The sequence below is a fragment of the Rana temporaria genome, chromosome 8, assembly GCF_905171775.1.
Source record: "Rana temporaria chromosome 8, aRanTem1.1, whole genome shotgun sequence".
In the NCBI taxonomy this organism is placed as follows: domain Eukaryota; kingdom Metazoa; phylum Chordata; class Amphibia; order Anura; family Ranidae; genus Rana; species Rana temporaria.
The window spans coordinates 159,697,389-159,769,477 of NC_053496.1; the positions used below are offsets into that span (position 1 = coordinate 159,697,389).

Below are 72,089 nucleotides of genomic sequence, written 5' to 3' on the forward strand. Positions count from 1 at the left end.
GGAGCGATCCGGGACCACGGCGCGGCTATTTGTTTATAGCCGCTCCGTCGCGATCGCTCCCCGGAGCTGAAGAACGGGGAGAGCCGTGTGTAAACACGGCTTCCCCGTCCTTCACTATGGCGGCGCATCGATCGCGTCATTCCCTTTATAGGGAAGACACGATCGATGACGTCATTCATACAGCCACACCCCCAAACAGTTGTAAACACATACTAGGTGCACCCTAACTCCTACAGCGCCACCTGTGGTTAACTCCCAAACTGCAACTGTCATTTTCACAATAAAGAATGCAATTTAAATGCATTTTTTGCTGTGAAAATGACAATGGTCCCAAAAATGTGTCAAAATTGTCCGAAGTGTCCGCCATAATGTCGCAGTCACGAAAAAAATTGCTGATCGCCGCCATTAGTAGTAAAAAAAAAAAAATTAATAAAAATGCAATAAAACTATCCCCTATTTTGTAAACACTATAAATTTTGCGCAAACCAATCGATAAACGCTTATTGCGATTTTTTTTACTAAAAATAGGTAGAAGAATACGTATCGGCCTAAACTGAGGAAAAAAAATGTTTTAATATATGTTTTTGGGGGATATTTATTACAGCAAAAAGTAAAATATATTGGATTTTTTTCAAAATTGTCGCTCTATTTTTGTTTATAGCGCAAAAACTAAAAACCGCAGATGTGATCAAATACCACCAAAAGAAAGCTCTATTTGTGGGGAAAAAAGGACGCCAATTTTGTTTGGGAGCCACGTCGCACGACCGCGCAATTGTCTGTTAAAGCGACGCAGTCCCGAACTGTAAAAACACCTTGGGTCTTTAGGCTGCATATTGGTCCGGGGCTTAAGTGGTTAACACCCATAGCTTCAGATTTATTAAAATTGATACGTAAGTTTGAGATTAAGCCATATCTCTTGAATTCTTTCATCAGGTTTGGTATTGTAATCACCGGATTGGTAAGTGTGAACAACATATTATCCGCATATGCGGATATTTTACATTGGATATTCTTTATTTGTATTCCTACAATATCTTGATTCAGGCATATTGTACAAAGGAATGGTTTCAACGACAGGGCGAAGAGGAGTGGGGACAAGGGGCATCCCTGCCGTGTCCCATTTGAAATTTTAAAGGTCTCTGATAATATCCCATTAACCCTTACTCGAGCCGACAGGCAGGAATATATAGAAGAGATCCATTGTAGTAATTTGTTGCCAAATCCCACATACTGTAGTACTGTCTGTATGTAACTCCAGTTCACCCTATCGAAGGCCTTCTCTGCGTCTGTGTTCAGGAATACACACCTCATCTTAGTGGTGTTCACTATCTGTAGTAGATTAATGGCTTTTGTAGTGTTGGGACAAAACCAACCTGGTCTAAATGTACTAAGTTTGGTACAAACTGCTGAATCCTATTCGCCAAAATCTTAACGAACAGTTTGAGATCTTGATTTAAAAGAGAGATTGGCCGGTAGCTTCCACATGACGTTGGGTCTTTCCCCTCCTTCGGTATAACTGCAATATATGCTAGCAAGGTATCTTTTGAAAAAGATGCCGAAGTCCCTAATGTGTTAAATCGCTTAATCATATAGTCAGATAAGAAGGGGAATAATGTTCTATAATATTGAGCCGTAAGGCCATCCGGCCCCGGTGCTTTCCCTAACTTCATAGAACCCACTGCTTCTTCTACTTCTTCCCTAGTAATGGGATCTTCCAGTTTCCCCCTTAGCTCCCTCTGGGAGTTTTGGCATTCGTGATGCAGTGAGGTACTGATCTATCTGATTTAAGGTAGAGGGCTTGCTCTGGAGATTGTAAAGAGATTGATAACATTTTTGAAATTCGCGTGCTATATCTTGCGGTTTCGTCACCTTAAGTTTATTTGATGTCATAATATGGGGAATGTAATTACTTTGCTTCTGCTCTCTTAAAGTTCTGGCCAACTGTTTTTCCGCATTTATCTCCAAAATCGTATGAAAATTTCCTACACCTGTAATGTCGCTTTGGCTTTATAGTAAAGCAGATCTGTAATTTGTGTTCGTTTACTGATAAGGTCTCTCTCTAAACATATCGAGCGTATCTGTTTATGTTTCCGCTCTAAAATGGCTAGTTCTTCCAGTAAGCATTTTAACTGTTTTGAGCGTTCCCTTTTGATCCTCGCACCATGTTTAATCAACACCCCCCGAATAAACGCCTTATGTGCTTCCCAGATTGTTCCAAGGTCACAATCTGGGGTATCATTGGTATTAAAATATAACTTTATCTTTTTAATCACATCTTTCAGTACCTCTTTATCCTGTAGCAAACTTTCATTTAATCTCCATTGATTAAATCTAATCAAAGATGGATCTTGTAGTTCATATGTCAAAAAAATGGGAGCGTGGTCTGACCATGTAATAGATCCTATTTTAGCTGTTTTTGCTGAGTGAAGTTGGGCATGTGGGATCAGAAAAAGATCTATCCGAGAGTACGATTTATGAGGGGTAGAGAAGAACGTATAATCTTTTTCTTTAGGGTGTAGAAGCCGCCATATGTCAATTAATTGATTATTATGCAGAGTTTGTGCAATACGGTTTCTTGCACTGAAGGAAATAGATGATGTTCCAGAGGACGTATCTTCTTTAAAAACTAATGGGGTATTGAAATCATGCCCTAAAACCCTAAAATTAAATGTCCTTCTGCAAATTCTGTCAGGCACTTAAGCGTCTTGCTCAAAAAAAAACTCTTGATGATCATTAGGGGCATATAGAGTAGCTAAAGTAACCCGAATATTTCCTATGTACCCTTTAACAGATAAGAACCATCCTGTTGTATCTCGTTTAGACTCTATGGGCCAGATTCACAAAAGAGATACGACGGAGACCTCCTTTCTTCCTCCCTCTCTCCCTCCTCACGATTTTGAGATTTAGGGCCGATGGCTCTATGGACCCTTTCTATTTTCAAGCGCAATATGAGGCGATTTAAAATGACCTGAAACACCGCTTTCATTTTACTATCCAGGTCCTCTATATCAGTTGCTTCCGGGATCCCCCGGAGTCGCAGATTATTCCTGCGACTACTATCTTCGAGGACTTCTATTTGTAATTGTAGGTCAGTTATTATCTCTGCTTGTTGGGTCTGCATTTTTTCAAAGTCTCCCATGCGCTGTTCTAAAGATATTATGGAGCCCTCTCCCACAGTCACCCTCCCTGTTAATGCAGTCACATCAGACCTTACCATTTGCAGGCCTTGGCGGTGCGCTTCTTCCACCCGCAAAATTAGCGCCTCAATGTCCTGGCGAGTGGGTAGGGCTGCTAGGGCCTGTCGTGTAGAAAGTGCCTCCAACAGGGCTTTGATGTCCGCGGTGTCCATACCTCGGCTACCGTCCGTTTCCCCAGGACCCGGGCCCGCTCATTCTTCAGTCTGGGAGTATAGCTCCGGCTTCCTCTCAATGTTCAACCCGGAAGAGCTCCGGGGGGAGCCCGACCTTACTGGAATCGCGTGACCCGAGTCTTGCTGCGTCAGCTCCGCCACACACAAGGATCTCCGAGAGAGTGAAGAGGGCAGTACGGTAAGGAAGCGCTGGATATCTCCCTGTACGATGGTTCCTGTAGTTTTCTTTATTGTGGGTCCAGCTTTACATCTACGGTCTCTATTCATGCCACGGTGATCGTTGTTGCAGGGTGTCTGTCTGACGGAGACTCTTTACCATGTGATTAGCCGTGTCAAATCATGGCTGATCACGATGTAAACAAGAAGAGCTGGTGATCGGCTTTTCCTCACTTGCGTCTGTCAGTCGCGAGAAGGGGAGAGCTGATCGGCTGTTCCTCTGACACCCCATGTCTGTGCTGATCGATTGTCAGCGCAGCCCCCCCAAGGATGCCAACACTAGACCACCAGGGATGCCCACCACCAGGTATGCCACCCTAGACCACCAGGGATGCGAATCAGTGCCCACAATGGATGCCAATCAGTGCCCACAATGGGCATCACTGATTGGCAGGCATTATTGTTTGTACAATTATTACAGTACATCGTGCCACCTATCAGTGCCCATCTATGCCCACTTATCAGTGCCCATCCATGTCGCCTATCTGTGCCCATCCATGCCACCTATCCATGCCCGTGCATGCCACCTATCCGTGCCCATCCATGCCGCCTATCTGTGCCCATCCGTGACGCCTATCAGTGCCCATCTGTGCTGCATATCAGTGCTGCATATTAGTGCTCATCATCAGTGCCCATCAATGCCACCTCATCAGTGCCACTTCATTGGTGCCCATCAGTGCTGCCTTATCAGTGCCTGTCAGTGCAGCCCCATCGGTGCCCATCAGTGAATGAGAAAATGTACTTATTTACAAAGATTTGTAACTGAAACAAAAAAAATATTTTTCCAAATTTTCTGTCTTTTTTTTTTTTTGCAGAAAATAAAAATCCCAGAGGTGATCAAATACCAACAAAAGAAAGCTCTATTTGTGGGAACAAAATAATAAAAAAATTGTTTGGGTACAGTGTAGCATGACCACGCAATTGTCATTCAAATTGCATCAGCGCTGAAAGCTGAAAATTGGTCTGGGCAGGAAGTGCCCTGTATTGAAGTTATTTAAGGTGTTGGGATTTGTCCCTTAGTTCCAGTGAAGGGAACTTAACATTTTGGACAATTTCATGCTCCCAACTTTGTGGGAACAGTTTGGGGATGGCCGCTTCCTGTTCCAACATGACTGCGCACCAGTGCACAAAGCAAGGTCCATAAAGACATGGATGAGCGAGTTTGGGGTGGAGGAACTGTACTGACCTCAACCTAGGGTGACCACATTACCAAACTACCATTCAGGCTTCAAACCAATTTACCTACACTAACAGCTAGCCTGCTATATTTCTGTAGCACCCTTTAGCTAGTGTATATAGTTAGCTGTTAGTGTAGGTAAATTGGTTTGTCTGAGAGCCGGGCCTGGGTTAAATCTGGGTCACGGTTGAGTGACCCAGGGAGGCTGGATGACTCAGCAAGCAGCATCTCTGGTGGCTTCCCCTGTTTTCTGAAACCTTGGAGAAGCTTCCAGATGCAGCAGGTGGAGGATAGGAGGGGCTGTTTGGAATATTTATAAGGGCCCTAACCTAAGGTGACCAGATTTTTTAAATGAAATCTGGGGACATATATTTTTTTTTACTAGTAATGGCGGCAATCAGCGACTCTCTGCCTGTCGCCCTCCGCCTCACAGCCTGTCAAGTGTTACTCCCTGGCCCCCGGCTACTACTGGGTGGGGTGCAGAGGAAGATCACTCTGCCAGGGAAGGCAAGGAGATAAGCAGAGACTTGAGCCAAGGCAGAAGAACATGTGAGCGGAGCTGAACAGGCATACACCCAAAACTGAAGAAATATTCCCTCCGCTCCGACCAGCAGATGATCATCAGAAAGGGGCACAGGTAATGGAAAAAATACACCCCCTTAACCACTTAAGGACCGGACCATAATGCTGCCTAAAGACCCAAGGTGTTTTTACAGTTCGGGACTGCGCCGCTTTAACAGACAATTGCGCGGTCGTGCGACGTGGCTCCCAAACAAAATTGGTGTCCTTTTTTCCCCACAAATAGAGCTTTCTTTTGGTGGTATTTGATCACCTCTGCGGTTTTTATTTTTTGCGCTATAAACAAAAATAGAGCGACAATTTTGAAAAAAATGCAATATTTTTTACTTTTTGCTATAATAAATATCCCCCAAAAACATATATAAAAAAAATGTTTTCCTCAGTTTAGGCCGATACGTATTCTTCTACCTATTTTTGGTAAAAAAATCGCAATAAGCGTTTATCGATTGGTTTGCGCAAAATATATAGCGTTTACAAAATAGGGGATAGTTTTATTGCATTTTTATTAATTTTTTTTTTTTTACTACTAATGGCGGCGATCAGCGATTTTTTTCGTGACTGCGACATTATGGCGGACACTTCGGACAATTTTGACACATTTTTGGGACCATTGTCATTTTCACAGCAAAAAATGCATTTAAATTGCATTGTTTACTGTGAAAATGACAGTTGCAGTTAGGGAGTTAACCACAGGGGGGCGCTGTAGGAGTTAGTGTTCCCTTAGTGTGTGTTTACAACTGTAGGGGGGTGTGGCTGTAGGAATGACGTCATCGATCGAGTCTCCCCTATAAAGGGGATCACTCGATCGATGCAGCGCCATAGTGAAGCACCGGGGAAGCCGTGTTTACATACGGCTCTCCCCGTTCTTCAGCTCCGGGGAGCGATCACGACGGAGCGGCTATAAACAAATAGCCGCGCCGTCGTCCCGGATCACTCCCCGAGGGGACCCGACCGCCGCAAGTCGCGGGGGGGGGTCCCGATCGGACCCCCCACCCACGTCTAGGCAGGGACGTACAGGTACACCAATGTGCCTGTACGTGCCATTCTGCCGACGTATATGTACATGCGGCGGTCGGGAAGGGGTTAAGCTAGTAGGAGAGTGGGGGTGTGTAATCCAGAATGATTTTTTTTTAATTCTGCACTGACTGTCTTTGAAAGTGCCCCAGCCCCTGTTCAAATCCAATCCAGGGGCAAAATCGGGGACAGACTTGGTCCGGGGACAGTGTCCTCAATCCAGGGACTGTCCCCTGAAACTGGGGATTTCTGGTCACCCTACCCTAACCAATCCCAACAGAAAGGGGCTGGAATGGGGCAGGCAACTTCATAAATCAAACCAAGGATTTATTTTCTTGCTGCTCAATTGCAGCATCTAGTATAGTTTGAATCAGAGTCCTCAACTGCTCCTTCATTTCGCTTAGTCTGTTTTGGTTTCCAAGGATGCCAGCCGCTATTAACCCTGGAGGGGGCATCGAGGTGCTACTCTTTTTCTAATATACCCACTCTGGTAATTATATACACAGTGTGGGAATCTGTATATATCTCTAACTAAATATACCCCTATTTGGGGCAATGAAGGGCTGCCTGAGATATTGACCCTCCAGGGCTTTCAGCGATGGGAACGAGTGGGTATTCTTACCCTCTATCAACTTTATGAGAGGGGCATACTTAAATCTAATGATCATTTGGTATGGGAATTTTCTTTGAACCCTAGATGGTTCTACCAATTTTTGCCAAGTTTTCTTCTTCTCCTGTTTTGTTTCCCAGGTCCCAGTTTTGGAAAGAGTGGTTCAGGCAACCGCTACTAAACGTCTAATATCTGCTATGGATAAGTCTCTATTACAGTGTACTTCTAATAAATTTCATTGTCCATCTAGAGAGAAATGGGAGCGCAATATTGGCCCTATCTCTGACTAAGTCTCGGATAAGATTCTTCGGGATCTTCCCCTTTTATCTCTTTCACCCTAATTTAGGCTAACACAATTTTATATATTGCAAAGGGCGTATAGGACCCCACAATTTTTGTTTAATATTGGCTTAACAACCGACTCGGCTTACTCCAGATGTGGCAATCCAGGGTCATTGATACATTTACTATGGCGATGCCCGAAACTTCAGAGGTATTGGGCAACTTCAGAGGTATTTTGGGTACACTTAATGGGCTCTTAGATTTGAATGTTTCAGTGAATCCTTTAATATGTCTACTGGGCTATCTTGATAGCTCAGTGCTTAAACCACCAAGGTGGTTTACTGTTGCACGAGCACTCTTTGTGGATAGGAGACAAATTGCCATTAGGTGGACCTCTCCTCACCCTCCGACTATATTTGATTGGATATTTGATCTGAATAGATCCATCTCCTATGAGAGGCATGTTTTCTTTATGAGGAATGTATCTAAGAGGTTTGACACTATTTGGAAACCGTGGCTTGACCATATGGATACAGGACTGAGTTAGGAGTTACCTTTGCCAGAATATAGATGTATGGAAAAAGAAAAACAGTTTTTATTTAAAGGGCTAAAAGGATTGTGTATTAACTTGAGAGTGGAAGGAGTGGGAAAAGGGGTAGATTCAAATTGCCCCCCCCCCTTTTTTTTGCTTTGTGTATGTTCTTTTGTGTTTTGATTTCAAGGTTATGTTTGTGCATATGTTGTTGTGGTATAAAAAAAATAAAAAATAAAAATAAATAGTCATGAGTCATGCCAGCAGGGGCAGTCGGGTGGAAAATGGAGTCCATCTGTCAGTGGCCCTTGAGGGTGCCCCTAGTCTGGGGTGGGGATGACCTCAGGCCTAGAGCTTGGGTGTTGGAGGGACCCTCTACAACACACACAAAGGAATCCTATCCTGTGGGCACAGGAGCAAGTAAGATGACAGCAGTAGCAGGTCAGCACGTCCAGCAGTTCTCCTGAGAAGTCAGCCGGGTGGGCTGGTGAGTGTCAGTCTGGAGGACTGTGGAGAGAGTGTCAGTCTGGAAGACTGTGGAGAGAGTGCCAGTCTGAAGGATAGTGGGGAGAAGTCCCCCTTGCTCCTTAGGGGGTGCTCTACATATCCTACAGTTTACATCTACTTTAACTAAATGAACAATTGTGTTAGTGAAGAATATTATACATTTAACACTAGATGGCAGCAAAGTTGACAGTGAGAAGCTGTCAGCTGCTTAATGCACGCATCACATGACTTCCTGGCTGCCTATAAAAGCTGGGCAAGTGCTCAGAGGAATTGCTGGTTTGTCTTCAGCTTCCTGTTGTGTTCTGCTTCCTGTTTCCCTGTTGTGACTCGGATTGACCTTGACCATTCTGCTCTTCTCCTGCACCGACCTTTGGCTTGCCTACGGAATCCGCGTTGTCTCCAGTGTTTGACCCTCTGCCTGCGACCAGGACCTGTCTCCAGTGCTTGACCTCCTGCCTGTGACCCGGACCTGCCTCTTGTCTCCAGTCCTTGACCCTGGGCCTGTACCTGGATCTGCCTTTGGCCTCCTGTGTTTGATCCTCAGTCTGTTCTGGACTTTCTGTGGAACTCTTGTCCTGCTGGTCCTGCGACCCCCAGTCATCGCATAGCTGCCCTTCTCTACAGAGGACCTCTACGCAAGTCTTCCTTTCGTGGTAGCCTGTGCCTCTTCGTGCCAGCCTCTCCCTGTCTCACCTCCAGGGGGCAAAGTGCGCCTAGTCGCAATGGTGAACCGCTCTCGGCATCTTGGCCTTGGTAAGTACTCTCCTGACAGTTTGGTTATCTGTTCCCAAGCACACAACTTTCCTCCTCCTAGCCAGCCCTATGAGCTATACCTTCTGCATCTGGAGTCTGTTCTTGTGTTCCACAATTTGTCAAGGAATTCGGGATGGGTTATATATTAGATTTTTTTTTTTGTATCTTAACCTTTAAGAATTCAAAAGTAGAGGAAAGGATGGTAGGTGGTCGGTTTTTTTTTAAAACGAGTGCCCATTGAGAATTGAATTTTCCATGACAGAAGCAAACTCGTATTTAGTGATGGCAGGATGTTCAGGGTGAATGTGCGTCTGTGCAATGATGTCATTAATTGTAACAGAGGCAAGGGAGTGGAGCCAGCAGCAGAGAAAAACAGACCTTTTATGATCTGTATTTATTTAACCCACCATCCGTCTGTGATTCCATATCAGTTCATCCCTTTTTTACTTGTCACACTGCTATCGGCTGTGGGAGTGAAATACCGAAAAAAGAAGAGAGGACCTGTCTTCATTACGGGTAAGTGCAAACCATATAACCGCGTTTAAATATGAATGATTAAAGAGATGCTCTGCAGATTGTTATCTTATTTAAAGTGTTACTGTTTACATTCTTACGGGGTCAGTCCATCCAAAACGGATATTTTACTTTTTACGCAGTCCCAAATTACCTGTTTTTATAACTTTTGTCCCTCCTTAATTATCACACATTTTTGGTCCAAATTAAAGACCTCTACAGAAAGAAAATATTACTTTGTGTCTAACTATGGGCAAAGTAAAAAAAATGCCATATATGCTGTAGTCTGTTATAAATATAGAAGTTTGTATATAAAAAATATTTAAAGCACTATAAAGCCTGTATAGAAAAATAAAATAAACAAAAATAATTTAATTACATTTATATCAAATTTTGAAGTGTTCAAATTCCCCAAAAACATTTGTATAACGCAACGTTGAGCACATTGCTTAAATGTACCTTTGTGTGTTCATCTCACATACATTCTATAATAAATCTGTGATCTTTTCTTCACTTGACTCATCCTTTTTATGTAAATGTACTTAGATGTAAAGGAAATGTAATGTAAAATTGGAAGGGCCTCACCAGTGGCGTAACTAGAGACTTCAGGGCCCCGGTGCAAGAAATCATGAAGGACCCCCCCCCCCCCCGAAAAGCCTGATTTTGATACTTAATTTTTTCACACTGTACAACTCTGTTTCTGATTTCACTTGAGGGGGGGGGGGGGGTCTGCGGCGACAGTGATGGTGCTATCCTCTCCCACCACCACCTGTGCCTCTTACTAATCCCATCCCCCCACCACTGATCTCATCCCTACCTCTGTTGTAGAAGTAATAGGGGGATAGGGATGAGATCAGTGGTGGGATGAAATCAGTAAGAGGCACGGGTGGTGGTGGGAGAGGATGGCACCACCACTGCCAACCCCCCTCAAGTACCACCACTGCCAACTCCCTCAAGTATCACCGCTAGCACGTATCACCGCTACCACCCCCTCAAGTACCACTGCAGCCACCCCCCTCAAGTACCAGTGGTGGTACTTGATGGGGAGGTGGTAGCGGTGGTACTTGAGGGGTGTGGCAGCGGTGGTACTTGAGGGGGGTGGCAGCAGTGGTACTTGAGGGGGGTGGCAGCAGTGGTACTTGAGGGGGGGTGGCAGCAGTGGTACTTGAGGGGGGTGGCAGCAGTGGTACTTGAGGGGGGTGGCAGCAGTGGTACTTGAGGGGGGGTGGCAGCAGTGGTACTTGAGGGGGGTGGCAGCAGTGGTACTTGAGGGGGGGTGGCTGCAGTGCTACTTGAGGGGGGTGGCTGCGGTGCTACTTGAGGGGGGGTGGCTGCGGTGCTATTTGAGGGGGGGTGGCTGCGGTGCTATTTGAGGGGGGTGGCTGCGGTGGTGGTGCCATCCTCTCCCACCACCACATGTGCCTCTTACTGACCCCATCCCCCACCACTGATCTCATCCCTATCCCCCTATCCTATCACCTCTTTTGTAGAAGTAATGGGGGGATAGGGATGAGATCAGTGGTGGGGGGATGGGATCAGTAAGAGGCACAGCCAGGTGGTGGAGGAGGATGGTATCAATTGCTGAGCTGAGTGATCTCTGACTGTCACTTTTGATTGACTTACCGTCAGTTATCCCCCACTTTCTGTTCTGTGGCCTGCCCTGGGTCACTCTGTCCCCTTCACTGTGCGGCTGTGCTGTGCCTTCTCCCGCCAGGATGCCTTGCCTCATGCCTGGGACACCGGGTGGGTACACGCGCGCACGCTGCTGCAGAGTCCGCCCCGCCTCCCTACATCTGTCTGTGTCTCTGGATAGGCGGAGGCAGGGGCGGGGACGGTCCACAATCTCAGTCAGTGTGAGACGCTGCCTCAGCCTCTGCATTGTTTTTCTCAGGCTCGCGGCTGAACGAACAGCATGCAGTGCGCACCGCATCAGCCAATAAACAGTGTGACAGTCAGGTGGGCCCCCCCGGACTTACAGGGCCCGGTCGCAGCTGCGACTGTTGCGACTATGAAAATTCCGCCACTGGGCCTCACCATCTATAACACCTACCCATTATAGAAAGGTATGTCCTCCGGTGATTACTTTAAAGCGTTCTGGCCACAATTTCACTTTTTAAATATAAATTCCCCTGTAATACACAAGCTTAATGTATTCTAGTAAAGTTAGTCTGTAAACTAAGGTCCGTTTTGTTAGGTTGTTACAGCATTTAGACACTTTATAAAATAGAAATTGACTGGGGCCATCTTAAGTGTGGGCATCATGAAGCCAGACTGTATGACTTCCTGGATTTCAGCCTTGCAGATCTTGCACATGCTCAGTGCTGCGCAAGCAGTGTAATAGGTTTCAGATCAGGTTTCAGCACCTGTACTGTCCAAGTCACATGATTCTTCGAGACTGGGGAGTGCACAGACTCCTGGAAAGTTACACCCACTACATTCCCAGGAGTCTGTGCGGTGTAGGTTAGGAAGCTTAAGCACCTAGGTGCAGGAAGTGGGAAGATTAACTATTCTGCCTAGCAACAACACTTTGAAGGCATCTAAAAAAAATATTTTTTTTCTTAAAGGACTAATGACATTTTTTTAAAACTACTGATGTAATGTTATATTTATGGGTGGAACTCCACTTTAAATACAGGATCCCCCTCTTTTCCTTTCACCTTCCCGTTACAGAAAGGTAATAATGATCCAATAGTCCACAACTTCTTTTATCACTTGAATTGATCAGGATTTGGTCTTATTATTTTGTGGTGAAAGTGCAAATTTAAACTACTGTATATACTCGAGTATAACCCGAGTTTTTCAGCACATTTTTTGGTGCTGAAAATGCCCCCCTCGCCTTATACTCGAGTCACCTTTTTGCGCCTGATCTCCCGGATTTTGGGGACCTGGTACCGGCTGACCGTAGGTCCCCTGGACCTTGGCACGCATATAGCCCCACTCTTCCTCTACAAGTGTGCAAAGTTTGTTGTCTGGGGAACCTACGGTTGGGGAGCACCGATTTTTCTAAATTGGGCACCCCTTCTATATACTCCCAAGTTAAACGTAAGTCTAGTCATGGCAAAAGTGAGGCATGGGCACAGTGAGGCATGGGCACAGTGAGGCATGGGCACAGTGAGGCATGGACAAAGTGAGGCATGCACATGGACACAGTGAGGCAAAGTGAGGCACAGTGAGGCATGCAGATGGACACCCTAGGCTTATATTCGAGTCAATACGTTTCCCATTTTTTGGTGGTAAAATTAGGTGCCTCGGCTTATATTTGTGTCGGCTTATACTCGAGTATATACGGTATATAAGTAGTAAAAATACATTTATTTAAAGTCATGAATACCTATAGACCTATGTTGCTTATAGAACTATGTTTATCCCAAGCATTTTTACAATTCCTATAATATTAACTGACACACTACGTCTGCTGGAAATCTAGTCCAAGCATCCACTACTCCGTCAGTAAAATAATACTTCATACGCTAGTAGAATATTGTTTGAAATGTTTCATTTAACCACTTCAGTACCAGGCACTTTCCCCTCTTCCTGCCCAGGACAATTTTCAGCTTTCAGCGCTTTCGCACTTTAAATGTCAATTGTGCGGTCATGCATCACTGTACCCAAACTACATTTTTATCATTTTATTCCCACAAATTTACCTTTCTTTTGGTGGTATTTGGGGGGAAAAAAAGTTTTTCTTTGTTTCTGTTATTAAGTTTAGTTTTCTCCTGCACTAATGGGCACTGATGGGGTGGGACTTATAAGGTGGTACCGATATGTAGAATTGATGGTCACTGATAGGCGGGACTAATGCAGCACTGTTGGCCACCGATAGGCTACACTGATATGCAGCCCTGATGGGCACTGATAGACAGCACCGATGGTCACTGACAAGCACTGATAGGCAGCACTAATGGGCACTGATAGATGGCACTGGATGGGCAGCACTGATGAGGAGCTACTGACAGGCATTACTGATTGGAATCTGAAGGGCACTTCCTGGTTCACGCTGAGATCAGCTGTGACTGGTCACAGCTGATCACGTGGTAAGGAGCCTGCGTCAGAGGCTCCTTACCATGATCACAGATGCGGTGTGTCAGAGTGCGTGCGTTGCGTGCCAGCATGTTATCCTGAAAGACGTCATATGACGTCCAGTCAGGATAACAGACACAACAGCTGACATCATGGAGCCCCGCACAAAGACCGGGAGGAGGCAAATCGTAATCCTATGTGTCAATGAGAGGCCACTGGCCATACCTTTCACATACTATATAAGGCAGGGGTCTCAAACTCAAATTACCTGAGGGCCACAAGACAAGTTTTCATATGCCATGGGGGGCCGCATGCAAACTTTCAAACTTCAAAAACAACAGTACTGGTGTCAGCGAGCGCATTATTACCACCAGCACTGGTGTCAGCGAGCGCATTATTACCACCAGCACTGGTGTCAGCGAGCGCATTATTACCACCAGCACTGGTGTAAGTCAGGGTTTGACAAATTTGCTTGGAATCTAGGAGCCAGCAAACGCACCCTGTCTCGACGAGCTTGCTCGCAGAAGCGAACACATACGTGAGCAGCGCCCGCATATGTAAACGGTGTTCAAACCACACATGTGAGGTATCGCCGCGATTGGTAGAGTGAGAGCAATAATTCTAGCTCCTCTGTAACTTAAAACATGCAACCTGTAGATTTTTTTAAACGCCTATGAAGATTTTAAAGGGTAAAAAAGTTTGTCGGCATTCCACAAGCGGACACAATTTTGAAGCGTGACATGTTGGGTATGAATTTACTCGGCGTAACATTATCTTTCATAATATTAAAAAAAAATGGGGATAACTTTACTGTTGTCTTATTTTTTAATTAAAAAAAGTGTATTTTTTTCCCAAAAAAGTGCGCTTGTAAGACCGCTGCGCAAATACGGCGTAGCAGAAAGTATTGCAACGATCGCTATTTTATTCTCTAGGGTGTTAGGATAAAAAATATATATAATGTTTGGGGGTTTTCTTTAGAGGGAAGAATATGGCAGTGAAAATAGTGTAAAATGACATTAGAATTGCTGTTTAACTTGTAATGCTTAACTTGTAATACCAACGGCCACCACCAGATGGCGCCAGCTCACACATCTGGTGGTAATAACTTGTAATACCAACGGCTCACCACCAGATGGCTCCAGCCCAAAAAAAAAAAAAAAAAAAAAAATTTTTTTTCTTTTTCTTTTTTGCTCCCCTCACTTCCACCCTGCCTGAGGGCCATTTATAACTGGTCCGCGGGCCGCAAATGGCCGCGGGCCGGTACTTTGAGACCACTGATATAAGGGAACAGTATTGTCACTTGGGTTGGGACACTGTTTAGGCTCTTACACATGTGTTTCTGGTACTCACGTTTGAGCTCTCCAACCCTGGATTTGGGCCCCAACGCACTGGCCATTGGGAAACAGTTTGTCTGGGACTGTCAAACCACTCTTTTTGTATTGCCTCTTAGTCAGAACCCCCTTTAGTGTAGGGATTAGGGGTAAAGTCACTGGTCCACTTTCTAATTACTGAGTGACGCACTATTTAGTAACTATTTCCATGTACTTCTTAAAGTGTTTATTACTTAATTTCCATTTGGGCTTTGTTTTGCTGTGTGTTGAACAAATCATTTGTTTCCCTTCAAGTGTCCCTTTGGTGTTTCAGAGGGTGTGACATTGCCTGTAAGGTCATTGACATCCGGCGCGAGGGGACGCAAACCTCAGCAGCTCCTTCAGGGGTAAGCACTATACAGGTGAAATTTGAAAAATTTGAATATCGTGCATAAGTTCATTTATTTCACTAATGCAACTTAAAAGGTGAAACTAATATATGAGATAGACACATTTAGCCAGATTCAGAGAGACTTAGGCTGGCGTATCAGTAGATACGCCAGCCTAAGTCTAAATGTGCGCCCGTGCTAATTTAAGCATATTCTGGTAACCAGATACGCTTAAATTAGGCTCAGATACGAGCGGCGTAAGTGTCTTACACCCTCGTATCCTAAAGTGTAATTTTTAGGCTGACCACTAGGTGGCGCTTCCATTGCGGTCGGCGTAGAATATGTAAATCAGTAGATACGCCTATTCACGAACGTACGCCCGGCCGACGCAGTACAGATACGCCGATTACGTAACGCATTAGTGGCCTAAAGTTATTCCATCAAATAGATGGAATAGTAATGTTAAGTATGGCCGCCGTTCCCGCGTCGAAATTCGAAAATTTTACGTCATTTGCGTAAGTCGTCCGTGAATAGGGATTTACGTTGTTTACGTCCACGTCGAAATCAATAGGCCCGTGCGGCGGACTTAGCCGCAGTGCACACTGGGAAATGTAGGTGCACGGCGCATGCCCAGTTGCAAAAAAACGTCAATCACGTCGGGTCAAGCCTAATTATCATAAAACACGCCCCCTCAGCCAAATTTGAATTAGGCGCCCTTACGCCCGCCCGCTTTAGGCTACGCCGCCGTAACTTAGCAGGCAAGTACATTGTGAATCATGTACTTGCCTTGCTAACTTACGGCGGCGTAGCCTAAATGCTTTAAGCTACGCCTCCGCAAGTATGCGCTCGCCATCCTGAATCTAGCTAGTTACATGCAAAGCAAGATAGTTCAAGCTGTGATTTGTCATAATTGTGATGATTATGGCTTACAGCTCATGAAAACCCCAAATCCACAATCTCAGAAAATTAAAATATTACATGCAATATTTTATAAAATCTGAATATATAAAGTATTAGCATGCCTACGCACCCAGTACTTGGTTTGGGCCCCTTTTGCAGCAATTATTGCCTCAATGCGGTGTGGCATAGAACTTATCAGCCTGTGGCACTGCTGAGGTGTTGTGGAAGACCAGGATGCTTCAATAGCGGCCTTCAGGTCTTGTATTGTTTGGTCTCACGTCTCTCATCTTTCTCTTGGCAATGCCTCATAGATTCTCTATGGGGTTCAGATCAGGCGAGTTTGCCGGCCAATCAAGCACAGTAATCCCACGGTCATTGAACCAGGTTTTGGTGCTTTTGGCAGTGTGGGCAGGTGCCAAATCCTGCTAGAAAATGAAGTCAGCATCTCCATAGAGCTCGTCTGTGGAAGGAAGCATGAATGCTCCAAAATCTCCCGGTAGACGACTGCGGTGACCCCGGACTTAATGAAGCACAGAGGACCAACCCCAGCAAATGACATGGCTCCCCAAATCATCACAGACTGTGGAAACTTCACACTGGACTTCAAGCATCTTGCAGTGTGTACCTCTCCATTCTTCCTCCATACTCCGGCTCCTTGGTTTCCAAATGAGATGCAAAATTTGTTCTCATCAGAAAAGAGGACTTTGGACCACTGAGCAACAGACCAGGTGTGTTTTTCTTTAGCCCAGGTAAGGCGCTTCTGACGTTGTTTGTTGTTCAGGACTGGCTGCGAAAAGAGGAATACGACATTTGATGTCCATGTCCAGGATCCGTCTGTGTGTGGTGCTCTTGATGCTCTGACTCCAGCCTCAGTCCACTCCTTGTGAAAGTCCCCAACACTTTTGAATGGCCTTTTCCTGACAATCCTCTCCAGGCTGCGGTCATCCCTGCTGCTTGTGCACCTTTTTCTTCCACACTTTTCCCTTCCACATAACTTTCTATTAATGTGCTTTGATACAAGACTTTGGGAACATCCAACTTCTTTTGCAATTACCCTTTGAGGCTTTCCCTCCTTATGGAGGGTGTCAATGATGGTTTTCTGCACAACTGTCAGGTCAGCAGTCTTTCCCATCATTGTGATTCTTACTGAACCAGACTGAGAGACCATTTAAAGGTTGAGGAACCCTTTGCAGGTGTTATGGCTTAATTAGCTGATTAGGGATACTTTGGGCCAGATCCACATATAATTGGATAGGCGCAGCGTATCAGAGATACGCTACGCCGCCGTATCTTACCTGGCTTTAAGTCAAATCCAGGAAGATTTTGCGCCGTAAGTTACGGCGGCGTAGTGTATTTCTGGCGGCGGAATTCAAATCGGCGGGTAGGGGGCGTGATTCATTTAAATGAAGCGCGTCCCCGCACCGATTGAACTGCGTATGCTCCGTTTTGAAATTTCCCGCCGTGCTTTGCGCGAAATGACGTCGCAACGACGTCATTTTTTGAACTTAGACGTGACTTACGTCCATCCCTATTAACGGACGACTTACGCAAAAAAAAAAAAATTCAAATTTCGACACGGGAACGACGGCCATACTTTAACATGGCAAGTCTATCTATACGCCGCAAAATAGCAGATTTAACTATACGCCGGAAAAAGCCGACTAGAGACAACGTAAGAAAATGCGACGACCGCGCGTACGTTTGTGGATCGTCGGAAAAAAATAATTTGCATACCCGACGCGGAAAACAACGCAAACTCCACCCAGCGGGCGCCGAAGTATTGCACCTACGATCCGAAGGCGTACGAAGCCGTACGCTTGTCGGATCGAACCCAGAAGCCGTCGTATCTTGTTTTGAGGATCCAAACTAAAGATACGACGTGGGTAATTTGAAAGCAAGCCGGCGTATCAGTAGATACGCCGGCGTGCTCGCTATGTGGATCTGCCCTTTGAGCCTAAAATATTGCACCTTTTCACAATATTAAAATTTTTCACATTTTCTGAGATTGTGGGTTTTCATGAGCAAATCACGGCTTGCTTTTTCAAGTTTCATCTGTATACAAATGATATTTCTAAAAGTGTATGGACAGCTTAACCTAAGGCTCCATTCACACCTGAGCGTATTAATTTACTGGCGTTTTTTTAAAGCATTTTTGCAGCTTTTTACAAGTTTTTTTTTTTTAATGCGTTTTAGAAGTGTATTACAAAAGTTTTTACAGCTTCAGGCATTTTTATTTTGCTAATTGAAAGCACTAGGGGAGGAGAGAAAATTAGGGGTGGAGAGCTGCTATTTTAGCAGAAAACACTCGTAAAAAACGCTCAAGTCAGGTGTTTTCTATTGAAGTCCATGGGGTCAAAATGCCTGTTATCTGTCAAAAAGAAGCTTATGTCGTTTTTTTGAGCTTCAGATGACAGAACCAGGGATTCCCTCACTTCCTGTTGTGGCTATGGAAGAGGAAGTGAAGGGAAATTTTCCCATTCTTCTCTTACTCTATCCAAAAAAAACAAACGTTTTGTCTTTGTTTCTACTTCAATGGTGAGCTGGGGAGTGCGACTGATTCCAAAGAAGGGCTTTAACCACTTAAGCCTCGGACCATTTTGTAGCTAAAGGACCAGGCCACTGTTTACGATTCGGCACTGCGTTGCTTTAACTGACAATTGCGCGGTGGTGCGACATGGCTCCCAAACAAAATTGGCGTCCTTTTTTTCCCACAAATAGAGCTTTCTTTTGGTGGTATTTGATCACCTCTGCGGTTTTTATTTTTTGTGCTATAAACAAAAATAGACCGACAATTTTGAAAAAAATGCAATATATTTTCATTTTTGCTATAATAAATATATAAAAAACATTTTTTTCCCTCAGTTTAGGCTGATACGTATTCTACATATTTTTGGATTGGTTTGCGCAAAAGTTATAGCGTTTACAAAATAGGGGATAGTTTTATGGCATTTTTATTAATATTTTTTTTTTACTAGTACTGGCGGCGATCAGCGATTTTTATCGTGACTGCGACATTATGGCGGACACAACGGACAATTTTGACACTATTTTGGCACCATTGTCATTTTTACAGCAATCAGTGCTATAAAAATAAAAATGTAGTATGAATGCCACGGAATAAAATAAGTCACGTGTGACGAAACATGTCGGGACGTGGCTACACAGCTGGTATTTGATTTGGTAAAGACTGTGAAACCGACGTGACAGGAGGGTGAGAAGCGGATCGCGTGTAAACCAGTGGACAATAGCAAGAGTGTGGGTGCTGGTTTCCATGACCTGGGACCTGTTGCAGTGCAGTGCGGTGGAGGTGGTGAGAAACATTGTTTGCAGTGTGTGCAGGCCCGCCGAGGCTATAGTTCACGAGCTGAAAGATAGACGAGAGGATCTTGAGGTTGCTGTGAATATTGCTTTTTATTTGGCTACTTTTGTGAGTTTTTTCATTGAGGATTTGTATGTGGTGTGTTATTAAACTACTTTTGCAATATTACACTATTGTGCAATTCTCTTTGATTTTCATATGGAGCCAATCTAATCACTGTGGTGCAATACGGAGGTTTATGATTTAATTGGAGAAGCCTACACTTGATTTGGAAAATCTTTTATGCTTTTTTGCCGAAACACGAGAGTGCTAGGCAAATCATTCTGGTGAGTGACCATTTTGATGGGTGGAGGATTCACGGAGCACGTTTGGTGTGGTGGAAGATCATTGAAGATTAGAAGATTATTTAACACTCATGAACTTTTTTAATTTAAATTTTTCACTTTCATTTATTCACGGGTTCCAACATACAGTATATTTCTTTTGGATATTTATCCATTTTTTGTCACTTTAGTTGTGTTTGTTTATCACACACATGAGCGCTGTTGAGTATTTATATATATATGGTGTTAAGAGTTATCACAGTAGTATTCATACTTATTATTTCTAGATTATTTTTGTTTAAAACAGCAGCTAGGAGATCTCTGATAGTCTACCTTTGGCGCAGCGGTGGTAATCAGGAGGGCGCACACACTTGAGTTACCATCTATTTTTGATATGTATATAGGTTTTGCAGGGAGGACAATGAAATGAATGAAAATAAATGCAAATAAGTATAAAAGTATAAAAGAATATCGATTACAGTGGCTGCCCCTACAAAAGAATAGAGTAGAATAATATATATATATATATATATATATATATATATATATATATATATATATATATATATATATATATATATATATATATATTATACTCTTCTAATATTTTTCTATTTGAGTTCATTCTATATGAGTTTCGAATTTCAGAAAATGGAAGATAGATAGAAGGTAAATAGAAGAAGCCAGGTCATATTCTATTGTATTTGATTACATTCTATTAAATTCCATTCTGTTCTTTACTATTCTTTGATTTTCATTCCATTGTTTTATTATTTTATATTCTATTTTATTGTATTCTTTTTTAGAAATCGATTTATATTTTTTAGATTTTGATTTAAATTTGCTTTAAATTTTCATTCGAATTCGTTTTAGAATAGAATTTGTTTTCGAATTCGATTGAAATATTATCGAATCCGGTCGAAATTTTTTTCGAATTCGACCGGGTTTTTCGAATTCGGTCGAAAATGAACGAATTCCGAAAACGAATACACATGTAACGAATCTAACTTAACGAAATTAATTAAATAATGAATTAAAACGAAACGAAACAAAACACATTTTTCCCTTTTTGCACATGCCTAGCGGTGGCCCTTAACCGCCCTAGCGGTATGATTATTTCAGATTTTAGGTGCTGAAAGCGGTACCATTATTTGCAAGGAAATTTGGCGTTTTATACTGTAGGCCTGTAATTTTTAGGAATAACTCACTTAAATCTGACCAAACAAGAGTCTAGTAGACATCTCGGGTATGACATTTTTTTAAAAACAAAATTATAAATTATAATATAATAAATAATTATAAATAATTATAACAAATAATAATATAATTATAATAAATTTATTCAATAATGTAATCAACTCAAAATCACTGAAATTTGCTCAGTTGCAGAATTGTCGCTGTCATTACTTTTATTTTTTTTATGACGAATTTCCCCACAAATCGCTATCGCTCAATTTTGCAAGTGATTATAATTTATTATTGCTGTTTTCTAGCTGCTCTAAAACAATTTTTGACAAAAAAGGGACACTTTTGGTTGCTATGGACAATCTAAAGTTTGCAGGCAGAAAGAACAGTTTTTATTATATAAAAGTGCATGTAGGGCACTGGGCAGACCACTAGGGACCACTAGGGACAAGGGGGGTGTGTATTTTTTACATACAGTACTGTAATCTATAAGATTACAGTATACTGTATGTAATGTGTTTGTTTACCTTTTTGAATTTGGCGCCGTTCTCCGCCCCCGTGCGTCGTAACGTCGCAGGGAACAGAGATCGGCGGCACACAGAGGCACTGTGTGAATCGAGCGAGCACCCGCTCGCTCACACAGCGCGGTGGCATCGCTGGATCCAGGGACAAGGTAAGTAAACACTGCCTGTGGATTCAGCGAGGCGAGCCCGAGTCTGACTCGGGGTTACCGATCGCAGCACGAAAATGTAACCCCGAGTCAGACTCGGGAATTCCGCCAGGGGGGTTAAAGGGTCACTAAAGGATTTTTTTTTTAGCTAAATAGCTTCCTTTACCTTACTGCAGTCCTGGTTTCATGTCCTCATTGTTCGTTTTTGCTCTAATCCTTCTCTGTTCTGAACACTTCCTGGTTGTCTGTTTCCTGATGAAAAAAGTCATGGGAGCTTTCTCTCTGTGGTCACTAATCAAGGAGGTGTGATTACTGTGTGTCTAAAACCCCTCAACACCAATCACTTTCGTTTTACAAACCATCACTGCCCTGTATTGGCTCTCTGTGTCTCTGTACATTACACAGCATGCAAAAACGAAACTGAAACTGTAGGTACATTATATGATTGATTTTTATATATTTTTAATCATTTTTAAAAGGAATCAGTTAACTATTATGTCTCTATACCTTGTAAGCAGTTAATGTTTCCTGCACTATAAAGAGCCTTCTGACACCCCCTCATAATCCACTTATCCTTACCATTTCTTTGCTCAAGTTAGCCAAAAATGTTCTGAGGTGGTTAAAAGATGCAAACAAAATAGTGAAACAGCATTGATACATTATGGAGCTTGGTGGTGTCCACTCGAACCCTGCTTTCCCAGGCACCAGCTCACAAGGGCTCTCTGGTAACGACAGGCCTGGATTTTGGTCTACCACAGCCATCTAAAAAACAAGAGATGGTCCAGGAAGCAAGTCTTCTTTAACATTGATTGGCCATATGGAGGGTTGGACATCTTGGTTGTGGTTGTAAACCCTCACATATACACCCAGTGAAGTGAATAGCCTCAGGTGATACACAGAGATGAAACAAATCCTCCTACATAGGTTTTACTTGTTTAAAGTGAAGTTCCAACCAAAAATTGAACTTTCGCTTTTCGGATTCCTCCCCAGCTCTGGTGTCACATTTGGCACCTTTCGGGGGGGGGGGGGGGGAGCAGATACCTCTGTAATCCAGGTATTTGCTCCTACTTCCGGGCATATCCGTGTCGATCTACTCCATGTCCGGCGTCTCCTCTGTTCCCACTGATGTCTTCTGGGAGACACACTGGTCCCAGAAGACAGCAGGGACCAGTGGGATCGTGCATGCACAGTAGGGAACCAGGAAGTGAGGCCCCAATGTTTCGCTTACTGATTCCCTTACCGAAGATGGCGGCATCTCGAGCCGAGTGACAGATCGACTTTGGGTGCCGGCATCGCGAGCGCCTTGGACAGGTAAGTGTCCATATTTTAAAATTCAGCAGCTGCAGTATTGGTAGCTGCTGACTTTTCATATTTTTTTTAGCTTTAACTACTTCTTTTCTCTACAACCTTTCAAAGTGATACAATCTTTATCTATCTGTGAGTTGTACAGAGAAGGAAGTGGATAACTGCAGTTACAGCTCTGCCCGATTGGAGGGGCATGAAAGGGGCATGCAGAGCTGTATTCTGAAGAGACAAGCTGTGTGCTTATCTCCCTCCTCGACACAAATTTTAGCTCATGTTATCACGTGTCATAAAACTTCTCAGAAGTGACTCATGCTGATAACAGGGGAACAAAGCACCAGAGAGAAAAGACACTTAGAGCTTTGGGGAGGGACAAGTAAACACTACCGATATACAGTGCCTTGAAAAAGTATTCATACCCCTTGAAATTTTCCACATTTTGTCATGTACGTAAATGTATTTTTTTATTAAAGTTTTATGAACATACAGAACATACAGATCTTAAGTGCTTACAGTATATCATGGAGAGAAGGTTGAAAACAGTACATTTTGCAATGCAAACAAAAGTGTGACAAAAGCGACAAAGCCAGGGTACACCAATTCTTGCCCATATACCACACATGGAGCCCTAGCTGGAACCACCCACAGAATGAATAAACTTCAGGGTTCTCAGGAGCACAACAGGAGCCAAACCCCGACATGGTGTCTCCATGCACCCCAACTCTAGGCTGTTTCAGGTTCATCCAGCCATGTGCGCCATACCTTGTCATACTTCAGTGAGCAGCCTCTATGTGTATACAGTACGTATATTTACCACTTGCCGCCCGCCAATGACATATTGATGGCGGCAAAGTGGTTGTAGAATCCTGACTGGACGTCATATGACGTCCTCAGGATTCTGAGCCGCTGCGCGCCCCCGGGGGCGCGCATCGCGGCGATCATTGTTGCAGGGTGTCAGTCTGACACCCCGCAACACCGATCTCGGTAAAGAGTCTCTCACGGAGACTCTTTACCACGTGATCAGCCGTGTCCAACCACGGCTGATCACGATGTAAACAGGAAGAGCCGTTGATGGCTCTTCCTCACTCGCGTCTGACAGACGCGAGTAGAGGAGAGCCGATCGGCGGCTCTCCTGACAGGGGGGGTTCGCGCTGATTGTTTATCAGTGCAGCCCCCCCTCGGATCGCCACACTGGACCACCAGGGAAGCCCACCCTGGACCAGGGAAGGGCAAAAAAATAATAAAAAAGGGGCAAAAAAATAAAACATTTTTGGGAAAAAAAAAACATAAAAAAAAAAAGATGCCAATCAGTGCCCACAAATGGGCACTGATTGGCAACATGGGAAAATCAGTGCCACCCCACAGTGTCCATCAGTGCCACCCCACAGTGTCCATCAGTGCCACTCCACAGTGCCCATCCATGCCCAGTGCCCACCTATCAGTGCCCATCTGTGCCACTCCACAGTGCCCATCCATGCCCAGTGCCCACCTATCAGTGCCCATCTGTGCCACCCACCCATAAGTATCCATCAGTGCCACCCATAAGTGCCGCCCATGAGTGCCCATCTGTGCCACCTATGAGTGCCCAGTGCCGCCCATGAGTGCCCATCAGTGCCACCCATGAGTGCCCATCAGTGCCGCCTATGTGTGCCCATCAGTGCCGCATACCAGCGCCGCCAATCAGTGCCACCTCATCTGTGCCCGTCAGTACTACCTCATTGATGTCCATCAGTGCCATCTCATCAGTGCCGCCATATCAGTGCCCGTAATTGAAAGAGAAAACATACTTATTTACAAAAAAATTAACAGAAAAAAAATAAAAAGGTAATTTTTTTTTCAAAATTTTCAGTCTTTTTTTAGTTGTTGCGCAAAAAAAAAAAAAAAAAAAAAGGTGATCAACTACCACCAAAAGAAAGCTCTATTTGTGGGGAAAAAAGGACGCCAATTTTGTTTGGGTACAGTGTAGCATGACCGCGCAATTGCCATTCAAAGTGCGACAGTGCTGAAAGCTGAAAATTGGCTTGGGCGGGAAGGTGCGTAAGTGCCCTATATGGAAGTGGTTAAATAGCGGAAGGCTGTTGTTTACGTAAATGTATTTTATTGGGATTTTATGTGATAGACTAGCCCTGACCTAAATCCAATTGAGAATCTGTGGCAAGACTTGAAAATTGCTGTTCCCAGACGCTCTCCATCCAGTCTGACAGAAATTGAGTTAATTTCAAATTTCATGACGGGGGTTTACAATTACAACCACTTTAGGTTCAGTGTTGACTCTGTTTTGTTGCATTATTTCATTGTATCCATGTCTTACCAGGGGAATCTTTATTTTTTCAATTCTTCTCTCCTTCAGGTATGTTTTCAGAAGTGAATGAATTGAGTCGTAGACATGACTATGTTCAGTACACACCTCCTGGGTATGGCACCCGCCATGCTATTCCAATGTGGATTCATGCTACTGCACCGCCTGCTGACCATCTGCAAAATGACGACTCTCCTCCTCCTTCTTATGAATCAGTTGTTGATTTGCCAACATGTATGCCCTACCAGCCCCCTTCCCAAAGATTAACCCCAGCTACTGAACAAGAGAATATACACACAATAATGTCTGAATATGATGCACCCTGCGCTTATCAGATAAATAACAGCACGCCGACTGCTCAACAATGGAATAGACAGCAGCTTAATGATGAGCATAATATGCCCTCCACTTCTGAAATGATAAATACGCCCTCTACTGGTTATCATTGGGATGCACAAAGACTGACCACTCTATATACTACTCCCAACCCTTCTCAGAGAGCACATGTGCCATCCAGTGTACAACAGAGCAATACACAGACAGGATACCCAGAATACAATAATCCTACCCCATCTTTGTCTGGGAATAACAGCAATCGGACCTCTTTCCAGAATTTTAACTCATCCCAAGCATCTGCGAACTTCACACCAGTATATCCCAATGCAAAATCAAGACGTCTTGGGGTGAGTGATAATTAAGACATTATTGCATCATTTAATGATAGAAGTATTTCTTAATCTTAGGGGCATTTTCCAGGAACATTGCTTAAAGGGAATCTCTCCCGTTGCCCATTGATGGAAATGTAATATGATCACCAGGGGAAGATCCAGAGACTAGTCTTGGTAGGGGCACTGCCAGAAAAATAGTGGTTTTGCGTGAAATGTATTGGGGCAATGGCTGGTGTTGGCGCTTCCATAATCACAGCATCATGGTTGTTATAGTGTCAGGATGATTGAAGCTCATTATTTATATTATTACATTGTTATATAAGATTAAATGGTTCAACTCACCATAATGCAGAATCAGTGGGAGCCCTGAGCATGTCACTTTCCACGTCACCTGACACCAGATGCGGATTGTCACTTGCCACGTCACCTGCCTTCAGATTTGGACTGTCACTTGCCACGGCCCTGCCACAAATTTTGAATTGTCACTTGCCTGCCACCAGATCCAGATTGCCCCTTGCTACGTCGCCTGCCACCAGATGCAGATTGTCACTTGCCATGTCCCCTGCCACACGTTGTTGATTGTCACTTGCCATGTCACCTGCCACACATTGCGAATCGTCACTTGCCACTTCACCTGTCACCCATAGAGTGACATACTGACTGTTAAGACCTGCAGTGGTTATGGTACTGCGGCCTTCTTTCCATCCCTCAATCGCCGAGCATAAGTGATTATCGCTACCATAGGAGGTAGAGGGATAGTGGAGATGAATGCAGTTTCCAGGATGATTCTTCCCAATGGTTAGAATATTCCCCCAAACATGAGCCAAGACTTCATGAAGGGTGTACCAGGCATAGAACAAGTTACCTGCAGGCTTTGGTCCTCCTCTCCTCAGTGCCCCCACCTTGCAGTCGCTTTCACTTATCATCAAGCTTCCTCACGCCCCCACGCCCCTTCCTTGTTTAATACTGCTTTATTAACTCTCATTCCTGGAAACATTGTGACAAGGTCTCCTGAAAGCCCCCCGCACTGATATTCATCTACATCAAAGCTTCCCATTGCTTTCAGGTATTTAGACTCACAGCGGTTAGGAATCCTTCGGTTAAATTTAAAACAAGTTGGCTTTTTTTAACCGATGGATAAATAACCGATGGCGCCCACACACGATCGGTTTGGCCCGATGAAAATGATCCATCAGACCGTTCTCATCGGTTTAACCGATCGTGTGTACGCGGCCTTAGAGTGGCCTCAATGGGTATGTGCCACCCTATAAGCAGTAACCAGGATCATTTTAAAGTGGCCTGGATGGCCATGTGTAACCTCATAAGTTGTAGTCAGGTTAAATTTTTTAAGTGGCCTGGATGGCAACCATGGCACCCTAGCCCATGACAGCCATGGCACCCTAGCCCATGGCCTATGTGGCTTAGTAAAAAATATGACCCAGTCTGGAGGACAAAATAACATGTCCAAAAAGTAACAAAAATCACTGTGCTCAGGTACAATAAAATTCCATTCACGCAGGGGCGGCACGACTTTGGGGGAGCGACTCGGCAAGGTCGACCTGAAGACGACTTCAGAGGCGACTTGCAAAATGACTTCTATATAGAAGTCAATGCAAGTCGCCCCGAGTCGCCCCCAAAGTCATACAAGAACCTTTTTCTAAGTCTGAGCGACTTACGTCACTCCTATTAGAACGGTTCTATTGAACAGAATGGGACGTGACTTGTCAGGTGGCTGTCGCCCGTGTGTGTATGGGCTCTTACTGTGAGCAGTAACAGTCTTAACATGTATTTATTACTTTGGGTTTACATATGTTGAAGTTAATGGCTAAGTTCATCTTTGTTCACCTTTTTTTCCTAGATTCCAGCTCCCCTATGTACCAATATAGCATTAAAGTGGAGGTTCACCCAAAAAACTTTTTTTTTAACATTAGATTGAGGCTCGTTTTGTCAAGGGGAATCGGGTGTTTTTTTTTTACAATCAAAGCCGTACTTACCGTTTTAGAGATACATCTTCTCCGCCGCTTCCGGGTATGGGCTGCGGGACTGGGCGTTCCTATTTGATTGACAGGCTTCCGACAGGCTTCCGACGGTCGCATACATCGCGTCACGATTTTCCAAAAGTAGCCGAATGTCGGTGCGCAGGCGCCGTATAGAGCCGCACCGACGTTCGGCTTCTTTCGGCTACTTGTGACGCGATGTATGCGACCGTCGGAAGCCTGTCGGAAGACTGTCAATCAAATAGGAATGCCCAGTCCCGAAGACCCATACCTGGAAGCGGCGGGGAAGATCTATCTCTAAAACGGTAAGTACTGCTTCGATTAAAAAAAAAACACCCGATTCCCCTTGACAAAACGAGCATCAATCTAATGTTAAAAATTTTTTTCGGGTGAACTCCCGCTTTAATGTACTTCTTTTGCAAAAATAAAAAAGCTTTCCATTTATTCTACACATGCTTACCTCACTGTCCTCATGGCTGATTACCTCTGCCTTCCTGGACAGACTTTGGGTCATGACACAGGAAGGAGTTGACCAGTTGACCTCATTATCACACACCCTGCATCATCTACCCTCAGCTTGTCAACTCCTTATTGTGTCATGATGTAAAATCTGTCCAGGAAGTAAGGCAGAAGTAATGGAGCAGTGTTTTTAAACAGCTATGAGGACAGTAAGGTAAGCGTGTGTAGAATAAATGAAAAGCTTTTTTATTTTTGCAAAAGTAGTACATTAATGCTATATTGGTACACAGGGGAGCTAGAATTTAGAAAAAAAAGGTGAAATTAGCCTTTAACCAGTTCCCGACCCCCGCATGTACATATACGTCCACAATATGGCACGTACAGGCACATGGGCGTACATGTACGTCCTCGCCTATTAGCGGGTGGGGGGTCCGATCGGGACCCCCCCCGCTACATGCGGAGGTCGGGTCCGCTCGGGGAGCGATCCGGGACCACGGCGCGGCTATTTGTTTATAGCCGCTCCGTCGCGATCGCTCCCGGAGCTGAAGAACGGGGAGAGCCGTGTGTAAACACGGCTTCCCCTGTGCTTCACTGTGTCGGCGCATCGATCGCGTCATTCCCTTTATAGGGAAGACACGATCGATGACGTCATTCCTACAGCCACACCCCCCTACAGTTGTAAACACCATACTAGGTGCACCCTAACTCCTACAGCGCCACTGTGGTTAACTCCAAACTGCAACTGTCATTTTCACAATAAAGAATGCAATTTAAATGCATTTTTTGCTGTGAAAATGACAATGGTTCCCCATAAATGTGTCAAAATTGTCCGAAGTGTCCGCCATAATGTCGCAGTCACGAAAAAAATTGCTGATCGCCGCCATTAGTAGTAAAAAAAAAAAAAATAATAAAAATGCAATAAAACTATCCCCTATTTTGTAAACGCTATAAATTTTGCGCAAACCAATCGATAAACGCTTATTGCGATTTTTTTATACTTAAAAATAGGTAGGAAAAATACGTTATCGGCCTAAACTGAGGAAAAAAAATGTTTTTATATATGTTTTTGGGGGATATTTATTACAGCAAAAAGTAAAAAAATATTGCATTTTTTTCAAAATTGTCGCTCTCTATTTTTGTTTATAGCGCAAAAACTAAAAACCGCAGAATGTGATCAAATACCACCAAAAGAAAGCTCTATTTGTGGGGGGAAAAAGGACGCCAATTTTGTTTGGGAGCCACGTCGCACGACCGCGCAATTGTCTGTTAAAGCGACGCAGTCCCGAACTGTAAAAACACCTTGGGTCTTTAGGCTGCATATTGGTCCGGGGCTTAACTGGTTAATCTTAACATGTATTGATTACTTTGGTTTACATATATTGAGGTTAATCTTAACATGTATTGATTACTTTGGGTTTGCATATGTTTAGGGTAATTTTAACATATATTGATTACTTAGATCACAGTTTTATTAGTGCTACACTGCATTTATTAGTACACAATAACATGTACAATTATCATCGCTGCTGAAGTGATGAATTGCTTAACAACTGGTCATTGTAATATTATCATGGACTAGTATACAGTAAAAACACTCATTTTCTAACTTTGTACCTAGGTGTTGCTGATTTGCCTCAGCCTTGTGCAGTTATCACTGGCAGTTGTGTTGGTGATTTTTGGAGAGTATGGCCATTTAAAAACGATATCGTATGGCATTGTATTTATCGGCTATGTATTTGTAAGTACATCTGTTTATACACGTGTCTCTTGGTGAATATACTGCATGGCTGCTAAAAGTTTCTGCATGGTTTTAGTTCATCTCCAGACAAAACGTTCTTTTTTCATTTTCGATTAGAGTGGGGGAGCATTACAGCCTCCTAACATTGCTTTCTGTGGACCTCTTGGAAAAATGTTCTTTCCCCTCTTATCCCAATGACATGTCACCAGTACAAAAAGTTAAAGTGGTTGTAAACCTCAGACATAGAATTTGAACAAAGCATATCCCTCTATAGTGTGTACTTGTCTCAATCCAGAGCATCTCTCTGCTGCCTCCTTCCGTTGCTTTCTGCATGAGTCACTTCTGACAAATTTTCCTGACAACAGGAGAAAAATGGTAACGGGGGAAGGACCTCCAGCTAATTGATGTCCTCAGCTCTGTTCCTGTTTCCTGTGTGAGTCAGAGTGTGACTTCACCTCTCCACCCACTTTTTTTCTGAACTCTCAGACAAGCTTTATAAATTCTGGACTTTGAACGGATGTAGAGAAGAGAAGACTGCAGCTAAACAGGTACAACTAATTGAGGGGGATTTGTTTAATCTCTGTGCATCACCGGAAGCCAGTCTCTTCACTGGTTATATGCAAGGGTTTACAAACACTTTAACCACTTCCCAACCGCCACATGTATACTTCGGCAGAATGGCATGTACAGGCACATGGGCGTACCTGTACGTCCCTGCACGTCCCTGCCTAGACGTGGGTCAGGGGTCCTATCGGGACACCCCCCCGCTACATGCGGTGGTCGGATTTCCACGCGGAGCGATCTGGGACGACGGCGCGGCTATTCGTTTATAGCCGCTCCGTCGCGATCGCTCCCTGGAACTGAAGAACGGGGAGAGCCGTATGTAAACACGGCTTCCCCGTGCTTCACAGTGGCGGCGCATCGATCGGGTGATCCCTTATACAGGGAGACTCGATCGATGACGTCAGTCCTACAGCCACACCCCCCTACAGTTGTAAACACACACTAGGTGAACCCTAACTCCTACAGCGCCCCCTGTGGTTAACTCCCAAACTGCAACTGTCATCTTCACAATAAACAATGCAATTTAAATGCATTTTTTGCTGTGAAAATGACAATGGTCCCAAAAATGTGTCAAAATTGTCCGAAGTGTCCGCGATAATGTCGCAGTCACGAAAAAAATCACTGATCGCCGCCATTCGTAGTAAAAAATAAATAAATAATAAAACTATCCCCTATTTTGTAAACGCTATAAATTTTGCGCAAACCAATCGATAAACGCTTATTGCAATTTTTTTTACCAAAAATAGGTAGAAGAATACGTATCGGCCTAAACTGAGGAAAACATTTTTTTTATATATGTTTTTGGGGGATATTTATTATAGCAAAAAGTAAAAAATATAGCATTTTTTTCAAAATTGTCGCTCTATTTTTGTTGATAGCGCAAAAAATAAAAACCGCAGAGGTGATCAAATACCACCAAAAGAAAGCTCTATTTGTGGGGAAAAAAGGACGCCAATTTTGTTTGGTAGCCACGTCGCACGACTGCGCAATTGTCTGTTAAAGCGACGCAGTGCCGAATTGTAAAAACCCCTTGGGTCACTTAGCAGCATATTGGTCCGGTCCTTAAGTGGTTAAGAGACTGTTCGTAAGGGGTACAGACAGCAGTTATGCTCTTTTTAAGCAGAGTAGGAAAAGCAAGAATCCCTGTCGGTTTTTATTGATCTCTGGTTTCCTGTTGGAGGTTTCTGTCCATTTCCTGCTCAGGTGATAAGATTTTCACTCGGACAGGAAGTGAGGGAAAATCCAAGAAGGCCTTGTTCATTCCCCCGACTTGTTCACTCTTCGACTTAGTTGGGGTAGGCGGTACACTTTGGTGTGGGGTGGGTCAGCCATGTCTTATGACCTTTGATCTCTGGTAACCCGCCTTCTGACCTTTGACCTCTGGGGGAGGTCCCTGTTTCAATTCCTAAATCCTAGCCTTATTCTTCAAGGGAAAACCCTAACCCCAAGAGGAGGAGGTTTTTTACACTTCCCTGTCTATGGACAACTTTAGAGAATGTACTGTATACTGATTTTATAATTAGTTACTGTATATTTTATATACAATTAATATTGTTATGATATGTATGATATATAATATACTTCCTTCCTTCCTTCCTGCAGCCTATCTGCTTGTACACAGCTATAGGTTTTCCTCTGTCCAGTAGGTGGCACTGTGCCATTATACAGATGGAGTGAAGTTTGTTTGGACACTGCAACTGCTTGTTACCTTTGGTAGCCATCTTGCTGTGGAACCTTTCTATAATAGGGTATTTTCATCATTTAACAAAAAAGGAGAAAGAAAGGCGCACCAGCCTCGTGTACTACCGTTTGACAATTTATTAAATAAAAATGATATTAAAAACTATTCACAAGCAAATGGTGATAAAAGGCTTGTCTCAAACGATAAAGTAAAATACCCCTCGAACACACTCCAAAATGTAAGGGGAGGGGATTTCGAGGTACGTCACTGCTGGCTTACGCGTTTCGAGGCATCAAGGGCCTCTTCCTCAGAGCCCAGCAGAACAGATCCTTCCACTAGCACTGCTTAAATACAGATACACATATGCACAGGCACCACCCACCACAGGGGCTCTCCCAGGGGCCGTCCAGACTCCTCCCACCTTAACGCGTGGTCAATTACTAGGATACTATATGTTGTTGATAATAATGGTAATGATAATACTAGTCAAAATAATGATAATGAAAATAATAATAACAACAAGGATGGTAACCATAGTAATAAAAATATTAATAATAATAGTAATAATAATACAAATACTAATAGTAGTCTAAAAGCATCACTAATGATAGTGATTCTAAATAAAAACAATTAGACGTAAAAATTAAAGTGTTAATAGTATCACAGATGGGGAGGTGTACTGCAGATCCATACTTCTGAATTGCAGTGGTGATCACGGCCTCCCCTGCATGCCATAGCCCATCCAGCAAATATATAAATAAATAAATGTGTCCATGAATGACATGTCTGTCATTCATGGACACATTTATTTATTTATATATTTGCTGAAAAAGCCTAATGTAAACAACGTAAATAAATTGCGCCGGGCGTACGTTTGTGAATCGGCGTATCTAGGTAATTAGCATATTCTACGCCGACATCCACGGAAGCGCCCCTAGCGGCCAACGTTATATTGCACACAATTCTACGCCGCCGCAATCAAGTTACGTCGGTGGAGGAAGCCTATTTTTTAAGCGTATCTGCCTCTGAGAATCGGCGTAACGATACGCGGGCGCGGATTTCAAATTACGGCGGCGTATCTGGAGATACGCCGCCGTAAAAGGTACGTGAATCTACCCCATAGTGTCTCAAGCTGGGTAAACACTACCAGAATAAGAAAAAAAATTGTATGAAAAAGCTTAGTACATTTGACGGCTTGACGAATGCCATTTAAAAGTAGAAGTACTTCAAAGTTTAATTTGCTTTTAATATTCCATTTTGAAATGAATAGTCTTCAGCACATGAAAAAAAAAACACATACTCTGTTAGAATTTTTTTGCAATGCACATTATCTGCCACTAAAGACTACGAGGGTTTGGGGGTTTTGGATTTTTACAAATACTATAGAACAGCACAGCTGACACGATTGTATCAAATTTATTCCTAACTCAATAAACCAGATTGGATTTTGTTGGAAGCAAAAGCCTTCAAACCCCTGCCCATAGACTCTTTAATGTGGATAACACTTCTGAAATCCCTGCATTTACTGGTAGCTCCAATACCTAAAAACCCATAATTTCCTTCGGATTTACGGCCTCGCCAATTCCAATGGTGGATGGATAAAGGATTGTACCACATTGAATACTTCCTAGACAGTAAGCATATGTATATGAAAGGAAATGCGGACTATTATCTCCAACAGTTTCAAATGTCACAGACAAAAAACTTCCACCAATGCCAAATCCAACTTTACCTTGCTGAGGAGGATAAAGGATGATACTGTTCACATGGCAATTGAAACTGAGCACCTCAGAAGGGTGGTATATCATACTTGTATAGGCAATTGGTTGTCTGTCCCCAGAGACTTTCATATAGACTGGCCTGGGGAAAAAGATTTGGAACTCGAGATATAGACTGGAAAACATGGCCTGCCAGAATACACAAGGGCATTATGAATGTCCAATTGATAGAAGTCAATTACAATGTCCTATCATGACGGTACCTTATCCTAGCCAGGCTATCCAAAATGTACCCTGAGATGTCCCCTATGTGCTTTTGAGGCTGTGGGCAGAAGGGAACAATGGGGTAGATTCAGTAAGCAATTGCGTCTGCGTATCCATAGATACGCAGCGCAATTGCTTAGTTGCGCCGGCGTATCGACTGCTCCTGATTCAGAAAGGTCGATACGCCGACTGCAGCCTAAGATATGACTGGCATAAGGCTCTTATGCCGTCGTATCGTAGGCTGCATTCTTACGATGGCTGCCAGGTGGCTTTCCCATAGTGGTCAGCGTAGAGTATGCAAATTGCATACTCACGCCGATTCACAACCGTACGCGCGGCCTGCGTTCGCATTTTACGCCGTTTGCGTTCGTCGGTTTCTGCGTAAGGCTGCCCTTGCTATTAGCAGGGGCAGCCAATGCTAAGTATACCCGTCGTTCCCGCGTTGCGATTTTTAAAAATTACGTTGTTTGCGTAAGTCAATCGTGAATGGTGCTGGACGCCATTTACGTTCACGTTGAAGCAAATGACGTCCTTGCAACGTCATTTACCGCAATGCACGTCGGGAAAGTTTCCCGACGGAGCATGCGCACTACGTTCGGCACGGGAACGCGCCTAATTTAAATGATCCACGCCCCCTACGGGATCATTTAAATTACGCGCGCTTACGCCGGGCAGTTTTACGGAGCGCACACGCAAATTACGGAGCTACTGCTTCGTGAATGAAGCGTAGCGCAGGTAATTTACGGAGGCGTAGCGTAAAAACGGTGCGCTGCGCCTCCATAGTAGTGCGCGCCCCTACCTGAATCCACCCCAATGTTCCATACCTAGTGGATTTGCCCAAAAGTCAGGTGCTTATGTGTGAGAATGCACTATTTATTTTATTCAGTGACAATGGTCAACGTTCCCAAAAAAAACTCTTCTAAATTTATCATATTCCCAAACATACACAGACCCCAACATTTTTATGTGTTTTTGGCTTCTAAAATATCTATAGCTACCACTAGGAAAACTTCTGTGGTAGATTTGACTTTAATGAAGTGCAAACTTACCTGGATCTTGCATGAAAAATTGATCGGCATCCTCTGGGATAGGCATGCCAAATTTGAAAAAGATTGGGACTCTTGGCTTCGTGATCTGCAATGCCCATCTTCGCATATCACCTTTTCTAAACAAAACAATCAAAATTTCAATTCTGCTCCTTCAAACTTTATTGTCACTGCGGTCGATCTCACTGGCAATTCGAAAATCGAACAAATGTTTTTGAAATTAAAATTTGTGTTTAAAAAATCTATAATACTAGTATACCCAGCTTCACACAGGAGGGACACACACTTTTGCTTTGGAAAGGAACTAAAAGGGAGGGAAGGAAGGCAAGAAGGAATAAAGGCCTGGTCTGACTTTCTTTTTATCTCTTCCTCTTCACAGTATACCGCTGCAGCATTTATTTTGCTTGGGATTCGATTTTTCTCCAACCAGGTCAGTTCATAAGACGGGAAAGAAATATGTCAAAAATTCCTATCTTTAACTAAAATGTTGCATCTTTGTGTCTTTCAGTTAATTGTTAACCTCTTAGGTAAAGAGCAAATTAATTAGTTTAAATATGGTACCATCGTCCCAAAAAGTATTGAATAAACATAGGACTTACGGGACCCCAACACCCGAAAGACCAAAGAAAAGGGGGGCAGTAGGACTGTTGCGGTACAAGGCTGAGTAGGTAAACTCACACAGAGTAGATAAAATAAAAATTTATACATTTATTGACATGGTATCAGACAAGAAAAAAAAATCAAAACAACATAAACAATAAAAAACAATACAGGGTATCGTGATAAACCATACAGGTCACCAAGAGTGATAAACCACTTGGGGAAAATCACGGTGAAGGTAAGGGTCAATGATGAATTCCGAGAGCTATGTACAGATGCGTTCTGGCGCGGTCTCATCGATAAAGACACTCTAAATTATCTCATCCTTAAACATTCTCGAACCCCTACTTTTTACACCTTACCTAAAACCCACAAACACCTGCTGTGTCCCCCTGGACGACCTATTGTATCGGGGATAGGGTCTCTAAACGACAACGTCACCATTTCCTAATGCCCCATGTTCTGAGCTTGCCTTCTTACATTCGTGATACATCTGATTTACTGCGTCACATTGAGGGGATCCAGATCCCTTCGGACTCCCTGCTCGTGGCTGTTGATGTCAAGACCTTGTACTCAAAAATCCCCCACGAGCGGGGGTCCTGACAGCTAGATCCTTCCTAATGGAACAGGAGCGCAAGTCATGGCCACTCAATGAATTCATTGTACAACTTTTTTCGTTTATCCTCACTCACATTTTTCACAATCCCAGGGTGTGGCAGTGGGCACTTCTTGTGCCCCCTCATACGCTAATTTATATCTTGGTGCCTGGGAAAAATACATTTTTGCTAATGAATCCTACATGCTCTTTTTGCAATCAGTGTTGTGCTGGTATCGTTTCATTGATGACCTGTTTATTGTATGGACAGGTTCTCGCACCTTACTCAATGAATTCATTAAGGGCCTGAACCACAATTCAGATAACCTCTACTTTACCTATACTTTTGATGCTACACGAATACCTTTATTTGGATTTAATGATTATTAAAAACCCTGACGATACTATAGGTACTGATCTGTATCGGAAGCCTACAGCTGGTAACACCTTGCTGCACGCCTCCAGTACTCACCCCAAATCTCTTGTGTGCAGTATCCTCTTTGCGCAATATTTGCGTTTAAGGAGGAATTGCGCATGAGATGAAGACTTTTTTTCTTCAAGCAGCTTCCCTACGTGAACGTTTACTCCTCAGGAGATATTCCTGTACCACCTTGAGAAGGGCATTCAATAGGGCTAATGCACACACCAGGACCTCATTGCTTTATACTTCGTCACGCACGCGCTTCGCAACAACACCGCAAAGGTTATCATCAAATTCTCAGCACACCATGGCCAACTACGTAACATCCTAGGGAAACATTGGCACTTACTTGCAGATCACATATACTTAGTAAGCATGTTTGCACAACTCCGAAACTAGTGTTCCGACGAGCTCAATCACTCAAGGATCGCCTGACAAGCAGTTACTACAAGCCCAACAATTCTCCCTGTTCTGGCCCAAGAGGGACATCACGATGTGGGCAATGTCCCCGATGCCCCTGGATCTTAATGGGTACCACCTATAGACTCCCCAATGGAGAACGTTTCTCCCCCCACTTCTTCACAGAAAGTGGTACCACAGGGGTTATCTACCTAATGTTATGTGGATGCAATGCATTCTACGTGGGTAAGACTATTAGAGAACTGAGACAACACATTGGGGATCACCTTTATTGGTCTTTCCCCTTTTATGCTGAGGGTACTCACACTGTCCTTTTCTCCCCGCTGCATTGCGCAAGACTCCTGTTCAGGCCTCCAACTGATCAGATCTCCCCATGTCCAAAGGTAATGGAGATTCCCCTCTTAGGCTTCCTTTCCTTAAGTAACAGCCTAGAGGCAGAGACCCCAGCCCCTAGGGGTCCCCTCCCAGTCCACACAACAGCAACCTCAGCACACCATGATCCACCCAACTCCCCTGCTGGCCAGGCTCCAGCATATTTAAGGGCTGACCCAGCCACCCTGCCAGGCCAATATGAAAAACAAAAACACAAGAGGGCAATTTATTAAAAAGTACAAAAGACAATAAAAATGCATTCACTAGATTAAAATGGATCAAGGCTTGTAATAAACCCATATAGACCTCCATAGGATCACTATGAGGCTGTAGAGCTCTGCAGGCATGAGGCTAGTTGAAGCAGAGTTCTTGAAGGAAGTTCAGCTGTCAGTCTTCAGGCTGGAACATAAGCAACAGCAGCTTCCAGAAGTGGCAAGATGGCTGCGGCTCCAAACAGCATCTCTTTCGCTTGGGCGATGACAGGAAGTGTGGGGGGGGGGTGTGGCTACATGCTTCAGGGCAGTCAGGTGTGCCCCTTTATCAAACCATATAGTAAGGCTTCCATCGAGAACTCTGCTTCAACTAGCCACATGCCTGCAGAGCTCTGCAGCCTCACAGTGATTCCATGGAATCACCGTACATGCACTTAGTGCATGCACGAGAAAATATCGCACGAGACTGTCCTCAGATTGATGATACTCTCTTTATTAGTCCTGGGTACATGGGGGTTTTATAGATAATCTACTAAGGCGGTGGGCAAATGTATCATTAGCACAATGTTATCTAGTGTGATATTGGGGGTGTTTAGCTCTCGTGGTAGATGCGTTTTCTTGTAGTGAGTCCACACCAAACAGGCATTTATCGTTAAAGGCCTGGTAGCCCACGTTTATTAAATGATAAAAAACAAAACAAAAGTCCACTCAGGAACCCCACACAGGGGTTTAAACGATGTTCAGAGATAACTGAAAATACAAGCCCACCTGGCTACTCTTCAACAGCACTGCTGCTATAGGTACTGGTACCTTAAACCACCAGATCTTCTAGTCTAACAGTCTTGGACGCACACAGCTTTGGGCTTCTTAAACGCACACAGCTTGAAGTCCCTTAATGCACACAGCTTTAGGCTCCTTGGGCGCACACAGCTTTGAAGCCCTTCAACACACACAGCTTCTGTTCGCACACAGCGTCTATCCCAACACAGAGACACTAGCAGCCACTGCTCCAACTCCACCTTCCTCTCACTTCTGTTCTCCCCAGCCCTTCATTATATGAGCTGTGTGCACCTGGGTACACACCCTGCAGGATGTCTATGAGATCTGGACACAGGGTTGGAGATCCCATCCCACCCATATCTCTGAGGAACCTCCAAGCCACAGAGCCCCATGCAGAAATAGAAAAATCAGAGAAAACTGCCAGAGCAGTTTTCTCTTTTTTTAAATTGACTGTACAGGGGCATCGTTAGGCCCAGGCTTAGGGGGCTGGAGCTCCGAATGGGTCCCCGTAAAGCCCCGAGTCCTGGTCAATTAGCTAGCCGTTGTTAGCCCCGAGCAGCGAGCACCGGGACCGGTCTGATCCCGAGTGCCGCCGTGCGGAGACCGAGTCCTGCCGATTGTGGCCGAGTCCTGCCGAGTGCGATAGCGGGATGGTCCCACCTTCTGGAGCCCAACGCCTATGATGGACGTCCCACTGATCCAATGCTGGGACCGCGGGACGTGTGACGTCCATCATAGGCGCCCGAAGCACTAGAAGGCGGGAATTGCAATACCGCGGCGCCACACCACTGAGATGATCCCCACTCGGAGCTCGGGCGGGCAGCTCTCGGATTGGGAGAGATCAAGCCAGCGAAGGAGCGATTGGGTGATAGCAAGGTAAAAAGACTACTAGGTCCAACAGGCAGTAAAGTAAATGTAAATGCAAAGTCAGGTAGGTGTATGTATGTCAGGTAGGTAGGTGAGTGTATGTAGGTCAGGTAAGTGAGGTCAGTGTAGGTCAGGTAGGTGTATGTATGTCAGATAGGTGTATGTATGTCAGGTAGGTGGTGTATGTATGTCAGGTAGGTGTATGTATGTCAGGTAGGTGGTGTATGTATGTCAGGTAGTCAGTGTAATGGTCAGTGTGTCAGCTAGATGAGTTTAGTGTTCAAAACTGATGGGCAATGGTAAGCCAGGCAGCAACCAGCAAGTGAGCTTGACCCCCACCGCCCAGTAAAAAAAAAACACGCCATGACATCTCGGATCCAAAACCACGCCGCCTCCACCCCCCCGGTGCCGGCCTGGGGCTGAAGCACCGCCGCCGCCGCCCCCGCCCCCTCGGTGCCGGCCTCGAAGAAAGTGTATATATGCAAAAAAGAATATATATTTTAAAAAGAAGGCAGAGAATAAAAATCACTAATGAAACAATTCAAGGCAAACAATGTTGAGTTATTACGGTGTGAAATATCCATTTTGATTCAAGCTGATCTAATGTTCTCACATTGTGGCTGCCACGCCAATGTCTCTTAAATGGTTAAATTCCCCTAAATTTTAGATGGGAGGGGTCCTTATGTGTTCAAGGAAAAAATGCTTGGATACACTGGGCCAAATCCTCAAAAACGTAGCCTAACTTAATTTTTCCCATTTAAGTTACACTGGCGGGAAATTTCTACCTAAGTGCCCGATCCACAAAGCACTTACCTAGAAATTTCACGCAGTGTAACCTAAATTCTCCCGGCGCAAGGCGGTCCTGTTATCCAGGGGGCGATGACAATTTAAATGAGGCGCGCTCCCGCGCCGGCCGTACTGCGCATGCTCGTGACGTCATTTTCCCGACGGCAGCGCGCGAAATTACGTTACGCCGGGCTTTGTGGATTGCGACGGGACATAAAGTTGCGTCGGGTAAAAAAAAAGTTACGCGCCGAAAAAAAAAATTCTAAATTTAAAAAAAATTGCGGCGATCGAAAAAAAGGTCTGTTTTTACAAGGTGTAAACAGTTTACACCTTGTAAAAGCAGCCCTAATTTTACATATGCAAACGTAAACTTACACAGAAAAAACAAAGCTGAAAAGCTTTGTGGATCTCCGTAAGTCCTCATTTGCATACGCAAAGCGGCATTTCAATGCGAAATGCCCCCAGCGCCGGATGCGGTACTGCATCCTAAGATCTGACAGTGTAAGTCTCTTACAGATGTCAGATCTTCTGCCTATCTTTGGAAAACTGCTTCTGAGGATCAGTTCCAAAGATAGGCACAGGGATACGCAGGCTGAACAGCAGTTCCGCCTGTGTATCCCTTTTGAGGATTTGGCCCACTATGTTTATCATAGCCTTTCAGAATATTTTGTACATACTCCTTGATACGTACTCTGAGGGGTCTCTTGGTACGTTCAATGTATTGCAAGCCGCAGCTGCATTCTAAAGCATTCACTGCCCCCTTAGTACTGCAACATATGAAATCATTGATCTCTTGTAATACCTGTACTAGTAGAGTTAAAACTGAATATCTTTACATTGGGATGTTTGGTTTGTGAACATGCAAAACATCTCTTGCAAGGAAAGAAACCCTTCCCAGTAAAAAATGTAAAAGGTGTTTTTAGTGGCTCAACTACATTTCTTACCACTCTGGGGTAGATTCACATACAACTAGATCGGCGCAGCGTATGTGAGATACGCTACGCCGCTGTAACTTACATTAGGCCGGTTCGAATCCCCAACGAATTTGCGCCATAAGTTACGGCGGCGTAGTGTATCTCAAGCGGCGTAACGGCGCGGAATTCAAATCTGCGATTAGGGGGCGTGTTTCATTTAAATGAGTCGCGTCCCCGCGCCGAATGAACTGCGCATGCTCCGTTTCTAAATTTCCCGCCGTGCATTGCGCGAAATGACGTCGCAAGGACGTAATTTTTTAAACTTAGACGTGACTTACGTACATTCCGATTCACGGACGACTTACGCAAAAAAAAAGAAAAAATTCAAATTTCGACGCGGGAATACTTAACATGGCAAATCTAACTATACGCAACGAAATAGCAGCTTTAACTATACACCGGAAAAAGCCGACTAAAGACAACGTAAAAAAATGTGCCGGCCGCTCGTACGTTCGTGGATCGTCTGAAATAGCTAATTTGCATACCCGACGCGGAAAACGACGTGAACGCCTCCCAGCGGACGCCGAAGTATTGCATCTTAGATCCGAAGGCGTACGAAGACGTACACCTGTCGGATCTAACCCAGAAGCCGTCATATCTTGTTTTGAGGATTTAAAACAACGATATGACACGGGAAATTTGAAAGTACGCCACTGTATCAGTAGATACGCCGGCGTAATCTGTCTGTGGATCTGCCCCTCTATCTTTAATAGTAGGTGCCCTTCTGTAGATAAATTTAGGCTTCATAGGTAATACACATTGAAGGTGTTTTTTTTGTCTGCTTGTAGTATGAGCCAGTGTCTCTTGACAATCTTCTCTATCTTGCGATATTGACAATTATCCAAAATAATGGGGACTAGATCGGGTTGCTGTTCTGATGGTCTATTATTTCCCAGGATAATACAATATCTCGATTGTTGATATTTAGTTTTTGTATAAACTCTTCTAGTCAGTTTCGATCTCCTTTCCACAAGATGAATATGTTGTCAATATATCTTTTATATATGGTAAATTCCATAGATATATACGTAAACACTGTCTCTTCCTCCCATTCAGCCATAAACAGTCCTGCTACGCTGGGTGCAAATTTAGCTCCCATTGCTACTCCAGTGTTCTGATGGTAATACTTCTTTGTGATCATACCAAAAATAGCTGTTCCGAAGGCAGAAGTCAAGAAATTTTATGAGAAATTTTCTTTGAACAAAGGGTAACTTAGTATATGTCCTAAGTCCCCATTTTGCAGCTTCACATGCCTGGTGATGATGGATGATAGTATATAATGAAGAGACGTCCGCCGTGGCTTTAAGGCCTTGAGGTCGATCTCCTCTAGCAGTTGAAGCAATTCCCTTACCACATCCAAGTTAAATTCCCTAATAAAAATAACAAAAACAAGCACATGGACTGTTTATTGTCTCAAAGTGACTGGGAAGTGACATCACTTGGCAGCCCCTACGGGGGGTACCGCTACAAATGCAAGTACCCCTTTCTGTGTTTAATGGTCTGTGTCAACCCCCCCAACTGCCGCTTTTTGCTGGACAGATTAAAATAACAGACTTACTAGCATAATCAACAGATGAAAGTAATCGAAAAAACGTAAGAAAACTAAAACTAATATAGCTTCCATATCTATGAATTAAAAAGCTGCAATATATCACTTTTTTGTTTTTGGGTTTAATACCGCTTTAACTTCCACAGGATAGCTGAGGGTTGAGCCAGCCTATGTTAGCATGGCTGATCTTAGATAAGGACTACGAAATTACACAGCTCTGTGGCTCTTCTTTGAAAGCTAATAAGATGAATGTTATAAATCACAAAAAAATGTGTTTTGTGGAACAAAATTGTTAAACACATCTAAGTATTCTTTTCCCCCACAGGCCAAAGCCATCTTTTCTTTCATCGTAATAACCTTTATGTTTAGCAGTGCTGGACTTGTGTTTAACTTTTTGGATATCAATCGATATGACTCCTGCGTCCACCCAAACTATTTCAAGTTATATCTGCATTGCAGAAACACCGTAAGTTACAAATATTTATTACAGTACTTATTTTCCATGTTGAGATGTATTTTTTTGAAGTACATAGAACCACTGACATCAGTCACTAGCCCAGATGAGCTTACAATAATGTGTCCATTCCCTAGGTCTAGAATATACACAATATTACCAAAAGTATTAGAATGCCTGCCTTTACACGCACATGATTATGCACTGAAATGACTAAACTGTTCATGACAGTTTTACTGAAAGCCTCATGTCAACTATGTTACTGTGATTTTTTTAATTTTTTTTGCAGGTGGCTATTCGAACACTATTTTATGCTATCACTGGAATTAATGTGGTTGTTCTGCTTATGTCAATGTTGGTTGTTATTTGTAGAGGGACCCTATAGAAAATGGTTGTATTTCCGAGGTGAGACACAACTTTTAATTGGAATCTTACATATAGACATAAATAGGTAGATTCAGGTACGTTGGCGTAACTTTGCGGCGGCGTAGCTTAAGGAATTTAAGCTACGCCGCCGTAAGTTAGCGAGGCAAGTACATGATTCACAATGTACTTGCCTGCTAAGTTACGTCGGCGTAGCCTAAATCGGCGGGCATAAGGGCGCCTAATTCAAATGTGTTTGAGGGGGGCGTGTTTTATGTTAATGGCGCTTGACCTCACTTTTTTAATGTTTATTTTTACTGCACATGCGCCGGGTGCCTACATTTCTCAGTGTGCATTGTGGCTAAGTACGCCGCACGGGCCTATTGATTTCGACGTGGACGTAAACAACGTAAATCCCGATTCACGGACGACTTACGCAAACGACGTAAAAAAATTTGAATTTCGACGCGGGAATGGCGGCCATACTTGACATTACTATTCCACTAGGGCCTAGCTCTAACTTTACGTGGCCTATATCTTACGTAAACGGCGTAAAAGTACTGCGTCGGCCAGGCGTACGTTTGTGAATCGGCGTATCTCCTCATTTACATATTCTACGCCGACCGCAATGGAAGCGCCACCTAGCGGCCATCCGAAATATTGCAATCTAAGATAGGACGGCGCAAGCCATCGTATCTTAGATATGTTTAAGCGTATCTCTGTTTGAGCATACGCTTAAACATAAGTCGGCGTAGATTCTGAGTTAGGTCGGCTTATCTACTGATAAGTCGGCCTAACTCTTACTGAATCTACCTAATAAACAGTTGTGATGTCTTTTTGGATATACACATTTCCTTGCTGCTGGAAGATTTACAACAACTAGAACTGCATCCCAGTTTCTATGTTTTCATACATAGTTGAGTCTCTTATGCCGAGTACACGCGGTCGGAATTTCCGACAAGAAAAAGTTCCATGTGAGCTTTTGGTCGGAAATTCTTACCGCGTGTAGGCTCCTTTGGACTTTTTCTGTTGGAATTTCCAACAGCAACAATTTGAGAGCTGGTTCTCAATGTTTCTGACATTTCTTGTTCTTGTCGGAAATTCCAATCGTCTGTATGCAATTTCCGACGCGCAAAAAAACATGCATGCTCGGAATCAATTTGACGCATGCTTGGAATCATTGAACTTCATTTTTCTTGGCTCGTTGTAGTGTTGTACGTCACCGCGTTCTTGACGGTCAGAATTTTTGGGTAGATTCACATACAAAGGCCTAAAATTAGGACGGCCTAGCCTAGTCTTTTTAGTTAGGCTATTAGTGATTCTCAAACCACTTACCTTCAAATTTTCGGCGGCGTAGCCTAAAACGAGCGGGCGTAAGCGCGTGTAATTCAAATGACTGGGAGGGGGGCGTGTAGTATGGAAATGAGGCTTGACCTCACGTTTTTTGACGTTTTTTACATTGCGCAAGCGCGGGGCGACTACATTTCCCAGTGCGCATTGCGGCTAAGTAGGCCATACAGGTCTATTGATTTTGACGCGTACGTAAACGACGTAACTCCCGATTCGCGGACGACTTACGCAAACGACGTTAACATTTCAAAATTTGCGGCGGGAACGGCGGCCATACTTAACATTGGCTAGGCCACTAGAGCATAGCTCTAACTTTAGGCGGCCTGTTCCTTACGGAAACTACGTAATTCGACGGTGTAGGCCTGGCGTACGCTTGCGTTCGGTCGTGAATCGGCGTATCCCCTCATTTAAATAATCTACGCCGGCCGCAAAGGAAGCGCCATCTAGCGGCCAAAAGATACATTGCAATCTAAGATAGAACGGCGCAAGCCGTCCTATCTTAGATATGTTTAAGTGTATCTCTGTTAGAGAATACACTTAAACATAGGTCGGCTTAGATTCAGAGTTAGGTCGGCTTATCTGTAGATAAGCCGGCCTAACTCTTTGTGAATCTACCTATTTGTGTTACCGTGTGTATGTAACACAAGTTTGAGCCAATATTCCGTCGGAAAAAAATCCAAGTTTTTCTTGTCGGAATTTCCGATTGTGTGTATGCAGCATTAGCCTTGTCTCTACATCCTGTGCTTGAAAACATAGGAACTGGGGTGCAGAAATATGGCAGCAGGTATTCTGGAATGAGTCAACATTTGAAATGTTTGGTTGTAGCAGGATACGGTTTGTTGGTGAAGGGCTGGAGAGTGGTACAATAATGAGTGTCTGAAGGCAACAGTGAAGCATGGTGTGGGTTCTTTGCAAGTTTCTGCAAATGGAGTTGGAGATTTGGGCAGTATCAATGGTGTCCTCAATGCTGAGAAATACAGGCAGATTTTTATCCATCATCACATACCATTAGGCAAATTAGGCGATCGCCTAAGACCTCGCACTCACAGGGGCCTCGCAGTCGCCTAACTTGCCCAATGCATTATCCCAGTTTTGAGGGAGAGGGGACCTTAACGCTGCTGTGCTCAGGCAGTGTTATGAGCCCTAACTCAGGAGAGGGGCCGCCAGCGTCCCTAACAACCAGTGAAAAACGTTGACACCACCCCTTGTGACATCAATGACCCGGCATGTCCTCAGTCAATGTCGTCACAAGGGGCGGGTTCACCATGTGGTATCGTGGGTGGCCCCCGCCCCTTAATTATTAAAGAGCAGGATCTGGGGGCCGCCTTGTTATAGGGGGCTTCCAGATTCCGTTAAGCCCCCTGCCTACAGACCCCCACAACCACCGGCCAGGGTTGTGGGGAAGAGGCTCTTGTCCTTGAATTATTTTTTACATCATGGGCGTGAGTGGGGCCCCATGTTAAGTTTTGCCTAAGGCCTCACAAAGCCTAGAGCCGCCTCTGCCATCAGGGAGGCGTGTGATTGGCCCCAAATTTATTCTGCAGCAGGACAACGACCCCAAACATGCAGCCAATGTCATTAAGAAACTATCTTCAGTGTAAAGAAGAACAAGGAGTCTTGAAAGTGATAGTTTGCCCCCCTGCAGAGCCCTAATCTCAACATCATGGAGTCTGTCTGGGATTACATGAAGAGACAGGATTTGACGCAGCCTACATCCACAGGAGATATGTACTTTGTTTTCCAAAATATTTGTATGGAGTGCCTCAAGTGGGTAAGACTAATGTACATAAAAAAAGGAGGGGTACAATTATCCACATGAATTAATCCAAAAAGTAGGGGGATTAATCCCCAGAAAACCCCAACACAAGGGAGGGGGTCTTCTAACAAAGTGAATGGACTATCTCGGTACAAATTAATAACACATTTAAAGTAACATAAAAAAATTGCAAAAGTTAAAAGAAAGACTTTTTTGAATGCATGTGCACATATATATATATATATATAATAAAATCATATCTATCACCGAATGACAGACTAATGTATATAGGGGTCATAAGTAATATGCCCTCCCTGAAGAAGTAAACCCCATGGGGGTGCCCAATTGCTCCTCTACATGTTTCACAGATTAATCTGCTTTTTCAGGAGGAAAAAGCAGTACAATACCCGCAACAAGACATAACAGTCAAATACAAAACAATACATATGTAGCGCTACCCCCTCAGGAGCCGCTGGTTGTTTTTGGGATCGGCGTATTAAGTTACCTTCAATCATTGTCTAGGGTGATTGTAGTGAGTAGAGCAGTAAACGAATGTCCAATCAGCAAATACTATTTTCTGAATGCTTTATTGTCTCGGCCCAACACGACCAACATCAACATAACATGGGACAGAAAAGGTTGATGAAGTAAGAGAACCTTGCAGTATCAGGCTTGGATAAAAGACGAGCAATCCTGCTCTCAGTAGTGATAGATATAGTTCGTCGCCACTCTAGCCAGAGTGGGTGAAGTGCCCCTGGACAGACTCCCGCCACGAGCCTGGCAGTCGAAGTGTCACTTTAAGGTTGCTGGGAGGAACTGGCCTCTGCCACAGGCCTGGCTCTAGTGGGGCCTCTGCCACAGGCCTAGAACTTGGATGAGCGGAATAGTTGAGCTTATCCTCCCAGTAAATTGTGCTTTGGGGTCACCGACTGACAGTACTAAGGTTATCTGTCAGTATTCGGTCACCCAGATCCCCGATGGTTCTTTCAAGCTTCTCAGACAACCTGCCTCCTGGTTCTCCTTGAGCCAACCCCCCACTGCACAGCACGCAGCTTGGGATCTCTTCAGTAGAGTTGGGAACCCAGTAAGTCACTGGGGCCCCCGGTAGCATCAGTTGCTCCAGGCCAGGAGGGCCCAGAGTCAGGAACTCTGCGTTGCACACGACCCCAGGCAAGGTAGGCCATAGTGGTGGCCCGCAATGTGCGCACACCCTAAAGGTGGGTGCCGCACCCGGAACCAGGAACCCGCGAAGAACCCAGAACAATGGCCTCCACCACAGAAATACTCCTCCCCAGAATGCCCCGCGAGGGAAAACTCCTCTAATTGGATGCTAGGGAAAAGCGGCTCCGCCTGGACCTAAAAGTAAGGGGGCGCTACATACTCCCCCCCACTGTCCCCAGTGTCCTAAGGCATTCAAGCCTGAATGCCAGCCTGATACTTGCTAAACAGTATAGAAAGTAGGAAAATAGAAGAAACACATTTGTAAACATTAAATTACAATATTGGCAATTTAAATAACATATGACAATACACACATACACAACCCTATCTATCTATGCTGCCCAGTCTCTGCAGTGTTGATAGTAGGTGGGTCCAGAAAAACCTGCATAAAAATATAAAAGAGCATACAAAAATACACATCCTAATGTAATAAGACCGTTTCTATATACAGTCTCCAAGTTCGGAATTGAAACTGCACACTCCCGGCAACGCGCAAAATTTCCCTTCCTCCCGAGGAGTTTAAGTGTAATGCCGCGTACAGACGGTCGTTTAATGCGATGTTAAAAAACAAAGTTTTTAAAAACGTCACTTTAAATGATTGTGTGTGGGAGAAAACGTTGTTTTATGTCTTCTGAAAAACGACCCAAAAAAATTGAAGCATGCTTCAATTTTATGTGTCGTTTTTCAAAACGTCGTTTTTTACTTCACAGAAATTGACCGTGTGTAGCAAAAAACGACGTTTCAAACAACGTTTTTACACCCGTGCATGCCCAGAAGCTAGTTATAAAGCGAGCTTCAATGGAAAAACGTGGTGAACGTAACCTCGCTTTGCTAGAGCACTGTGAAAAAACGATGGTGTGTAGGCAACATCGTTTTTGAAAATTGAAGTTTCAAAAACGTCGTTTTTTACTTCACAGAAAACGTCATTTTTTTACATTGCATAAAACGACCGTCTGTACGCAGCATAAGTGCTGAGCATAATTTACCCTTTACTCTGTTTGCAAGAAATAAAACTCTAAACCAAATGTACATTTTTGTCCTGCAATAGAATGTTGCAGAACACTGCCCCTAGCGGTCAGTGCGCTGGAACTGCGGCAGTCCAAGTTCAATTGTAAAGAAGTAGCAGCAAAAGGGAAGTAAAAAGATAAAACATTTCTCTTTTCACTGAATCTTCCGGTGCTGCTGTGAAGAAGTTGGCAAGGAACCCCTCTAAGGCCCCGTACACACGACAGAGGAACTCGACGTGCTTGGCACGTCGAGTTCCTCGTCGAGTTTTGGGATGAAGCCGCCGAGGAGCTCGGCGGGCCGCCTTCTCCCATAGAACAACGAGAAAATAGAGAACATGTTCTCTATTTTCTCGTCGAGTTCCTCGGCGGCTCCATCGAGCCAAAACTGTACAGACGACAGAGTTTCTCGGCAGAATCCGGGTTTTGACCGAGTTTCTCGGTGAATTCTGCCGAGAAACTCTGTTGTGTGTACGAGGCCTAACTGACTGAACCCAACCCCTCTAAAGTTCTTCACATAATAACTTGATGTGGATCCGGAGAGGCCAGGGGGAAAGGGGAAACTGGGAGAAAAATACAATTCGAACGGGGCAAACCCTTGTCCAAAACTTCCGAAAAGTCAGTAGGTCAGGCAAACTCAACATCTGACCTACTTGTAAAAGCGGGGATCAGGCAACATAACAGTGTCCCCTCTTGCGGAAGTCGATGAGACCGAAAAGGTCTGATCCTCCTTCCCGGGACACTTCAACACGACCCGGTGGTGACAATTGAGGGGCACAGTGGCTGCGTTTGATGGCATGGCACAGTGGTAACCATTGATGGCACAGTGGCTGTGTTTGATGGCATGGCACAGTGACTGCGTTTGATGGCATGGCACAGTGACTGCGTTTGATGGCATGGCACAGTGACTGCGTTTGATGGCATGGCACAGTGGTGCAAATTGATCGCATAGTGACTGCATTTGATGGCATGGCACAGTCGTGATAATTGATGGCGCAGTGGCTGCGTTTGATGGCATGTCACAGTGGTGACAATTGATGGCACAGTGGCTGCGTTTGATGGCATGGCACAGTGGTGACAATTGATGGCACAGTTGCTGCGTTTGATGGCATGGCACAGTGGTGACAATTGAGGCACAGTGGCTGCATTTGATGGGCACAGTGAGGCTGCATTTTTTTTATTTTTTTTTGTTTGCACCCCCCCAAAAATTTTGAGTACCAGCCGCCACTGAACATAGCACACACAATGCAGTATGCATGGGTCAAGAGAACAGTTTTTTAGAGAAGTTGATGATTTTTTTTTTTTTTTTAGCCTGAGTATGTACTGTATTATCTAATTAACTATATTATCCATTTATTTCTTCCAGATCTTTACCACTTAATTGGCACAAGAAAAAGCCAACTGACTGAAGACTCAGCAAAACCATCACAAATGACACTTCATCTAAACATAAAATCCCCATACTGTACCCAACAACTTTTTCTGAACCAGACCTTCTGAATGTACAGGACTGGATATTCATAACAAATTTTGTTGCCTTATCCATCAGATGTTCTAGTCCAGTGGTCATCAACTCCTGTCCTCAGGGCCCACTAACAGGCCAGGTTTGCAAGATAGCTGAAAAACATCATAGGTGATATCATTGTCTGCTCAGTTATTGCAGTATTCTAGTCTGCATCTCCCCAAGGTAATACATAAAACCTGGCCTGTTAGTGGGCCCTGAGGGTTGATGACAGGGGTCAAGTCCTGGGGAAAAATGTGTGGGAACTCCCACCCAAGATCCATTCCCCCGCCCAAAAAAAATAAAAATTATACGCTCATATGCATAATTACTAAACCGCAAGTTCTTTCTAAATCCTGCGATAACTTGCGGCAGACCTCCGCAATGTCTCATGGGAACAATGACAAAAGTTCCCAGGAGACATTGCGGCATCGAGGAAGTGACAGAATACCCGCACACTACCTGATGAATCCATATACAGGAAGTGGCCAGTAACATAAAGGAATACTAAGGTTTGCCTGCCCCTGACAGTGACTCGAGCTGGGAATCGCCGCTTAGTGAAGGATTGGCTCGGGCGGCTCGGCTGCTCTCGGCTGCTCTAGTCCTGCAAAGGGGAACTGAGTTCCTGCTGTGAAAAAAGTGCAGGAACTCCGTTCCCACGCGTTCCCGCAGGACTTGAGCCCTGGTTGATGACCACTGCACTAGTCCATTTTGCCTGCAATTCTCCTATAGCTGGTGAATGGGTTCTGTGGACAGCTGTTGTAGTTAATTTCCCAATGGGAGCCTTAAGGCCCGTACACACGATCGGATATTTCAACAACAATTGTCCGATCCACGTGTTTTGTCGGATAATGCGACCGTCTGTATGCTCCATTGGACAATTGTTGTCGGAATTTCCTTTTTTAAGTCAATGCACATAGGGCACACCCCTTGCTACACCCCCTTAAAGGAGAATTATCCACAAAAAAAAGGTTAGTTAAAGTGGATGTAAACCCGATTCATGAAATTTGAGCTGGACACATATATTTGCAGTATTTTGTTACCTCTTTTCAATGAGCTAAGTCTTATAGCTCTCTTCTGAACGGTTCCTTTGTTATCAGCCTGAGAACTCCTGACATATTTTTTGACTTTTTAGAAAAAAGTAGGCTGAAGGTTGCTAAAATAGAGTAGCAGAGAGCAGCTCCTATTACAAAACAGCTCTGAGAGTCTCTGCATATGATTAGAGGGGGTGTGTGCCTTTCCTCCAATCAGCAATGTTAGCTATCTTGGCTGTATGCCCAGACATCACACTCTGTGTTAACCAGGAAGAGAAAAATCTCCTAACACGATCTCAACTTTCTAAACGGTATATAAATGTGAACACAGCAGATATACATATTAAACCCAAATAGGGAGATTTGGTTAATCTCTGTGTATCATCTGAGGCTGTTCACTTCACTGGGTTTATGGAGGGTTTACATCCACTTTAAATCCACAAGGACTTTTTTTTTACCACCACTATTCCTTTATATTGGCCTTTTAGGCTTCATTTCCACTGGCGTTTTTACAGCCACTTTTGTTAGCCTTTTTTACAGCTTAAAAACGCCTGTCCATGTTTATTTTGTAAAAAAAAAAATTTTTTTTTTTTTTTTTGAGCTGGAGCGTTTTTGCGCGTTGTTACGCGTTTTTGAGCGTTTTGAGCGTTTTTTTTACAGCTCAAAAACGCCTATGCCATTTGAAGCTCAAAAACGCCTATGTGGGCATGATGCCATAGAATAACATGGACAGGCGTTTTTAAGCTGTAAAAAACGCTCAGAAAAGTGGCTGTAAAAACGCCAGTGGAAATGAAGCCTAAAATTTACAAATGCAGCAATTTAGAATTTGGATGAAAGGTTTAGCGCTGGGAAACACTTTTTGAAAGATAAAAAGTGAATTTTATATACAAATATATGGATCAGACCAAAATGAGGGGGAAAGAGGGACATTGCTCCAAATCAGGGACAGTCCCTCGAAATCAGGGACAGTTGGGAGCTATGAATCTGTGCTGCAGCACACTGCTGTCAGTGCCCCTGTGAGAGTCAATTTCATGTGTGTGTGCCGCCCATTCCAATTTATTGCCCTCCTGAGTCTTGTCCCTGGGCTACTTACTTACTATTAATCTATTGTACTGTATTAACTATCGTAAATAAAATAAGATTTGTTTTTGTCTTAATATTTACATTAAAGCACATTACAAATTGCGTATTGTACTTGTTGGTAGCCTAAATACTAAAATGTGCGCTTAAAACTGTAATTTTGTAACTTTCGAAAAGGCCAGTAAAAACTTGGCTGTGCCGGTAAATTTTGGGTGTTGTGTCAGTAAATTTCAATCTGGTAGGTTGGCAACACTGCCTCCTAATATGCACTGGCAGCAGTCCAACAACTGTCAGTCCTCAGGCTGAGTGCGCCAACCTTTACCAACCCTGTCTAGCAATATTTTATTAGCATAGCTGGTAGTAGATTGTCATATTCAACCAGACTTTCTGTAATGTTGAAGTCGTTTTATAGCTTCTTCATCCCACTTTGTCAGGTCTGGAGAAGGTATGATGGGCCTTCAACATTACAGAACAAGTCCAGTTGAATGTGACTACTACTACCGTGTTTCCCCGAAAATAAGACACCGTCTTATATTTTTTTTCCCTCAAAAAATCACACTATGGCTTATTTTCGGGTGGTGTCTTATATGTCGAATTGTGGTGCCATTTCACGGGCAAATGTTTGAATATCAGCCCTGCGCACAACCAAAGCCTTTGCTCTCCTGTCAGCAACCCATTCACTAACCATGTCTTCCAGCTCAGAAAATAAAGGTTGCCTACCTGAACCACACTTGCGCTTCTTGGAATTTCCTCTGTCCACCTGTAGACTGAGAGTGGATCTGGGGTGATCTCTTTGGGCTCAGTAGCAGCTTTTCCCCCTATCCCCTGGTGTTTGTGTGGGGTGAGAGAGGTGGTACAGAGCTTCTCCTCACTTCTTTACAGCTCTGAGCTCCGCACCAGTACAGTACTACCGTATCACGTGTTGTTTACCGCTCCGCGCCGCATACGACACGCCCATTGCTACGTCTTATTTTCGGGGGATTCGACACACCCTCGCTACGTCTTATTATCGGGGATTCGACACGCCATCACTACGTCTTATTTTCGGAGGGGTGTCTTATATTTCGATCTTGCGTCGAAATCCCGCTACGGCTTATTTTCGGAGTACGTCTTATTTTCGGGGAAACACGGTAGCTCTGCTATGACCTGGATACATAGGAAACTTCAAAGACAGTAATCATGGAAGAATGTATTTATTAGTAAAATAAAAGGATGAACTAAAGCGCTGGCCAACAGTGAAAAGTGAATGAATGACTGGTGTAAAACCAAAATGCTGCTCAAATCTAATATGTGCTAACGACAAAAACAAAGGTATAAAAGTAAAAGTGATGAGCGCACATTGAAAAATCTAAAAGTGAATAATAAATCAGTCAAAACTGATAACAATCCATTAAAAAACCTATATAAAAAGAGAACAGTGAACCAAAATCTAAGTGAACTATAACTCAAGTCCAAGAATAAGTGCAATTCAGTGCAGCAAACTGTTTAAAACGAATACAGTGAACTATAACTCGAGTCCAAAATGGATGAAATCGATGTGCAGCAAATATTAAAACTTCTGTCCATGGATGATCAATGTAGACAATCTAGATGAGTCTTCACAAAGATTGAGCTCACAGAGCGCTTACCGCTAGCCAGTAAGTAATGCGTGAAAACGAAATCCTCAAAGGCACCAAAGTAGAGTCTGTGAGTAGTGACAATCCGGGTACAGGTACAATGAAGTCAGCTCACCAAGATGACCGTGAGTGTTAGCATGAGCAAGATAAGGAAATAAAAGCTCTCATCGTGAAATATGTCAAACACTCGAACGGTTTAATGAAGATAAAAAAATAAAAAAAAACACTTCCAGCCCAAGGCCGTCATATGGCATCCTTGAATTGCAGCTACAGGCATCACTCGGATATCCTCGTTTTCAGCCAGCGATTCTGTGCACCATAAGAACGATCATAGCGGCAGTTCCACCGCTTGATCGTTCTTACAGGCGACGGGAGGGGACATCACCCCCCCTCCTGCCACCATCCGGTGCTTCTCCGGGGCTCTCCAGTGTCATCGGGGATCCGGAAAAAGAATTGACCGCCGCCGGATTACGACCATAGAGATCGCTCTATGATCGTCGGAGGCCCAGGGCGCGACGTCATGACGTCACGTCCGGGCCGCGGAAGTAAACAAAGCCTCGATTGCGGCTGGTAAGCATGGGATTGTAAAAAAAAAATTCAATCTCATGCTTTCCAGCTTGGAGGAGAGATGAGGGGTCTTATTGACTCTGTGGGGTAGATTCACATACCTTTAAGCGGGTGTAGCATATCTCCTATGCGCTACACCGCCGTAACTTTGAGAGGCGAGTTTGGTATTTTCAAAGATTTTGCCGCCAAAGTTACGGCGGCGTAGCGTATTAGGGCCGGCGTAAGCCCGCCTTATTCAAATGTAGAAGCTGTGGGCGTGTTTTATGTATATTAACTGTGACCCCACGTAAATGACGTTTCGATCAAACGGCGCATGCGCCGTCCGTGGACGTATCCCAGTGCGTATGCTCCAAATGACGTTGGCAAATCGTCATGCTTTCGACGTGAACGTAAATTACGGCCAGCCCCATTCACGGACAAGTTACGCAAACGACGTAAAATGTGAAAAATTTTACGCGGTTCCGACGTCCATACTTAACATTGGCTGCGCCATGTTTTTGGTGGTTTATCTTTACGCCTGAAAACCCCTTACGTAAACGGCGTATCTTTACTGCGATGGCCGGGCGTACGTTTGTGAATAGGCGTATCTAGCTGATTTACATATTCTAGGCGTAAATCAGCATACACGCCCCTAGCGGCCAGCGTAAATATGCAGTTAAGATACGACGGCGTAGGAGACTTACGCCGGTCGTATCTTAGCAATATTTAAGCGTATCTCAGTTTGAGAATACGCTTAAATATACGACGGCGGGGATTCAGACTTATGACGGCGTATCTACTGATACGCCCATCGTAAGTCTTTATGAATCTACCCTGTATCTCTCCATAAAGAGGACCTGTAATAGGGAAAAAAGTGATACAAAAAAAATGTAAAAGAAAGTGTAAAAATAAAAAACAATTATTTTTTTAAAAACGCCCCTGTCCCCAGTAGCTCGAACTCAGAAACTAACACACACGTAAACGGCGCTCCAACCATACATGTGAGGTATCGCCGCATGCGTTAGAGCGCGAGCAACAATTCTAGCCTAGACCTCCTCTGTAACTCTAAACTGGTAATTTGTAAAACAAATATAAAAATCAAGCGTGGCCTATGGAGATTATTAACTGCTTGCCGACCGACGCATAATTATTAAGTCGACAGAATGGCACGGAGAGGCAAAAGGGCGTATAAATACATCCCCTTTAAATTGCCGGCTATGTGGTCGCACTTGTGCCGCCGGCGGCTTGCTCGTGACCGCAGGACCTGATAGCCGCTGGTGTCTCGCGGTAGGCTCACAGAGCTGAAGAACATGGAGATGTTAGTGTAAACACAACATCTCCCCGTCTTTCCCCTGACACTGTAACTGATCGTCTGTCCCCTCTCATCGGGAACAGCGATCAATGACGTAAGAATCACTCCCTAGGGCACACTTAACCCCTTCAGTGCCCCCTAGTGGTCAACCCCCTCACTGCCAGTGTAATTTTTACAGTATTCAGTGCATTTTTATAGCACTGATCACTGTAAAAAAGACAATGGTCCCAAAATGGTGTCAAAGGTGTCCGCCATTATGTCGCAGTCACGATAAAAATCGCTGATCGCCACCATTATTAGTAAAAATAAAATATTTATAAAAACGCCATAAAACTATCCCGTATTTTGTAGACGCTATAACTTTGTGCAAACTAATCAATAAACGCTTATTTGCGATTTTTTTTACCTAAAATATGTAGAATTATACGTATCGGCCTAAACTGAGGAAAAAAATTGGATTTTTGTACTCACTGTAAAATCATTTTCTCTGAAGTCCATGGACGGACACAGCTTCCTTATACTCTTGACTCTAGGGTTATGTTCCGTCTATTAGGAAAGGACTAGACAGACATGTTAATGGTTAAAACATGAAACATTAGCAAAGCTTAAACGGCACCACCCAGGGGGCGGTCCCTCTGGTCATAACCCCTCTCACTGCATTGAGCAGCTCAGTTTGTCAAAAAGCAGTACAAACTCAAAAAAAGGAGGGGCGGGTGCTGTGTCCGTCCATGGACTTCAGAGAAAAGGAGTGTTTGCCCAGACAGAGTTCTCCCGACGTCTTCAGAGGGGTGGCCTGGCATTGCCACATGTGGTAGAGAATGTGGAGGGACTTCCGTTTTTGTTTGTCGCGGATGACCCTCACCCCTGAGAGGAGGGTGTTTAATCACCGGCCGGCCAGAGAGGTCAAGAATGCGTTTGGCATAATGGTCAGCTGGTTTCGCCTATTTCTCACATCAATCAATATGGCGGAGTACAAACTAAATTACAAAAATGCTGTGTTCTGCACAACTTTCTATGGAAAACTTCTCCAAATTATATGCCCTCAGTTGGGCATGAGCCCGCAATTCAGGGCCTCAATGCAATTCAGGCCTTGAAACCTGGCCGTCCTCCTGGCTTGCCCCCCGTGATGTGCGCCAAAAATAAGTTGACTATTTCACAGGTAGGGGGGTCATTGCTATGCCAGAAGATTTTTGATTTCTTTTAAAATAAAAAAAATACCTTTTGAAATGAAATCATCTTGAATTTGATTTACTGCTTGTGTTTCTTTTAGCTGTCTCCTAGGTTCTCCTAGTGCACTTGTAGTGCCAAGTGTATTTTCCTTTATAAAATAACCACCATTGTCACTGTAAACACCAAAACTATAACCCCCAAAAAAGTATTGAACATTGATAGAAGAAACCACACATTGTTGAGTACAAAAGCTTTTACTCCTTGCACATTCAAACTGTGTGTTATTAATATTTTTTAAGAAAATAGAACTTTTTTTTATGTAACATTTTTTGAGAATCGCATAAACAGGCATGTTTTAAAACATAGTCAACTCTGGAACTTACAAAGTTCAACATGTAAAATTTGAAGGCAAGTTCAGACATTCTAATCTGTTTTAAATGTTTTTATCTTGCCTTCATAAAAGATGGGGTGATGTCACCCCTGTAAAAGAAAAATATTGAAGATACAGAAAAAATAGTGTGTCAAAATGGGGATTTCCTCGTGATCCCATGCTGAATGTCAACATGTGCTATCTGCCATCATGGGGGATCAATGGACGTGTTTTGGGGGTGCAACCCCTTCCTCTCACCTACTTGAGTTGCGAGGAAGGGGTTGCACCCACAAAACACATACATTGATATCCCCTGATGGCAGCTAGCACATGTTGACACTTTGGGGTAGATCCACACAGAAATTACGCCGGCGTATCTATTGATACGCCGGCGTAATTTCAAAATTCTGCGTCGTATCTTTGTTTTGAATCCTCAAAACAAGATACGACGGCAACTTGGCTAGGTTCGACAGGCGTACGTCTTCGTACACCGTCGGATCTAAGATGCAATTTTTCGGCGGCCGCTAGGTGGCGTTCCCGTCTTAATCCGCATCGAGTATGCAAATGAGCTCGTCGCTTTTTTTTCCGTCGTTTGCGTTTGGCTTTTTCCGGCTTATAGTTAAAGCTGCTATTCTGAGGCGTACTCAATGTTAAGTATGGCACTCCTTCCCGCGTACAATTTTGAATTTTTTACGTCGTTTGCGTAAGTCGTTCACGAATAGGAATTTGCGTAGAATGACGTCACCGTCGTAAGCATTGGCGGGTTCCGGTTTAATTTCGAGCATGCGCACTGGGATGCCCCCAGGGACGGCGCAGTTCCAAAAAAACGTTGTTTACGTCAGGTCACGGCGTATTAACATAAAACACGCCCCCATTAGATCCATTTGAATTCCGCGCCCTTACACCGCGAGAGATACACTACGCCGCCGTAACTTACGGCGCAAATTAGTTGAGGATTCAAACCAAAGCAAAGTAAGTTACAGCGGCGTAGCTTATCTTACATACGCTGCGCCCGGCGCAGATGTATGTGGAGCTGCCCCACTGTGTGCATCTTCAAAATTTGGCTACAATTTTTTTTAGCACATTAGAAAAAAAAAATGCTGGTATTTTTATGGAATTTAGATCCTCCCTAGTACATCTATCATGTTCTTGAGTTTTTGCTCCACTTGCTTTGTTTTTTCTTTTATTATGTCCAAGTCTCTACTGCAGACCATGATGTCCTAGATCAGTAACTGGGTACTACTACTATTGAAAGGGCTAGGTTGTTGGACCACAAGCAGCACATCACCTAAAATTACAAAATACGCCATGTATTAAAAATATGCAGGCATACATCTCTTACCTGAATCTGTGGTGTCTGACACTGACCTGTTGTGGTGCCAATTTTACCACCTCTCTTTCCTCCACATCCTGCGGTTGGGGGTCTCTTGTTGGAGGTGTTGTGTTCCTGGGCTCCTGTGTTGCAACTCTTTGAACCCCTATGAGAATGAAACAAAAAGGTATACTTATATATTAGGGGCCAGAAAGAGGAATATAAAACATTGTTTGGAAGTGTGGTACAATTGTCTGTTTTGGCAGACTTCCAAGCTGAAGACAATTTTATCCCTTACCAAAACTGGAAAAAAAATTGGGCAAGTTTCACACATGGAGACACCCCAAGTATCCACTGGAGCACCTGTGTGGGACACCCTAAAAAGGTTGTTATGGTGGCCCACACTGGTGTTCCTGAGTCCAGATGTGTAAATAGCTGCTGAGTGTCCTCTCCTAACATTACACTGAATCCAGTTAAAGCATTTAAATCTAGTTACAAACACATCTAGACAACAAGGTACAACAATTATTTTCCTACAAATAGGCATGTCTAAATGTAGTTAACCCTGTATCTGCCAAAAATATCGTATTATTAGTAAGCGAAAGTTTACTACAACCGATTACTGTGCCCACGAACATGAAAGTTGCCATTTTAAACTGTACAACAGTAAAGAAAAGCACATGGAGCAACATGCAAGCAATAACAATCATATTAACACAGGAAAATTACTTACTTTTTCCAAGCACTTTCTCGATCCTCCTGTACTGATCCTGCTCCCTCAGTTTCAGGTCAGACCACCGTTATTTAAGCTGCTCCTTTTGATCTCCGTACCCTGAATTTCTGGTGTAGAGTTTTCACCACTTTGGACATTTGGCCTTGCGTAGATTTGGGGTGGTGTACGGCCCATGCCTGGCATCATAATTGGCCCTCCTCAAAATGGACACCATCTCCACCATTTCTTCAAATGACATGTTAGAGGCCTTATACCTCCTGGATTGGGACATTTGTTGATCCGGGCTTTCCTCGTCATTTGAGGTCGTATCAGCCACCTGCTGTGTCTCAGCCATGTCTTCTCCCACTGTGACGAGAGAGAAGGGGCGGGGAAAGTAGAAAGAATGTCAGGGGCGTCTCACACTGCATTGTCTCTCACTATAACAAGAGAGAGGGAGCAGGGAAAGTAGAAAGAACGTCAGGGGTGGGCAACGTTTGCGGAGTTTCACGCATGCGCAGTGTATATAAAGCTAACACGCATGTGTCGTAGCAACGTTTTGTGTGTGGAGGAAGGAGTAAGCGACGAACGTGATACCAAAAGTAACATTTTAAGTTGCGTCATCAGTGGCCTATACTGCTTCGAGAATATGGCCTATATGGGGATAAAGATTATTACAGTTTAGGCTTGTATTTTTGGCTTGTGTTTGGTCTTGCAGAAAGAAATTATGCTTTTAAAAAGCAAGATTTCATGAGTGAGTTTCTGGACAGGTACATGGAGCTGCCTGCTTTGTGGGAAACGGAAAACCCCATACAGTATATAAGAAAAGAGGAGCAAGGACGGCAATGCTGGAAAATTTGCTGCAATTTGTGCAGACACGGGTCCCCAATGCAACCATCCAAGATGTGGACAATAAAATTGGGAACTTGAGGGGCACATACAGGAGGGGAGCGCCTTAAAGTCCTGGAATCTCAAAAATTAGGAGCAGCAGCAGCGGATGTTTATGTCCCTACTCTGTGGTACTCCAAGAAATTGAGCTTTGTAAATGACCAGCTTGAAGTGAGGCCATCACTTTCTAGCCTTCCCTCCAGCCTAGCTGAGCCTTCAGAGGAGCAACCTGAGCCTTCCATCCTGGAATAAGTGGATGTGGACTTCTGGAGCCCGGTATAGTATTTTTCAAAAGATTTATTGTCCTAAAATGAATGATGTAAAATAGATGTTAATATTGATAAGAAATGAATGTTTGAACAAAAAGGTGTTTGATATATCAATAGACAGTAGTGGCCAAAAATAATTGGGACAAGAATGAAAAATACTGGGGTCAGAATGATAGTCTTTTTTCTATTTATTACCATTCAATTTGCAACAGTCATGAGTTAAAAATTGGGTGTGATTGATGAACCAAGAAACCTCCTCTGTGAGTCCCTAATTTTAAAGGCCCTAAAAAAGGGGTTGATGGGCCAACTAACACTAAATACTGACCTTTATGAGTTTGCCCATCCTCCTCCACCTCCTCCTCCTTTTGCCACAAGTCCACCTCCAGAGCCACAGCCTCCAAGGAAGCGTGAAATGAAGGCTGCACGGAAGGCTGCAAGGAAGGGTGCAGGGAAGGCTGCAAGGAAGACAAGAAAGTGATGGCCTGGGTTCAGTCTGGTCTGACAGAAGAGGCAGGCTGTTGTAGTACCACAGACTGGGGACATATATATCATCTGCTGCTGTTCCTGATCTCTCGGAGTCCAGGACCAGATTGTGCTCCCTATTGTATGTACTTCCTAAGCGCCAAGTAGGTCAGGTGGGTCAGTGTAATGTGAGTAGTGCAGGAAGTAGGAGTGAGGTAGGTCAGTGTATGTGTCAGGTAGGTTAGTGTAGGTGTCTGGTAGGTCAGTGTAATGGTGAGGTAGGTCAGTGTAATGGTCAGGTAGGTCAAGTGGGTCAGTGTAATGTGAGTAGTGCAGGAAATAGAAATGAGGTGGGTCAGTATATGTGTCAGGTAGGTTAGTTTAGGTGTCAGGTAGGTCAGTGTAATGTCAGGTAGGTCAGTGTAGGGTTCAGGTGGATCTGTGTAATGTAAGTAGTGCAGGAAGTAGGAGTCAGGTGGATCAGTGCATGTGTCAGGTAGGTGTGTCGGAAAGTCAGAGTAGGGGTCAGATAGGTCACATGTGTTGCAGGGGCAGGGTAAAGTGGAGTCAGGGGCGCAGCTGGGGGATGGCAAAATTAGGTATCACCCAGGGTGTCAAAGATCCTTGCACCAGCCCTGGCTTTGATAAACAAAGGCGCCATATACCTCCATATACAGTGGGAGACAGTGTATACAGTATACAAGGAGAAAAATGCGCAATTCTGAGTACAACAATTCCTTAATATTATGCAACAATGGAAGTAAATAAATATATATGAAAATTATATATAAATGAGTAAAATAGTGTGCATGAGATTTGCACAGTAAAAAAGAGTCTATTGCTCCAGGTGGAGGGGGGGGGGGGGTTGTAATGGGGATGAAGTCCAGGGACAGACGGATGAGAGTTTTTGCAGGGGTCACAACAATAACCTCAGGGCTGCCATCATTGTAGAACAGAAACCGTGTTCCAAGACTGTAAAAAAAAAGCAAAGGAAGAGGCGCCTCTGAGTGTAGATGTTTAAGCGTAATTTAATGTATAAAAGAGTACATATAACTCACATTTTAGAGGTTAAAATAGGCATTGTACAGGTTTCTTTGCGGGTGATCGTCAGTTCCGTCACTTGTAGTTCTCCTACTGCTGGGCACTTGTGCTGAGCAAAGCTGTCTCTCACTGCCGTGCGGTGTTGAGGCCGGCGGCGGTGGGGAGGAAAACTTATGAGCCAGTCAAACAAAGTGGGGATGTTATCGGCAGTATGATGGTACTGATGACGTCACTGGATTTTGTGCGACGCATTTCCTAAGCGTTCGAACTGCGATGGTGGGGCAGTCGCGCTCCTTTATCAAGCTGTTTGTTATGGGAGAAAAAGGCTAAATTTATAGGGGGGGGGGGGCGGTGGCAGGGGCGTGTGGGGACGCTGGAGGGGGCGGGGCTCGGCGGTGAAGGTATAGGTATTGGTATAGGACGAGATGCTGGTAAAGGCAATAGTATGAAAATGTGAGGGGGCGGGGGAGTGCGGCGGGGTACGTCCTATTAGGGACAGGGACACGGCGAGAGAAGCAAGGGGCGTTAAAACGTGGAGCCTGTGAGAAAGGCGGGACGTGCAGGGGGCGTGTAGCGGGGCCGAGTGTTGTCGCCGTGTGGGCCTATCGGGGAGAGCGCCAGTGTAGGATGTGCGTCCTATCAGGGACGACGAGACAGACGAGGGGCGTGTGGATCGCGAGGCCTATTACAAAGGAGGACACGCGAGCAGGGGGCGTGATCTATGGCCGAACTGACGGCAGTATCAGCCTGTAGGGGAGAGCGCCTGTGTTGGACGTACGTTAAGGGGGAGGGAACAAGCTAGCGACAGGCAATGTTACAGAGCCTGAGGGGAGGGGGAGGGGGAGGACGGGGAGTAGAGAGCCATACGAACGGACAATGTGTCAGCAGTAGTTGGCACTGGGGAAACTGTGCAAAAGTGGCCAGGGGGATATGCAAGTAACATATGCAAAGGTGGCCATGGGAATAAGGGAGAAAGTGTGTATCAATTGAGTTATAAGAAGATCTGGATAGTATTAATAAAAATGATATGGGATAAACTGGAGATTTTTAGTATTTATTTATTGGGGGTAAGATACAATTTTAATGTTGATTTAATTTATATTATATTATATGAAGGGGAATGTAACACACACATGGGAGATAGATAAGCATGTGTGTGTGGGGGGGGGGGGGGGGGTTTGCGGGTGTGGGTGGTAAAAACAGGGCGAGAAAGGTGGAGTGGTGGAATAACTATACTGTAAAGGACCATTGTGGAAAATATATGAAAAATATATATACACATGTACACATATACATATAAAAAACACTATTAGCATATAGAATTGACAACATTGGAAAATCTGATAAAGTAAAAATGAACATGATGGCAAATGATAAAAAATATATAATATATATATGATATATAATATATATATATATATATATATATATATATATATATATATATATATATATATATATATAACATATACTTAGAAACATTTAAAAAATATTTAAAAAATATATATACACACATATATATACGGTTAAAAAATTATTATGATAATGATAAGGAGTAACAACAATAAAAGAACATATGGTAGCAACAATGATAATGCTGGTAATGGCAGGGAGTACGATATGAGGGGTGGGGGGGGGAAAGGTGGGTGGTTTGGGGAAGGACGGGGAGGGGAAAAGAGAAATTAGATAGTGGGGTACGGAGAGAAAAAGGGGGGGGGGGTTGTTTGAAAAAAAAAAGGGGGGGGAGGAGGAGGGGAAAAAAAAGAGAGAGGGAAAAGAGGGAGGAGAAGGAAATGGAGAAAAAGAGGGGGGGGCTTTTGGACCAGGGGCTATACTTACTGCAACCCGCCACCCCTAGGGTATGGGGAACCAAGGGAGAATCCTGTAAAATATGGTATATTAAAATTATGAAAGGCATTTGGACAAATAAAGACAACTGTGGGGAACACGGGAGGGGAGGTTATGAGAAGAGGGGGGGGGGGGGAAAGAAGGGGGGGGGGGGTTTATTATGAATTTACGTTTTAATGCCCCTTGCTTCTCCCGCCGTGTCCCTGTCCCTAATAGGACGTACCCCGCCGCACTCCCCCGCCCCCTCACATTTTCATACTATTGCCTTTACCAGCATCTCGTCCTATACCAATACCTATACCTTCACCGCCGAGCCCCGCCCCCTCCAGCGTCCCCACACGCCCCTGCCACCGCCCCCTCCCCCTATAAATTTAGCCTTTTTCTCCCACAACAAACAGCTTGATAAAGGAGCGCGACTGCCGCACCATCGCAGTTCGAACGCTTAGGAAACGCGTCGCACAAAATCCAGTGACGTCATCAGTACCATCATACTGCCAATAACATCCCCACTTTGTTTGACTGGCTCATAAGTTTTCCTCCCCACCGCCGCCGGCCTCAACACAGCACGGCAGTGAGAGACAGCTTTGCTCAGCACACGTGCCCAGCAGTAGGAGAACTACAAGTGACGGAACTGACGATCACCCGCAAAGAAACCTGTACAATGCCTATTTTAACCTCTAAAATGTGAGTTATATGTACTCTTTTATACATTAAATTACGCTTAAACATCTACACTCAGAGGCGCCTCTTCCTTTGCTTTTTTGGGAGACAGTGTATGCCTATCTGCTAAGTATGTGAGATTCAAGCAACCTTCTTTCATGTTGGGCCCTCAATTATTATTGGTCCCTACAAAATCATTTCTCGAACTGGACCAGTCTCTTACCACCTGAAGTTGCCCCTTCTCTCTGGATACAACCAATTTTCCACATTTCTCTACTAAAAAAGGCAGTCTTCAACCAGTACTCAAGACCTCAACAACTACCTTCTCCTGTTCTCGTGGATGGGCAGCGCAAGTATGAGGCATCTAAAGTCCTGGATTCAAGAAGGCGGGTCACTTGGTGAAAAATTTCTGATGGGATATAGGTGTCTATGTATATTAACAAAAGGGTGTTTTTTTTAATGTATTAAGAAACACCGAGCTGAATTGTTTTTATTGTAGTTTTATCTGATGTTCAATAAAATATTTTTGTAATTTCTTAATATTTTGTGGTTTAATTGGTACCTAAAAAATCCCAGTCTGTGTTTTCCATTTTCCTTAAGCAGTATCAAGGATGTGGCACCTTGGCATTGGTCAGACAAATTTTTATAATGGCATTTCAAAAAAGTAAATATGTTGGATCAATCAGAAATGTACTCTATTAGTTGTAAAAATACCAACAAATTTTGTTATGCCATAAAGTGTCTAAAATGTGGTGGTATTTTTACCGGTCTTACTCTCCCTTATCCTCTCCATTCGATCCAAACAACGTTTTGGTTGCTGTTGCACTTTTAATATTCTTTCTTTACAAGAAACGTATATGGTGTCTACAAACATAACTCCAAACATGTCTGTGTGTCCGTGTTTCTTTCTGAATTATGGATTAATTTGTTCTTCTTCTGTTTCACAATGGAAAGGTTGCACAATCAGCATTTCCTGGTTCACTCCTGAAAGTTATGCAAAGCAATGGAATTTTTTTTTTATGTAACTAGATAGATGTAACAGGGTTCAATCCCATTGAGAGTTAAACCAAGAGGCCATAAAATTGCAACTCTCATAGACAATAGACACAATTCCTATAAGGAAAACTTCAGACTAGCGCTATTTTCAGAAAGAGAGTCTAAAGGTTCAACCCGGAGCCCGCTCTGATCTTCTTGTTAACAGGTAAGTTAAATTCTGATATATACTTTCCTAATAAAATCTTTTAGAACAGATCTCTCAAAAGGGATCAGTCCAGCCAGAGAACATAATTCAGATTTGTTACTGGCAGTAACTTTCTGAAATTCATGGGGTCTCCTGCAGTTCCCAGCTCCACCTCTCAATTCTAGTGATTACGAAAGGTTCCCACTCATACTATTGATCATCTTAATTCCAATGTGGAGAGGGCAACATCGGGAAGACCCCATTGGTGGATTATTTTAAAGATATAAAAGGAAGGATTCAATTCTGAAGGGTTCAACAAATAGCATGGTGGACATATCCTTTAAGAGCTTGCAATCCATTACACAGAGCAGGTAAGTATAGAGATGTTTGTTACCTCTACAATCACTTTAATGATGTACTTATGATTAAAGAGTTGTATTATTTGTATTATTTATAAGTGGCTGGAGTTCGACTCAAAGCTGCATTTTTATATATCAGTGTAAACATCAGCTTTAAACACCTCGGGCCAGATTCACAGAGCGAGTACGCCGGTATCTACTGATACGCCGGCGTACTTTCAAATTACCCGCGTCGTATCTTTAGTTTGAATCCTCAAACCAAGATACGACGGCATCTGGGTTCGATCCGACAGGCGTACGGCTTCGTACGCCTTCGGATCGTAGGTGCAATACTTTGGCGCATGCTGGGTTGAGTTTGCGTCGTTTTCCGCCTCGGGTATGCAAATTAGCTTTTTCCGTCGATCCACGAAGGTACGCGCGGCCGTCACATTCTCTTACATCGTCGCTAGTCGGCTTTTCCCGGCGTATAGTTAAAGCTGGTATTTTGCGGTGTATAGATAGACTTGCCATGTTAAGTATGGCCGTCGTTCCCGCGTCGAAATTTGAATTTTTTTTTTTTTGCTTAAGTCGTCCGTGAATAGGGATGGACGTAACTCACGTCTAAGTTAAAAAAATGACGTCGTTGTGACGTCATTTCGCGCAAAGCACGGCGGGAAATTTCAAAACGGAGCATGCGCAATTCAATCGGCGCGGGGACGCGCTTCATTTAAATGAATCACGCCCCCCTAATCGCCGATTTGAATTCCGCCGCCAGAAATACACTACGCCGCCGTAACTTACAGCGCGAAATCGCTGAGGATTCGAAATTCCGCCAGGTAAGGTACGGCGGCGTAGCGTATCACTGATACGCGGCACAAGTGCAAATGTCTGTGAATCCGGCCCCTCATATCTCTGTAAATATTAATACACAACTACTTTTTTTTAATTTGTCAAAATAAAAAACTGTAGATAAAAAGGAAGCACACTGCATAGAAGATGGGCTAAAACTCCAGGCAAATATATAAAAAATCTATATAGTTATATATTAATTAAAAACAATAAGGCCGCATACACACGATCGGTCCATCCGATGAGAACGGTCTGATGGATTTTTCCATCGGTTAACCGATGAAGCTGACTGATGGTCAGTTGCGCCTACACACCATCGGCTAAAAAAACGATCGTGTCAGAACGAGGACACATAAACCACGTACGACGGCACTAGAAAGGGGAAGTTTAAATCCAATGGTGCCACTTGGGGCTGCTTTAGCTGATTTTGTGTTAGTAAAAGACGTTTCGCGCTTTTCTGTCTGTTACAGCGTGATGAATGTGCTATATCCATAACGAACGCTAGTTTTACCAGAACGAGCGCTCCTGTCCCCTAATTTAGTCTGAGCATGCGTGTATTTTTAACCGATGGTCGTGCCTACTAACAATCGTTTTTTTTCTATCGGTTAGGAATCCATTGGTTAAATTTAAAACAAGTTGGCTTTTTTTTAACCGATGGTTAAATAACCAATGGCGCCCACATACGATTGGTTTGGACCAATGAAAACGGTCCATCAGACTGTTCTCATCGGTTTAACCGATCGTGTGTATGCGGCCTTAGATGTATTTTTAGTTGCAGCTAGTGTTAGTATGTGAACCTTTCTTGATATTAGCCTATTGTAATTTTTTGTACAGTAGAACTGGGATTGAAAAGGACAATATAATGAGGGAAACGTTCATTTTGAAGAAATTTTGCTATTTTGGCGCAATTCATTGTAGTCAATTGGGAAGGATAAATTAAACCCTAACTTTAGGGTGCGGTGTCCTCCTCCACTTTCCAGCAACCCATAACTATCATAAGGCAGATGCAAGCTCCACCCTACCACGACTACTCACTTTACTTGTTATACCAATAGTAAATAACGCAAAGACACCCTTTTTGTAATAAAATTGGCCATTCGGCTATTTATTAAAACATATCCATAAAACACATTTTGTTTTTAAAACAATGATCTCACAGATAATTATTAAACCAGGTTGCTGATCTTTGAAAGCACTGAAAGGACCCCAAATCGATTTTGTGTCTGCATGACCACACAAGGTCCCCAGCCACAACACACTAACTTAAGGGCGATCCCAAACTCTCCACCTTCCAATGCAGATACCCATATGCCCAATGAAACCTTGGTTAACTGGCATCTTACAGAGGACCTCATACTATAGATGATTTCCCACTATGTCATATGGCTATTATTTTAGATGGCCTCCAAAGATCCCAACCGCCACAGCACACAGGTGTAAAGCCTCAACATGGGGAGGATGTGGAAGCGGCCACCCGTCACGTGACCCTGCCCCCTCTGACGCACCCTCGTACGTCACTGGGAAAGACCCTGAAATACCGGGCTTTCCCAGTGACGTACAAGGGTGCGTCAGAGGGGGCGGGGTCACGTGACGGGTGGCCGGCGCTTCCCCTATATAAGAAATGTCACAGCTCCAGCGCGTCATTCCGCTGGGCTGTGTCCAGCGGAGAGTGGAGCTCCCCTGCTGCGCTCTGGACGGATGGATCTTCTGCATCGATGGACCGGCCTGCTGATCATCCGTCGCTGGAGAGATCATCCATCGCTGGATAGGAGACAGTGGATTCACATCGCTGGATTATTATTATTTTTTATTAATAAAGGATTTTTTTCTACGGTGTCTGTGTGTTTTTTTTTAACTATTTACACTTCCTTCGTGAAATAGTAGAGGTACAGTGTACCCCATTACCAATTCACATAGGGGGGGGGCAGGATCTGGGGGTCCCCTTTGTTAAAGGGGTCTTCCAGATTCTGATAAGCCCCCCGCCCGCAGACCCCCACAACCACCGGGCAAGGGTTGTGGGGATGAGGCCCTTGTCCCCATCAACATGGGGACATCCTCCCCATGTTGAGGGCATGTGGCCTGGTGTGGTTCAGGAGAGGGGGGGACCGCACTCTGTCCCCCCCTCTTTTCTGCGGCCGGCCAGGTTAACGTGCTCGGATAAGGGTCTGGTGTGGATTTTTAGGGGGACTCCACGCCATTTTTTTTAAATTTGGGGTGGAGTTCCCCTTAAAATCCACACCAGACCTGAAGGGCCTGGTATGGATATTTGCGGGGAACCCTACGTCATTTTTTTTTTACGGCGGGGTTCCCCTTAATATTCATTCCAGACCTGAAGGGCCTGGTAATTTAATTTGGGGGAACCCCCACACATTTTTTTTCTTTATGAATGAATCATCTCTGTAATTGAAAGAGCCGACAATTCATTAGAGCCGCAAAGCCGGTTTTAAATGGCTTTTTTTCTTTCAGAAATGACACTTTGTGCAGGGACAGTTCTATGTACAGGAAACATGCGCTTTTTCACATGCTGACTTTACACCCCCCCCCTAGGTACGAAATTTAAAGTATTATTACACTTTTATTGTTTCACTTTTAGCATTATTAAATTCACTGCTCCTGAAAAAACGTCCGTTTTTAAAACTTTTTTTTGCATTGATACATGTTTCCTGGGACAGGACCCGGGTCCCCAAACACTTTTTAGGACAATAACTTGCATATTAGCCTTTAAAATTAACACTTTAGATTTCTCCCATAGACTTTAACAGGGTGTTCCGCAGCTTTTCGAATTTGCCGCGAACACCCCTAATTGTTCGTTGTTCGCCGAACAGGCAATGTTCGAGTCGAACATGAGTTCGACTCTAACTCGAAGCTCATCCCTATTGAGGAGGAGAGCAGTGCGGCTGGCTGGAACATGGAAACATAGAAGTAAAAGTGGTAATTTCCCCCCAAAAGTGCAAGGGTGGACTTTTCCCTTTCCTGGAGGTGGTCTGTATTCTCTATGTCTCTTTATACTTATGACGATGTCAGGAATATACTGGGACTTTTCAGGTTCTACATAGAAAGTATTCCACATTATTAAAAATAATAATTTTTGTTAAGATATGGTGTGTGTGTGGAATGCATCCATGTGAAGCCTGAAAAGTGCAGTCCACTCTGACTTCCAGGGGGGGGGGGCAATTGACCCCCCTTGCCCTATGGAGCGGACACCCATGCTGACGTCTGTAGAAAGGTCTAAGGGCAGTCTAGGGCAGTCCATCCTTTGACTATTTTTTGTGTTGTATGGCAGAGATGCCTGAAACTCAAGACTGACTAAATGGAATAATACATAATTTGCAACATGAAATATCTCTGTATGTGTATTTTTTCCTATTAGCTGTTTACCAGGATATTATCTTCAATGTGATGAAACTCTGATAGCTAATCACTGTATTAAATTCAATGACATTGCATATCTGGTATGTAGAATATGAAATCATAGCCAGCTTTTGAGGTACTATGGGCCAGATTCTCGTAGAATGGCTTAAAAATGCGGCGGCGTAACGTATCTCATTTACGTTACGCCGCTGCAAGTTTTACGGGCAAGTGCTTGATTCACAAAGCACTTGCCTGTAAAGTTGCGGCGGCGTAGCGTAAATCCTCCGGCGCAATCCCGCCTAATTCAAATGATCCTGGTAGGGGGCGTGGTTCATTTAAATTAGGCGCGTTCCCACGCCGAACGTACTGCGCATGCGCCGTCCCTAAAATTTCCCGACGTACATTGCGCTAAATGACGTCGCAAGGACGTCATTGGTTTAGAAGTTAATGTAAATGGCGTCCAGCCCTATTCACGGATGACTTACGCAAACAACGTAAATTTTTAAATTTCGACGCGGGAACGATGGCCATACTTAACATTGGTTGCTCCTCATATAGCAGGGGCAACTTTACGCGTCGCAAATCTAATGTAAACGTCGTAACTTCACTGCGTCGGCCGGGCGTACGTTCGGGAATTCGCGTATCTTGCATACCCGAAGGGGAAAACGACGGAGGCGACACCTAGCGGCGGGAAAAAAAATTGCATTTAAGATCCGACAGCGTAAGAGCCTTACGCCTGTCGGATCTAATGGTTATCTATGCGTACCTGATTCTAAGAATCAGTCGCATAGATACAGCGGGCAAGATTAGGACTTACGACGGCGCACATTGCGTTGCGCCGTCGTAAGCCCTTTGAGAATCTGGGCCTATGTCTTTATTGTTTGTATCCTTTGTATTGCTTTATTGTAATATAAAATAATTCTAATATAAAAATATATATATATATAAAAAAAGATCTTTTAGAGACAGAAAATATGTTTTTTTTTTTACTTTTTGTGCCTCCCAAGCAGGGCTTGTTTTCAGGGGGAACTTGGTGGAACTCAAATCCACTACCTCTGGCTCAGACCCTTTGGAGCCTGCTCACCATAATCATTTGTAAACACAGAAGTCTGGTTTCTGTGTTTTACAAGTGACAGCTCTGCACTCTGTATGTAATGCAATCCTGGTATTTAATGCCCCTTAAGGCCCCTCTACTGTTTTCGTGAAATTTGACTGACAACACCCACTATTTGATGTGATTTGGAGGGTGTCTGTAGGGGGAGGGGTTTTGTGGGGCCGTGGTTAAGTTCCAGCAGCTATTGTTTGAGAAAAAAGGCCCTGCTCCAGAGTAATACCTTAGTAATGCAGATATATATCTCGTTCACGTATATGATAATATAACTGTCTTTAGCGGACTTTACCTTAGTATTGGAAACAATTATCTT

General features: G+C 44.0%; 1 protein-coding gene across 1 annotated transcript; it reads left to right on the top strand.

The window, feature by feature from the left end:
• The first annotated feature begins 9,009 nt into the window (after positions 1 to 9,009).
• Positions 9,010 to 50,767, top strand: LOC120910459. The gene is made up of 6 exons (XM_040322217.1): positions 9,010 to 9,040; positions 25,322 to 25,953; positions 30,013 to 30,132; positions 35,785 to 35,835; positions 43,725 to 43,840; positions 50,496 to 50,767. The coding sequence occupies exons 1-5, from the start codon at positions 9,010 to 9,012 to the stop codon at positions 43,818 to 43,820; spliced, it is 930 nt and encodes a 309-aa protein (XP_040178151.1). The 3' UTR covers positions 43,821 to 43,840; positions 50,496 to 50,767.
• The last annotated feature ends 21,322 nt before the right edge of the window (positions 50,768 to 72,089 follow it).

What these genes read in the sequence shown, in the direction of transcription:
- LOC120910459 (XM_040322217.1), top strand. Translation starts at nt 9,010, where the DNA reads ATGGTGAACCGCTCTCGGCATCTTGGCCTTG. An exon ending in CTCTCGGCATCTTGGCCTTG is followed by an intron (nt 9,041 to 25,321) that starts GTAAGTACTCTC and finishes TCTCTCCTTCAG; the next exon opens with GTATGTTTTCAGAAGTGAAT. An exon ending in TTCGATTTTTCTCCAACCAG is followed by an intron (nt 35,836 to 43,724) that starts GTCAGTTCATAA and finishes TTTTTTTTGCAG; the next exon opens with GTGGCTATTCGAACACTATT.